General features: G+C 36.2%; 1 protein-coding gene across 1 annotated transcript; it reads right to left on the bottom strand.

Annotated features, from left to right (window-relative positions):
* Positions 1-12,730: 12,730 nt before the first annotated feature.
* ACTR3 (actin related protein 3) lies at positions 12,731-71,487 on the bottom strand. Its single transcript, XM_055316546.1, has 11 exons — positions 71,222-71,487; positions 48,935-48,990; positions 45,124-45,248; positions 40,377-40,487; positions 36,463-36,558; positions 34,631-34,738; positions 28,962-29,135; positions 18,690-18,782; positions 18,370-18,495; positions 15,235-15,318; positions 12,731-13,961 (listed from the first exon to the last, which is right to left on the bottom strand). Exons 1-11 carry the CDS (start codon positions 71,263-71,265, stop codon positions 13,866-13,868), a joined length of 1,113 nt encoding a protein of 370 aa, XP_055172521.1. The 5' UTR covers positions 71,266-71,487; the 3' UTR covers positions 12,731-13,865.
* Between the last annotated feature and the right edge of the window lie 602 nt (positions 71,488-72,089).

The raw sequence follows: 72,089 nt of genomic DNA, 5'->3' as shown, positions 1-72,089 counted from the left end.
TCCTCTAAGTGCACATTTCTTGAAAAAAGCTATTTACAGTTATTGGCTCTGTCTCAGCACTCTTACTCCACAGCTCCTTGCAACCTGCTTCAACTCCTATTTCTCTTCTGTAGTTGATCCCTCAAAAGCCAGCAGTGAGCTTCCAGGTGGAAAATTTAATGACCTGTCATTCCATCTTCATCTTGGTCAGCTCTGCAGCATTGGCATTTCTGCCAGCTACTTTCCTATCCTTTTGCTCTCCTAGTTCCCAAGATACTCCATTTCCTGCTATTTCAATCCTAACACTGTCACCATGCTCCCTTCCCCCTTTGACTCCTCTTCCTTGAGCCCTCTGCATGGCATTCTTCAAAGCTCTGTCCTTGCCTATTTTATCTCTTTTAACTTTCCTTTTTCAGGATTTCAACATTCACCTCCTTGTGTATAACTCTTGACCTCACCCTCAGTTCTGAAGATGCTACTGAGCTGGAGATCTCTACTTCCACCTACCCCCTGGGCATCTTCAGTGTTACCTTCCGTACTCCCCTCAAAATCAACAAGTACCAAACTAATTCATCATTTTCCATCCTAGACCATTCTTTCTGCTGTTGGCACCAATACCCATTCCAACTGCCAACCTGGTCATGTTGGTCACCACCCATGCTAAGCTACTCAGTCGTGTCCTTCCAGGCCTGATGAGGTACCAAACTCCATGGGTGCTGCCCCGGCACCAGCTTTCTCTGCCCTGTTTCCATGTTCCACTCTAACTCAGGCCCTCATTGCCTTTTTCCCGAGATGACTGTGTGGCAAGCTAATTTGTTGAGATATTAACTTGTGTGTTTTCATGTTGCCTTTCCCTCCTCCATCCCATGAAGATAGAATACTTTGTGTACCCCTGCCTCTAGTAAAAGCCTTCCTGGCTTTTATTGAAGGAAACATACTTAATACCCTTGAGAGCAACAAGGCGAAGGAGATGTTTTTAAGGAAAGACTTTAAGAAGAGAGGAAGAGAGACAGGAAAAGACTTAAAAAAGAAAAAAAAGAAATGAAATACTATTCCACAATAAAAATGCAAGGCAACAAAAAAGGAATGAATATTGTCATATACAATAATATGGATGAGTCTCACAGATAAAATGTTGAGTGAAAGAAGCTTGAGTAGGATTCTACTTACACAAAATTCTAGAACAAGAGCACTAACCTGTGGGGATAGAACTCAGAAGAGTAGCTACCTCAGAGTAACAAGGGGTTGGAAGGGAGCATGAGAGAACTTTCTGGAGAGAAATGTCCTGTATCTTCAATGGGATGTGGTTATATAGGTGTTCCATTTATTCAAATGCATCCAACTCTACATAGGTGGTCTATAAATTTCACTGAACTCAAAAGTTTTGAAAGAGGTCAGAGATTGGGGGATGATGGTGGGAGCAATACTGATGGCACCACCCTGAAAAGGAAACCCCACTCAGAGGAGATTACTGTCTGGTGTCTTTAGGGAACCTGGACCTTGGGCCTACAAGGGTCTGGGACTTAACAAAGCTTCACACACTCTAAGCCATAAGAGATCACCAGCCTTCACAGATATCAAGTGTGACCATCATGGAATGAAAGTCAAGGGTCCCTTCCAGGCCTACCAGGCATGTAGTTAATCTTTCCAGATTCCAGAGCATTCTTGGGAAGGCAGGAGTGTCAAATGAGGGTTGATACTGAATTTCCTAACAGCCTAGCAGAATGAAACTGAAAACTCAACCTGAAGAAAATAAAGAAATGGGTATTTCTGGCACACTTGGTGGACTGAATCAGGACTCCTGCAAGTATAAAAACCTCTACTATGTCTCTCAATTCTTATGTACTCTGACAGTGCTCTTCCTAAATCACAGTCAGGGTCATGTCTTCCTCTGGTTAAAATTTTCAATGACCCTATATTCTTTGAGGGAAAAAAAAAAAAGAAGTCTGTATCCCTTAGCCTTAAATTCAAGGGCCTCCTTAAATCTATCTTCCCATACTCAGTAGCCAGCACTTCTTAGTAAGGAGAGAGCAAGAGAGACACTATAAACCACTAACATAAGTCAGAACTGTTTTAAATGCTGCTGTCCTGTTGTGGGGAGCGGGGGTGTCACACTCAAAGACTACAGTTGTTCCATATCACTTGGATAATGTTCAGAGAATGTGAACACATTTTAATACTTATTTAACCCAAATATAAGTGCAAATCTATCAAAAATTAGGATTTGCTCCAGTTATGTTTTTTGTAAGAGCCGCACGTAGGAAATCCTTATACAAACATGAGTTTGGGGATAAGTGAGACAAACCCAGGCTTTGGGATGAGACAGACTGGGTTTGAAACCCTGCTCTGCTCTGAATATAGCAGACAGACATGGCTGGATGTGAATCCAACAACCCAACATGTGCACACACACACACACCCCTTCCAAACAGCCAGACTTGTTTCAGCAAGTCACATTCCTCCACTGAGTCTCCCACTAATCAAGTCATTGAAATCCATCCTACTTAGGATAAACATACGTGGCAATTTTGATCACTGAGACATAAGGAAAACTCTTCTGAGAGGCTTGCAGGAAATTTTCCTCTCTTAAAAATGACTGCCCAGGAAGAGATCTCTCTTCTGCTGCTAGATTTATGTCTGGATATGAAGCCTGAAATAGCAATACCATCTTGTCAACAAAAAGAGGAGATACCCTGCGGACAGAGCCTCTCCAGTGAGAAGGGCACAGCAGAAAGATGGGGGGAAATGCTACGGTATTGGTATAGGTATCGGTAGATCAATGGCACAGATCCCTTTCCAGCCACTGAGCAGCAGATTTCCGTTTCTCCACCAATCCTCTACATAAACAGCAAGGCCCACAGTGAAGGCACTTTAGTAAATTGAGACGGCTCTTTCAATGTTGCTATTTTCAGATCTATTAATGTTTTCAGTGGTTTTACTAGGCTATTTTTAATTGATGGTTTAGTTCACTCTTCTTCAACTTAAGTGGTGGATGAACAAAAGTAAATAGGCAAAAGCTTGAAAAACAAGTCAGATTGAGGTGAGGAATTGTGCATTTACTTCTACACATTTTCAACTGCAAATGACATTGTTATTTTCTTAAGAGTGGAATCTGACAGCTTATCACCTCTTTGAGTTCCTGTGCATCTATTTTATCTCTAATGATACTGCTAACAGGGGGCTTATTTGCACTTACCGCTCATTATGACAAACACATCTATCCATTGACATTTAGGTGACTGCAGACAAATGGAGCTATAAAAAGCTTCAATTGCTCAACGCCTCATTGCCTAAGGGCAATTTGTACTTTATAAGGTAGAGGTGGAATTGTGATGAAGAAGATACCACAATCTGCTGGTTTCAAAGTTAGGGCAAGTATCAAAGAAATAAATAGCTAAGACACAAAGCTTCCATGATTCAATGTTGAAAGTATTTATTGAACATCTACTGTATGCACAACACCAGCCAAGACACTGAAAAAAACTCCAATGGAATTTTAAGCAGCCAGACTCCACCCTCCAAGAAGAGATGCTATTTTTGTGGAAGGAAAGTATCTACATACAAAACCACAAAAGCGAAAAAATGGGACAGAGGAATATATGTAATGTACATATTACATAGATATATTACACATACACATGTTTAATGCTAGCTTGAGAATTGTCAAAATGGAAAAAATTAAAAAATGGAATTGTCAAAAAGAAAGTTTACATAGTCTCGCATCTGTAATACCAAATAAACTGTTAAAGAGTGACACCTAATAAATCATTAATGCAACTGCCTTCTGAAAGTGTTCCTGAACACTCATTTATAATCCATTTCTGGATTCTACTGTGCTTTCTACTTTGAATGCCCTCCTGTCCTAGCCCAATCAGCCTAAGACCTCAGGAACAAATCAATAGTCTGACAAAGTCAAGTTTATTAACCCATTACTATGAAGGACACTGCACATGGAAGAAAGGTGGAAATTAGAGGTTTGAGGTAGGACTTTTCAACAAAATTTAAATAAATTAGATGGCAATAGGCTCAGAGCAAAGCAAGGCTATTATGTAAAGGGCTGGACATCAGGTCTGGACTGCAAAGTAGACCCAGGGCCCTGTATCCTTGGAAACTAAAGTTTACATGTGAAATGCTGTGTCCCAAAACCCCTTATTTATCTGCACCTTGTTTGGAAAGTAAGTTCTCTGAGTCAAAGTAAATTATGTAAAAAGGGGGATGTTTCTTTCATACTGTCATTTCAAACAGCAAAATTTCTGATAGTCTGATTTCAGAGAATAAAGTTCCTTTGAGTGAGAAAGCAGCAGACACTGGAAGGGAGTTGTTATGACATGTTACAGCTGTAGCATGTCCTTGGGAAAAATATTTTTTCCTGTTAGTTACAGCTGGCTTTATCTGTGTCTGATGCAAGGAAAGGCAGATTTATACTTTTGTCTGAGCTAATTTTCACTTTCTCACCTCCATGTCAACTCAAAACACACACTGCCTTGCACTTTGGTTAGTAATGTTCAGAGTGGTCTCCAAGCTAGACTGTAAGTACAAAGTGCTGTATCCCCACCAAGATCTAGCAGCGTGACCAATGTGCCATGTGCTCAAAACTATTTTCTAGATTTGATTACCAATTGCAATATTTCAACTACATCAATAAGGGCACAATCAGGCCCAAGCAAAACTAAGACCAGGCAGGCCATTTTCCCTCAGCTGGTAGAAACACTTAACAAAGTTGCACCTGCAAAGGGAACTTGCCTAAGCAGCTGGGCACATGGGTTGGCCTTCTGCTACATCAACAGTATACTTTCAAATCTGCATCATTCAGATTTTGCTCTTTTTATCAATGCTGACAGTATCAGCCTTTTCTATCTTATCCCATCTAGGCATACATAATTGCTTAAAAAGGCACAGCCTGTCAAGTTTTTATTTGCTCAAGTAATGCCTGTTCAATCATCTCAGTTCAAATATGTCATCATTAAACAATCACACCCATTATAGAGAATATAATGAGACCATTTGGAGTGGAAAACTGTTCTTAACCCCGAAGTACCCCTTAAGTAAAGGGCTTTTGTGCCATAGGAACACTTTCCACTTCCTCTCATCATGAAATGTTAACACACTTCAAGTTGTTTGTAATTGGCCTTGTGGGTGAAAACCAGAGAGCAACCAGTACAAAAAGCTGTTGTTCACAAGACCTAAAGAAATGACACTAGAATTTTTCTATGCACTTAATAATTATAGGGTAAACTTATGAGGATTTGGTGAACCCAGAATTCCCATCTCATAAAGCAGTTGTTTTGCACTAAACTGCAAGCAGGAGTTCATGTCAACATTGAAATTACTAAATGAAAACCATTCTTAAAGAACATTCCTTACCGAGCATTCTTCTCCGTCCTGATGATCAGCCACATCTGGGAGAACAGGCACTCATCTCAGGGCACATAAAGACACACGTTCAGAGGCAGCAGTGATGACAAATGTCAGTAATGCCTCTTCCTAAAAAAGACTGCTGTTTTCAATGTGTGGAGCCCCTTTGGAGATAAGGAGCAACATGACAATTACTACAGCTGTGTCTTGGAGCCAGGGGTCTTCTAATCTGAAAGCTCCCTCACTGCAAAGTAACTCAAGGCCACCTCAAATACTTATGCACTGTCAAAACAATACATGGGAATGGGACATTTATTCCATTCTCCTAAACATTTGTATCTAACTTCAAGGAGTTTTGATCTCAATCTGAACCACTATCCCCCAAACTCAAAATAGCCATGGGACACGGGTGGGAGGAGATTCTTTAAGAGTAGCTTTGGTTTGTGCTGAGTCCATTTTGAGGTTTATGAGGATGCTCTAGGAGAACATACTGCACTTAGAGAAGAGAAAAATGCTTGTTTGATAAAGTAGAACTCTAGTTATTTCTTTTTGACTTAGGCCTAAATGCCCCACATCCACTTACTTAATCACTTCCTTCTACTACTGTTATGTTGCTCATTTTTGAGACCATAATGGGCCCAAACACAAAAGCCTCCTAGTAATGGGCCACTATCTAGCCAAGAACAAAGCAACCCAATTACTGGGTCTCAGAACATGATAAATTCTCAGGTTTTGTTAGAATTGTTAAGACATTCATCAGTTAGAAAAAAAAAAATTACTGAGATTTTCTATGGGAAATCACTAACCAATACATTAGTAGTATATAGAACAGAGGAGAGAATATCCTGAGTTAATATATTCTGGAATTTAAAACCAAAACCAAAATCTCTCCCATGCCACAGTTCAAGTATCTTAGGCCCAGGCTGCCTAAAGTATAGAAAGAGCAACTGGCTCAACCAATCCGTGCTATCACCAAAGGTACAGTTTGTTTGATAACATGTAAAACATACCGCTCATGGAGTTTTACATCACACGCTGCAAAATGTTAACTGTTTTTGAAGATTTTTTCCAGAAAAAACCTCCATTTACACTACGTATATTAATAGGAAAATGTGGGACATTTAAGTTGATGGTTGCCTGAAATCTGCATGATGAATTAACGGCCATTATCATGTCCATGTACCTTAAGTAGGGGAAGGAAATCTGTCTCACATTACTTTGTTGACTCTGCAAACTTTGCGTCTTTTCAATGATCTGTATCACTAAAGAGAAATTGTACAAAGTCTAACCATAAACATGGAGAACACTAGGAAGTACTATTAAAAACTGAATTTTTAAGCATGAAAAAAAGCTTAAAATGTTACCCAACCCCTTACCTTCTCTGGCTTTCCTTCACACAAGAATATCAATGTTGGTGGTTCACATATTGAAATTTTAATATATTTTGCTGTAGCTGGAACAGTCTCTTAAAGATCCAGGAGGCAAGAACATGTCTGTTTTGCTTTACTATTTTATCCCCACACACCTGGAACAGTGTTTAGCATATAAAAAGTTCCAAATTGATACTGCTGAGTAAATAAATTCCAGTTAATTACTGTCACAGCCTAAGGAACATCTTTGTTTCTACTGAAGTCATGGTATGTTGATGAAAATGGCATACTTTAAATGGGAACATGAAATGTGTTATTTGCATAACTCAGATCTAACTTGCCTTTGACAGCAGCAGATTTAACTGAAATATATTCATTTTCAGATAAGGGAGAAAAGAGAGACATCTAGTGGATGGACTGAAAGATTCAAAACTCAAAAGCCACATGTGCCTCTCCTTCCGTACATAACTCTTGCTTAATGTCTCTGAAAAAATCATTTGTCTCCTTTGTGAAAGACGTCAAAGACAAGTAGTTACTTCAATTTCAAGACTACTACTAGAATGCTAATGCATGAATGAAGTCTTCTACTTGGAAGTTTGAGAAGTCACTTCCTTCTCCTTGGGAGGAAAAAAGTTACTTAAAACCATTTCATTTATGCTTCAAGTGTCCTAAAGAATTATGGCCATAAAGGTGCTTCCGTTTTATGAAGATGAAGAAAAAGAAATAGGTAGAAAAATTTAGTACTGCTCAGATCAAATAACCCTACTTCTTTTGAGATATATTAGAGGCAGGTGAATCCATAGACATACAATTCAAATGTAATCTGAATGTGAGCTCACTAGCAGATCCTTGATCTTTTTATTAAAACATACATTCATATAAGGGTTGAACCATTTTTTTCAATGGACCATCTTGAAAGGGATGAACTTTTTAAAAAACAGCTATAAATGGATATGAAAATAGAATTGTAATTTGTGACAAATTTAAGAGAGGGAGAGAGAATCCCAAACTGTCTCCTCTGCCCAATGTGGAGCCCAATGTGAGGCTTGATCCTACAACCCCAAGATCATAACCCAAGCCAAGGTCAAGAGTTGGACTCTCAACCAACTAAGCAATCAAGTGATCATCCTGCCTGTACCATAAATATTCATTAACAGATCAAAACAGTGATAGGATCAGAAACACCATTTTCATAAGTGTTTTTTAGTCCAGAACTTTATTCAACAAATACTTGAGCATTTTCCACATGCCAAGAATTATTATTTCATAACATTATCAAAAAGTTCACTTTTACTTATAGCCAAAAAATGCTTTCCTGGCCTTTAAAACTATTTTAGGTACTTCCTAATTCGTAAAAAAAAAAACTGCTATTCAGTACAAATAAAACATAAGAAGAATCATTACCAACCAGTCCTATTCTACCCCTACTTATGTGGCCTTTGCTAAGTCACTTACAGTATCACAGTGTGTTCTCTATCTGTAAATGTGATTTGGACCTACATCAAACTGAAAATTTCATCATAACTGATGTTAGTTGTTCGCATGTATGATCTCAACCTTAACTGCATCCATTTTTAAATTTTTCAGCCCATGTATGAACATAGCAGACATCCCCAATGCTATGCTATCCCCACTATTTCCAACATGCTTACAGTCACAACTCACTTACCCTTGCCCACAATCACTAACTGGTACTCAGGCTGCTTCTTCCATACCTAAAATATCTTCCCTACCTACTCTCTCCATCTATCAAAATCTTACTGTTCAAGGTCTTGGTAAAGAGACATCAGTCTATTCTAACAAAATTGCCCTGTAAAGTACTTTGGTCACCTCAAAAAGGTACAAGACATCCCAACTAAGTATTATTGCACCAAAATATGTCTCGTATTTTCTTATTGCACAACCCTCTGAACAATGGATTCTTAATTTCTTTGCAAAAGATACTATGTACTTCCAATAAGAGAAAGGATATACTCTCAATTCCAATATTAAATTTCTAATAAGCCTTCAAGAAAGAGTAATAACCTGATGTACCAATGATTTTTATTCATTGAAACTGGAGGAAATTTGAGGGCACTCAGGTGGCTCAGTTGCTTAAGCATCTGCCTTCAGATCATGATCTCAGGGTCCTGGGATCATGCCCTGTATGGGGTCCTCTGCTCAGTGGGGAGTCTGTTTGTCTTCCCTTGCCCCTTTCTCTGCTTGTTTCTCTCTCTCAAGAAAAAAAGAAATTGCAGAGAGTTTTAAGTCACCATTTCTAAATTATCTCAAAATGGGATCTGGATAAGAGAATCAAAACTGATCAACAAAAGCAAAGTTAGAAATTAGTAGGATTTCTACTGTTGATGTTGAATGGTACCAAACATTTCAAAGCATTTCAGTTAGCATTGTACAATGCTCAGATTTAGAGTGCACAATCATTTATACTATGAAGATTTTCAAATTACCAAAACCTAAAGAACTACAGAAGACCCACTTCAGAAAATTTATGAACACTTAATAATCCTCCACTGCTGTATACAAAATATCACGGTTTTAAGATAAAAACTAGAGGAACAGAAAAACAGAGTAATTCAGTTTTACTTTTCTTGACAAATATGAGTTTTTTTTTTTTTAAGGATGAAAAGTTGTATACACAATTGAGTTTCAATTTCAAAATGAAAGATGATTTTATTCACTCATCCATAAACACTACTATGCGCCAGGTAATATGTAAGGCACTACATATACCAAATAAATTGAGACTGATCCTACTGTGTAATTATTTTCTTCAACTATTACTGGATGTAACATTTATCATTGTTTTAAATAAGAATGTCAGGAACATATAAAAGACCAATTTTAAACCACAGCCACATATTGTAACTTCTACTGTACTTAGATGAGTTTTTTTCCCTCAAAACAACCATCACAACCACCATCACCGTTATGAAGAAAAACCCTAAGCCTATTAAGACATCTCTGAAATCTCACTCCTCTGTGTGTTTACCACTACACTAGCCTCTGAGCTCAGGAGAGAAAGTTTTATTCATCACCAAAGTGCCTGAAACACAGTACGTAGTCAAGAAAAGCCTCCAAGATGGGAGGCCCAAAACTTGGTGTATGTAGTACATGGGTAGTATAAATGAGTTATAGTGTTTGAATAAATGTGAAACCATTTTGATTCAGCACCTTAGTTTTAAATTAATGTGTAAAAGTCACCAAAAGTGATGAAAATGCTAAAAAACAGTAAATATCAATCAGTTGTTAAATCAAAATAACAAAACAATGTATTTTTTAATTTTTTAATTTTTCTTTCATATATTTTTCAGTTGCCATTTTTGCTAAATCGTTCACTTCTATTTTTGTACCTTTTTTTTATTGCCGCTGCATTCACTGAAGCAAGATTAATACAATTCTGAAATCAAATAATATGATTTAATTCCGCTCCCAAGTTCCAAATGCATCACTTAAACTGGATTATAGCATAGAGAGTACCAGAGATAACCACACATTTTAATTTATTTTTGTTAAGATTCTATCAAGACCAAGTATATTATGATGAAAGTTCTGGTATGCTGAAAAACAAATTATGGAAGAAGAAAGAACAGTATTGAGGAGACATCAACAAACAGTGGCAGAAATTCCTTTTCACTCATCTCCAGACCCTCCAGCAGACCTAAAAATTCTTAAGGTCAGCCTAGGTGTGATATGTACCTAATTATGAAAACAAAGTACTTAGTTTTAGGATTTGCTATGAAAGTTCTCCACAACTTCTTGCTGACAACTCTGTCCACAGGTGTATAAGCTATGTGCTTATAAATATGTTCTAAGGCACAGAGTAGAAGGTTTCACTCTGAGAGTCTGTACATACGTTGGTTTGTGTGTCCTTTAGGGTAATATATTTAGTGATATTAACCTAAGTTGGGATTCGAGGTGTTAACAGCTAGCTACAGAGACTGCAGAAGACTACTGGCTATCAAGTATGGTGATATAAACAAGATCAGGTAATAGAGGGTCACAGGAGTCAAAGCTAAGCTGGTAAGAAAAGTAGAAATACACTGGACTTTATTACTGACTGTAGTCCAGTATTTAGCGGAACAGCAACATGCTTTAAAATAGCACAAATACCCTTTGACACGAGAAATAATTTCATCACCAATATTACAAAGTACTCTGGTACCACCTTTATAGTTATCTGAATGAAGAAAGTTTCTACTTATGTAGATATATTCTTTAGGGCGTCTCTGTAGAAATTAAATAAAGAAGAGCCTAATGCCCCTAAACTTCATATTTTTATTTCTGAAGATATTTCTACAAATAACTGCAAGAGCAGTTACTTTGACTTGTTCAAGTAGCTTGAAAGCAAACCAAACATATTGGTGGACCTGAATAGATAACCGCTTTGATCTGTTATCATAAAGGCAGGCAGACCAGAAGAAGGTGATAAACTGCAGTGCGTGCCATTTACTAGTAGGTAAAGATTCAGATTGAAAACCAGCATACTGAAGAGTATGCAAGTTAGATAACCATCATCTACTTTATTTCTGTCCATTAATATTTCCCAATTGATTAAAGCCCTATTAAAAATGGAGACATCAAAGAACAACTTTATCACAAATGAATCAATTCTCACAAATCATAAAAACTGCAGTTAATCCAGATACTATCACCTTCTAAGTAAATTTAATTAAGATCCAAAAAGTTCAAAGAATTTGTCTATGATTATACAAATATATCTTCCACATTTTAACAATAACAACAAAAAATTTAAGTTGAAGGAGTTGTATCATTTGTAGAACCAGAATAAAACTTTCAATCACTGGTCTCATTTTGTTGTTTTTCCAATGCACCATGCTTATGTAATCTGACATCGAATCGGTGTTACAAATCTAAATTCATCCTGGCCAGCGTCTACACATATACAACCAAAGGTGCTGTAAGTTGAAAAATCATGTACAGTAATGGGAAAGACAAAGAAATAAGAGCACTGTTTCTATCATATTATATATAGCTCAGTCCTATAAAAGCAGAGCAAAAGGGCTAGCAAGAAACATACAGGAAAGGTTTGAGTCTTGTTTCCCTAAACACATGTCCCTAAATTTTCCCTAAAGGAAAAATTTTTGACTTTCACATTTTTCTATCAAACAGTTAACATCTTTATGTAAGTATGCAGGAGATTGTAATCTATGGCTCTGTAAACATATCTTTGAGCTTATTCATTAGTATTTATTTTAAAATACTAGGTGGAAATTTTAAGGCAATGCTAATATACTTTATTGGACCAGGAGGATGAAATCTTTAATGTTTAATCGATTTAGTTCTGTATCAAAAGATCTTTGAAAAAGCACAATGAAGAACAGAGTATGTAGCAAATTCCAATTTGCGTTAAAATAAGGGAGCCATACTTCTTTCTATATACATAGAAAACTACAAGGACACAAAGACATTTCTAATTTTAATGAGAAAATAAGACAAGCTAGAGTGAAAAAGAAACCTACTTTCACTACCTAACTCTTTGGTACTGTTTGAATAGTTTTATTGTTTTCTTTTTTACATGTTCATGAACTACTTTTTCAAGTGGGGAAAAAAAAAATCTTTGATACCAGCACTACCAGAGGACATATACTTTGTTCTTTAGTTCCACACTCAAAGTTTCACAGAAATGATTAATATAATTTTAAGTATCCTGTTTCATTCTAAATAAAATCTAAAGTTTACTTCCCAATTCTATCTTTATATTAAATACAACAAAGACACTTTGTTCTTTAACATTTAGATAGAAGTATACTAATCCTATGTGTATTTTCATGGATAACGAAGTTTGAGTGTTCAATGGTATTAATGCTCAAGTTCTAAAAAGCCTATAAAATATCTTCTATTTTATTCTTCTATAAATAACTGGTAAAATTTCAAGTTCATAAGATATTTTCTACCATACACATTATAGAGATTTCAATGAATCCAACAGAAATAGAAATCATATAAAATACATAAACACAAGGTAGAATGACATTGCTTCTAAAAAGAAAAAAAAAAACATTAGGAAAGGTAATTCAGTTTTAATTTATTTTCATCACTTTTTCTTCATGATCCAGATATTTTAAAATGCAAAGAAAATTAACTTTCCATGATATGTCAGGGACTGGCACTAAAAAAATTTTCAGACTGCAAATGAGTTATACAAATGAAAATATCAAATGGATATCCAGTTATCAAAATGAAAGCAGTCAACATATTAAAAGTTCACAATTATTTGTTTAGATCACATAAAAAAGTCAGCTTGCTAACCAACTGTTGTGATTTTAAAGAACTATTGCAGAGGTTTGAAGAAAATAGATTAGTTAACTTATAAAGAGATTGAAGAGCTTGAAACAAGTATTAAAAAGAAATTTGTGCCTTTATTAGAATGGTGTTAGGCTTTAAATATACCAATTTTGGTAATCAAATTATTTATTTTTAATAAGAAATGACACTACAGAACTGCAGTACTGGTCCAACAGTCTTATCTTTACTTTTCCTTTAAAGCAAGAAACAGGATTCGAGTAATCAGAAGCACTAGCGGGCATCAGTTAATCCAGGATACTAGCTTCTTAGTTCCAAAAGCACTTGCAAAGAAAACCATTGGGGGTACAGTGGGGTGGAAGCCATTTGTAATAACTGGAATCCCATGAGTGTGTGTGTACGCCAAGCCTCATGAGGCTCTTTTGTTTTTTTTTTTAATTTATCCTTTACTTGGTCACTTGTTTTTCCTCAAATACTAGTTTTTCTTTGACTTTTTTTCCTCAAAGTATAAAAAGTATGAAATATAAACAAGCTCTTGCATCGCACACTTGGAAGTGTACAACTCAAGCATTATAGAGCTATCTACATACCGATAAATCCCATCAAATCTTGGATAATTCAATAATATACAAAATATCAGGGCACAGAAAGAACTAAAACCCACTTCTTTTTGTTACACATAAGTTTCAAATATTCAGGAAAAACACTTAAATCATTTTGGCTCTCCTCTACATTCACATGTTGATATACTTATTAAAATATTCCTGTATAATTATGTTTGGTCTTCTTATTTCAAGTCAGGTTTAAAACCTCAAAACCAGCCATCCAGACAAAACAGGTAATCAGAAAGATTATTTCTTCCCCACCTCCCTAACCCCAATAATTATGAAATCAATTTTACGACATGACTCCAAACACTGGATTGTGACGACAAATGCTAGGTCCAATTTCTTCATAATCCTTTTTGGTGTGGCACACTTGGTAGAACTCAGGCTGAAAATAAAATAAAAACATGTATTTTTAAAAAGGTCAAAAACATGCCACCTCTTGATATGCTTTAAAAAATAGATTTGCTAAATCTAAAATGTATATTATTAGCCCACCTCGGTATTTGAACAAAGCTTAAAAATTCTAGCAACCACTACTTAAATACTGTAAATCTTTATCAGAAATTAAAAATAGCATTTAACACATGTCCTAACACACATCACCCTACTTCAGCATGATTCTGAGGATTGAAGACTGATTCTCAGCACCTCAGACTATTCTGCTGAGGTTTTCCCAACCACACTGTATAATAAATCAATACTTTAAAAAAGTAGCAGTAATCTAAAATATAGATAAGGGGCACCTGAGTGGTGGAGTCACTTAAGTGTCCAATTCTTTAGGCTCAGGTCAATGATTTCAGGGTCATGGGATCAAGCCCATGTCAGACACTCTGCTAAATGCTGAGAAGTCTGCTTCAGAGTCTCTCTCCTTCTACCTCTGCTCCCTCACTCCCACCCCATGTGCACTCTCTAATAAATAAAATTCTTAAAATAAAATATAAACTCCTCTTAGACATATACAAAAACTTCTAAATTAACTTGCCTTCCTCACTCAAGGTATAGACATACGCCTGCTCTCTCTGTTAACCTCTCTCAAGGAGCAAATTTACAAACTCATTAGGTTATTTGGCACAAATGGAAGATGAAAACTAAGGAAGAAAATAGCTTTTACCTCCTATTTTTCAATGGTTTTAAAAATATAAGTTTGTACAATTTTCAACAATTCAGATAAAAGCTTCTTCATCTTATTTCCAGGATAAAGCACTGATATTTAATAGGCTTAATACTCCTTTTAAAGGGTTTTAAGATGTTCTGGTTTGGGGAGAGGGCTCTTAGAACAATTCCCTTCACTAAACTTTGGACATCATACTTCCTATGCAATGATCTTAATGTTTTTAAATATTTGCACAGAAAAAACTATGACTTTCTGATATCTGTATCATCACAAGATTGAAAGAATTTTCCCTACAGATAAATTTTAAAACTCTAAATGCTCACTCGAAACTGTCCAGCAAGCAAAAAATAAATAAAATCGAAATAACTTCTACTTTTTAAAATACTATGCACATATATGCGTATCCAATTTTAAAACTTTCTCATGGAAAATACAGATACAATTTAAAGAAATTTCCCTTGTTCTTCTAAATGGTAGAAGTACTGGTGAATTATTTTATCTGGGAAGAAAAAAAATCAAATTTTAAATGTAAGCTTTATCTCACCGTGGAAGCCAGCATCGATCCTCCAAACCAAACTGCATATCGCTGCATGTGATGTGTAATGACTTGTACATCAATAGGTTTTGGCTAAAAATAACATAGTAAGAGCATTTCAACAGTAAATTCAAATAACAATTTCTGTATCATTTAACTTAAATGTATATACTTGAAAATGTAATGTTTCACATACTCAAAAAAAAGTAAATTAGAACTTTAAAAGAGGCGGGATGCACATAAAGAAAACAAGAGAAACAAATTAAGCTAATTTTATTAAAAAAAAAAAAAAAAAAAAAAAAGGAACCACCACACTGAGGTGGGAAAAAGGACTAACCCAAGTAACTTGTAAACACAGTACTTACTAGACTATACCCTCGGTCTTAAGATAAAAGCTAAGTAGGGGCATGTAGGTGGTGCAGTGGGTTAAGCCTCTGACTCTTGATTTCTGCTCAGGTCATGATATCTAGCCACACCTCAGCCTCCGTGCTCATTGTAGAGTCCATTTAGGACTCTCGCTCTCGCTCTCCCCCTGCCCCACCCCAACTTCTCTATCTGCCTCTAAAATAAATAAATATTTTTTAAAAATTTTTTTAAAAGATAAAAATTAATATTGAACTCCAGTTAGTATATTTCTCACAGTGGTATGGATTAACAATTCCGAAAGTACTATATACATATTCCAGTTCAAGAAAAACAGAAATATACTGTAGATAATCGAAGTCAAATTTCTGTCACAGAATAGCATTACAAATATGGAAAAGTGGAAGGCTACAATGAACTGGTATTCTGGAACCAGTAGTATCACTATTAATAGTCTTTAATTTATGTATATACAAAACTAGATATAGAGGAGTGTGTCTATGCATGCATCCAAAAACATCCTAGTTCTGACTCTCAAGAAGGCCTGAGGCGGTAAGCCTCAGTAATAATGAACATACCTAGTGCCCAAAATTTTGTTCCTTAATAGCATTTTCCACTAAAAGGAACAAGGGTGCCTTAGGGGGAAAAAAAATAGCTGATTCTAATATGGAAAGTACAAGATGAATCTGAATTATTTTGCCATGTCAAAGAGTAGCGAAGAGCCTAAAGATTCCTAGGGCCACATCAAAAGGACAAAAAGTCACTTTTAATGGCTCTCACTAGACAAATCTGAGAAATTCTAAGCATCAAAATTGAATATATTAATAGTATTAATGATTATGTTGACACAATATCACAAAGATATTAATGAATCTAAAGAATTAATGAGCCTAAAGAATAATATGAGAAATCAGGTTTTTACAGAGGTATTGAGTAAGAAAGGAAAACTCTTCCTTAAAGTAAAATAACATTAAAGAAATAGAAGGAATAAACAGCATTTGCAAAATACCAGTTGGCAACTATCACATAATGGTAACTATTTTAGGAAAAAAAAGTGCCTGTTAAAAACAGTGGTTGAACCATTTGCTTCAATGTGGATCGAACTGGAGGGTATTATGCTGAGTGAAATAAGTCAATCGGAGGACAAACATCATATGTTCTCATTCATTTGGGGAATATAAATAATAGTGAAAGGGAATAGAAGGGAAGAGAGAAGAAGTGGGTGGGAAATATCAGAAAGGGAGACAGAACATAAAGACTCCTAACTCTGGTATCAAACTGGGGGTGGTGGAAGGGGCGGAGGGTGGGGATGAGTGGGTGGCGGGCACTGAGGGGGGCACTTGACGGGATGAGCACTGGGTGTTGTTCTGTATGTTGGCAAATTGAACACCAATAAAAAATAAATTTGTTATTAAAAAAAAACGTGGTTGAAAGTTTGATAAGAAACAAGATAGATGCATAGTTTGAAAGTTATCTTCCCATAGAATTCTTATTACACATAAAGATTTTTTTCTCATCATTAAAGTCGTATGGTGCTGACATCACGGAGCAAAAAAAATATTTTTATTTCTTATTTTGAAATGTACAAGAATCCTAAAAATGTTAAATTTTTACTTTACTAAAATACTACATTCAAAAACAGTGTGTTTCATTTCATGTATCTATAAATGAGTCCACTACAAACTAAGCAACTACTTAAACATACTTTTTTACTGCACTCCAAGGGATAAGTTTAAGATAATCAAAATTTAGAAGCTGAAAACAGTCAGCTGTCATGCAATTTCTAAACAAGCAGCAAACTCTAGAGGATGTATTTTACTTTTAAGTAATTTTGAATGACTAACAGTCTCAGATGAAACCCTCATTCTTGATAATTTTCCAAGTTGAATAAAATGTGTTTTTATTTAGCAACGTATCCTCTAAATCAATGTTTTGCTTCAACATTCTGCATTGAATAAGGATGAAACATAACATTTACTGAAAATCTGTCTCATAAATATAGACAGCAGACATTTAAGAATTTAAAATTAATTTTTATTTTGACAGCATATCCGAATTCCAGGACATGTAAAAGAAAAGTTATTTCTGCTAAACCACCAATCTGATTTCACACTATGAGGCTGTTGTGGGGGAGGCTAGAGTGAGTCTGTGCAAGCAGGCTTGACCCCACAAGATCAGCTTCTCTCTCAACTCGATTTTGTTGTACTACTATAGGAGTATTTAAAATTGTGTGGATGTTGAATACTATTCCTGAAGAAATATTAGGAATAATACAGATATATAATATATAATAATAGGAATTCTTCTCTATATATTGTATCTGTGAAAGAGGTATGAAAAACTGTCACTCACACAGACTAAGAATATTTTCCGGAAGTACTGATAAGATCCTAAAGGAATCAGATGACCAAGAATATCATAGATATTCTTAAATGATTACATATATGTAAGTCCTTTAAAAATATATGTGTTTATGAATACATGCACAGTTAAAAACATGAACTGGATGTACATTAAATTTATGACAGCAACTACCCTCAGGAGGAAAAAGAAAGGATGGAAACCAGAGAAAGGAAATGGTCTGAGGAAGATAAGGTACTATTTTTATAATATTTCATTTCTTAAAATAAGATCTTAATAGAATCAATTACTTTCCTTTAGAAAGCCTGATAGAAGTCCTCTTACTTTCCTAAATAAAAGAGCAAAAGTTGGCACACATTTCCCACCCCCATTACAATAATCAAAGCACCCTCAACCTTCCACCAATAACAGAAAACCAACCTTCAATCTGCCACCACTCAATTCCTCACTTAATTTCAGTCTGGCATCTACAGTTCTTTTCAAATCTCGTTGTAAGCGACGTCCAAAGTCCCTGAACATGGTTGAACCTCCAGAGAGGACAATATTCTACATTGGTGAAGAAAAAAAAGTATGACTTTTATTTATAAAGAAAGAGAAAATTTTCAAAGACATAAGAAACAGTACTAAAATCCTATCATAACCTTTTGAAGAGAGCATTTTTAAATTTAATACTCAACAATGGACAGAAAAATGAAGTTTTTTAGAGTATGACCTTCAACAATTTTAATGTAAATACTGACCTTGTAGAGAGGACGTCTGACATCAATAGGGCAATTCTGAATTACTTCATCTACAACTTCTGAGATAGGTTGAGTAAAGTCTGGATTAGCAAACTGAAAGGTAAGTAAAGGTGGATATATGACAGAGATTAGATCACTACTAACGTAATATCACAATAAAAAACTAAAAAAGTTTTCAATTTAAAAACAAAAACAAATTCTGGTCTCTAACTCAGAATTAAAGACTAAAATCAGAGATTTCAGAAGAAATCAAATTTCAGTAATGATGATATATAACATTTCATAAACATCAGATAGCAAATGTAAAACCACACATATATTATAAGATGGTAAAAATCTGTAGGCATGCACATAAGCAAAGCTCTGAAAATCTGAGTGGATCAACACATTTGTAGTTGAGGTCAAATAAGGAAATGTTCAGTCTTCTCATTTCAGCTTTTATACTCTAAGTAAGTATTCTTCTCATGATCTGTTTAGTGCCACAGTTTCCATATTTTTGACGGTGACTCTGCTATTTAAATGGCCCCTAACCATAGTAGTCCCAAAGTGCTATATAAGATTCCTAAGCTTAAGGCTGTGATATAGGGCATGGAGAAAATATAGTTTTGGATAAGCTTCATTCAGGCATGAGTTACAGTGCTGCTATTGGCCTTGGGATCAATGCTAATGAATAAACAATATATATTAAATAGTGTATTTTTAGACAGAAACACAAAATGGTTCTTTGATAAGAAACTTTTGTATGTTGACAGAAGTGCTATAATGTAAGACTCATAGAACCTAACCTTGCATTTCCCCCTATCAACAATGGTTCAGTATTCACTAATTCAGCATTCACAGCAACTTCATAGAACATCTACACTGTGACTATTGAGAATAAATTGTATATTTACATGATGATATACCATAGTTAAATTATTTCTAAATAGCTGACACTCAAAAGCAAAATTCATTTTTTAAAAAGGAACTTCAAAAAAAACTTGAATGACCCCACGTATGTAAATCCTTTAAAAATATGTTTTTGTGAATACCTGCACAGTTAAAAACACGAGCTGGATATACACTAAATTTATGACAGCAACTACCTTCAGAAGGGAAAAAAAACGGATGGAAACCAAGAGAAAGGAAAAGGTCTGAGGAAGGTTAAGGTACTCTTTTTGTAATATTTTATTCCTCAAAATAAGATTTCAATATGATAAATATTAAATTATTAGTATGTATTTGTCTGCAATGGAAGGTACATGTATTACACAAAACTTTTCAGAATTTCTTAACAGATTGGATAGGTAGGTTTGAGATGAAAAGCAGTTTAGCAATTTATTATGGAAAAAGAATAAGTTTAATAAATTTTTAGAAACTTAATTTTTATATACAACAGACAAAGGAGAAATATACAAGGAGATATAATATTGAGGAAGATTTACTTTCTTCCCCATCATTTATTTTTATATGCATGCTCATGGCCCCCCAAAATCATACTGTATATTTCCTGAGGGGAACTATAAAATATAAACAGTTTTTAAATACTAGATTTCATTAAACTTGTATTCTGAAACAAAGGTCTGATTTTCAAAAATATATGTAAGTGGCCATGTATTACTCTTTAAAATTGGAAAGGAAATGGTAGGTGGTATTTTTCCTAGCTAAAAATAAAAGGCCACAATTTAGCTCTAATTTGTCAAAATAAACAAGTCTATTTTATTGAAATGCATAAAATTTAAAGTAACTGTCTAGAAAATGAGTTGCCAACCATGTCTCCTGGCCTCCCATATTCACCATTAGATTGTTTAATGGGAAAGACACATCCTTTTGGTTAAACTGATCATAACTTGACTGATAACTATTAGGCAAGTGTTAATTTTTTCCAGTTTTTAAAATTAGTTTGAAGTTATTTAGAGTCTGGGCGTACAATGAAAAGAGATTTAATGTTACTTAAATGATGAAACATAATGACAGAATATTTTAATTCAGATAAAGTAAAATATCCATAACAAAGATTCTACTCACTTCTATTATCATAGTAAGAGAAAAAAAAAAAGTGGCAGTCAACATCTATCTTTTTGAAACATGCTGATGAGTATACATACATAAGAAACCTTCACAGGGTTACAGAATCCCCAGGAACAATGAATACCTAAGAGTATAGAAATGTGGTTCATACTGAACCTTGGGAACCCAACCTATAGACTATTTGTTCTATCCGTCAGAGATATTCCATATGTTGTATTTCTGTGGAAAAATGGGAGAGTATATCTCAATTTGGCTGGCTCCGTATGCCATTTATAGACAAACTTAGTTTACAGGCAGGGATAGCTCAGTCTACAATTAACTAAAATGAGCAACAGAATTGGAATCCTGAAAATTTTGTGATCTGTAGAAACTCTAGGTTTTAGACTATGAAATTTCTTTTTTTTATTTTGTTTTCTTCTTTTTTAAGATTTTTATTTATTTATTCACGAGAGACAGCAAGAGAGAGAGGCAGAGACAGGCTGAGGGAGAAACAGGCTCCCTGAAAGGAGCCTGATGTGGGATCCGGGATCACGCCATGGGACAAAGGCAGATGCTCAACAACCGCTGAGCCACCCAGGTGTCCCTCGACTATGAAATTTCTAAGGAAACTTAAGTTCTCAAAACATGCTTCTATGATCCTATAATGATACTTCAATCTGAGACCCTGTCATGAGATCTAATCCCCAAAATACAGACGGAGAGCACTAACAATTTGATAGAAAGTATGTTCTATAATATCTTAATATCTTACCAACTTATTAATACAGAACTTACAAATTCTCTACATTGTCCTTATAAACCATACTCCTTCAGTATTTGCCTGAACAATAAACACACACACAGAGGAGTGGGTATGCTCAAGAGAGTAACCCTCCCATAATTCTTTCTCTAACCTTTAAAAGCAGTTTATCACTATACCAAGAGCAAGTAAAAGGCAGGAATATAGTCATTCAATCTTGTGCTATGCCCTTCTCACAGCAATTTTTAATCAAGAATATACAAAAGAAAGAATTTATACAACTTTAAATATTCACATCACATACTCTGGATCTACCCACAGATATACTGGTTTAGAAACAAATGAAGTCTCATTTGAATACATCTTTACAAAAAGCTCAGGGACTATTGTGCTATATAGAATCCCAGGTGAGAATAAGTAAATAATATGTAGTGAAGAAGCAAATAATGGATATCTAGTAACAAACAAATGAAAGAAATGAGTAAAAATTGTTGTAGGTTATTTAACATTTGACTATGCTTAACCTAGGGTCCCACTAAAAATATTTTGGGGCCTTTTGTTTTCATTTTCAGCAAAAGGATTAATCCTGCCTCTAACTGTTCTCTGATCATGTCTTAATACTACCACAAGTGGCTATCAAGGGAGGAGGATCTTTTCTCTTCCAAAAAATTTACAGAGACTACACCTAAGTAAACAAAGCAGTTCAAATAGCTTTGTCAAAAAATGTTTAATTACCTTAAAAAAAAATTCAAAGTACCAAGCTCATTCCTCCTAAAAATTTCTTTAAAGCATTTGTGATAAATTTAGCAATTCAAAAAATAAATATCCTTGCTCTTTCATACAATTTATCTTCAGTGTCCAAGTTTAGATACCTACGCTTTCATCAAGCCAAAACAAAAGAGTGCATCTTTTCAAAGGACAGAGGAACTCTGACAGAAATATCTAGAACTACAGAAAAGAGAATCTTAAAATTCACTTGGGAAGTGACACAGTTCATATTATACAAAAAAAAAAAAAAAAAGCTATTCTGGAAAAACATAGTGAACTGAGCACACATAACTCATCTTGTTCTCTCTACTAAAAGCAACAATGAAGAGAATTTTTTAAAAAGGCATAATCCCAAATGTATGGAGAGAACAGAACAAGAAGAAACAGCACCATAATTTGGCAAACCAGAATCTGAAAAGCAGATGGACAAGACCATGCACTCCCTCCAAAACACTTAGTAAGTCATCAATAGGGAAAGCCAAGAATAAGGCTATTTTCTATCACCAGCAAACCGTGCCCCCCACCCCCACCCCACAAAGAACTGGCTGTACCTATTAGCACTCAAAGTGAGGCAGGAGAAGGACAGGAAAGAACACTGGTTGAAAGACTGAAAAAAGCTCTCAGAGTCACAGATCCCAACTAAAGAAGTCTATAGCAGATGTAAGGGAAACCCCTGAAAATTAGATACATTACCAGAAATAAATTCATTAGAAGGTTCAGAAGGTAAAACTGAAGAAATCACCTAGAGAGTAGAAGCAAAAGACCAAGTACAACTAGAAGAGAAAATAGCGTATCATAATGTTGAGGGAACAAAGGGACAATCTATCAATATCTGGAAAGAAAAAAAGTAGGTCCTATATAAAATTTAGAAATCAGAACAGTTTTTACTTCAAGTGATAGAGGGAAGCAACTGAGCTAAAGCTTCAAAATGCTGACAAAAAATTATTTACAATCTAGAATTCTATATCCAAATTATCAGACAAGTATGAAGATAAAATGAATACATTTTCAGGCATGCAAGATCTTGAAATTTTCATCCTTTATTGCCCTTTTTATAAGGAACCCCAATGGGAAATGATCTCCACCAAAATAAAGAAATAGAAGATATGGGATAGAGGAAAGAGGGTGTTAAGTGAGAGATAATAGGAATCCTCACAATGAAGGTGAAGGAATATGACAGCTCTGTACCAAGTGCAGAAGGAAACAGGTTCAGATTGGGATGTAATACATGCTCTGGAAAAGTAAATTGATGATAAAGCCCTTTGCATCTGAATATCCTTGAGAAGGCAGTTCAAAACTGGTGGGTAGAGTTCAGAGGTGAATTAAGGATCATTATTTTAAAACTAAACAAACAAGTTATTGTTTTCCATGGAAAACAAAATATAGGATAGGAAAATATTTCATGGTAAACTGCATGACTTAGATCTGTTTAAAATTTGTGTTCACAAAAACTAAGAACTGAAATGTTTACCTAACTGAATTTATAATGTAACTATTGGGACAAAAAGGTATGGAAGGGTACTATTTGTCATGGCAAAAAAGGAAAAGAAGAAAAAGCAATCCTCTTCTTCTATTGCTGGAAATTGATAGATGCCTAAAATTGAAAGAACTTGAAATTGTAATGCAACCAAAGCAATTTGTAGCTATGGAGGCAATCACCAAAAGAATAAACTTAAAAAAGGTTGAAGTGCTTACCTCTGGGGGGAAAAAAGAGGCGGGGGAGGGAAGGAGGGAGGGAGGGAAGGAGAGAGGTATGCAGGACACTTCTAGTTTTTGTTAGAATTTCAATAAGGAGGACTTTTACAATGTGCATATGCATAACTGATTTTATTTTATTTTTATTTTTTTTGCGTAACTGATTTTAAAAAACTCTGAAGAAGAGAAAAACATGATTTCTCACAGAAAAAAATCATTTACAAAGAAAAGATGCTACAGAGAGTAAAAGACGTTCCAAAGTTTTAAAAAATGAAGAAAACTTGGTGTATCAAATAATAAAGATTAATTAAGAGAAAAAAATTGTATATGAAATATTAGCAACAAGGTTAACTGACATCCAGACAACTATCCCTTTCCTAAGCAACACGACACAACCAAAAAACCCCAGTCTACACATCTAATGTGTCAAGGTTTGAAGACTGTCACATCAGCTGAGGATTTCTGTAAAGAGTACTCCACTCAAATGCTCTCTTTAAAAATCAAAATTATCTCTTATCTCTCATGCTATTACCTATCTTATAGTAATGATCCTATTCATCTAAGACTTTGGTTCTGGATCTTCTGCAATTCTCTAATTCCAATCTTCCACTTGGAGGTTTAGTATCTCTCTCCAGTATTTTAACTTCAATTGATGTTCCTTAACCAGTGACCTTTAATTCATTCTACTTCGGCAGCTCACATAAACATGGCCCCAGAGGAAAATGTGACCTGACTTCCAGCTACCTGGTTACCTTTCTATCTTCTTAAATCACTACTGAAAAGACAAAGGAAAATTACAAGGAAGGATAAATGTCCAAGGACAAAAAGAGGAGAGGAGTAAACAATGAATAAAATACTTCAATCTTGTTTAGAAAACAAACAAACAAAAGGAATGTTACATCCTAAGTGTTTCCAGAGGGGTATGTTAGTAAGAAGTCAATCTGTTCACCCTCTAGAACCTTCAAAAGTCCCAAATGTGAAAGTATAAGAAACCACGCAAGGGTTTCTTAAAACAAGGGTTTTTTTAAAAATTGCTACATTTCTCTATACAGAAATAGTGAGACTCCAAGATCCCTTCCAGATCTTGTAAAAAATAGACTGTTAATTACAACCTTAATGAATTACTAAAATAAATGAACATAGAGAAAATGACACAAATGAAGAAATAAGGCGGAAATTTAGGAAAAGCTCAATTTTATTTATTTATTTATTTATTTTATTTATTTATTTTTTTTTATGATAGTCACAGAGAGAGAAAGAGAGAGAGGCAGAGACATAGGCAAATGGAGAAGCAGGCTCCATGCAGCGGGAGCCCGATATGGGATTCGATCCCGGGTCTCCAGGATCGCGCCCTGGGCCAAAGGCAGGCGCCAAACCGCTGCGCCACCCAGGGATCCCGAAAAGCTCAATTTTAAAAGAAAAAATAATACTGCCTCGAAAACAAAAAATATTAACAGGTATGATATTATATACCTGTTATACACACAAATACTGTAAAACTAATGATTAAGCTAATAGCTGTAACATAACACACAGACAAGCTGAGAGAAGTGGGCCTAAGAAAAATATCAACTAAAAACAAGTTAGTAGATAAATTACCTACATTGATAGGTCAAGAAATAGGACAAATATTTGGAAATGTGGAGGTAATTACCAAGAGTGCTAAGTAAGAGCTAATGAATGCTCTGCAGAACACAAAAGGAGTGGGAAAGTAGGGGCGGGGGTTGAGGAGCTACTGTTTTGTTTTTAGCCTATTAGTGTTATCTGACTTTTAAAACTATGTGCCTATATCCTTTTTATTAATTTCTATTTTAAAAACTGCAAAGAATGTGCTGTCTAAAATCTTAAAACGCCCATATACTTGTTTGACCACAATGCCTTATTTTTCAGGTGCTCACTCCTTTGCTCCCAATTTACAACTATATGCAATTCATTACCACCTCCAATCCCTGCCCATATTCCTCACTATCCCCTAAGTAGATCATGCCTTTCAGATTCTGATTCTTCTCTATGCTCCAACACTAACCTCTGCCTTGTTAAAATGCTTTGCTCCTTTCCCACAACTGTCTGAGAGGAAACACAGAGGACTGAATGTTCTGGGTTTAACTTCTATAGTGTCCACACTATTAATACAGTCACCCTCTCAATTCTCCTCAGTACTGCTAATAGAAGTTACTGTTTTCTCCCAGCCCTCAAGTTTATATTCAACTCATTCTCCCAACACAGCAACTTAATTCTCCTTCATGAAAAATAAAATTATGCACTATGACAACAAACTCCCGAAATAACCTGCTTGCTCCTCTACCCTTCCCCAACTCCACATCTTCCTGTACCCATACTTAACTCTTTACCTCTACCACTGGAGTAACACCTCTTAAAGACAAAACTTCTGCCTTATTCTTGCAATTGACTTCTTAACAGTTCTGAGTAGCCATGCTGCTTTTCTTTCAGAGTCACCTCCCAGGATGTCCACACTGTCAATTCTCAAATGCAACAAACTGCCAATAATCTGGATGCTAAAAACCCATGAGTACTTCTAAGTTTTCCCTATTACCTCAATGTGGCAACTCCCACAATTTAACCTCCCTCCTTAAACATTCACTTCTCTCAATGTGAGCACGATCCCTTGGCTTGGCTTCTCCCCTTCTGTATCCTTCAATCATCTTTGTGGGTTCCTCCTCCTCTATCCACAGTGTTGGTGTTGAAAAGGACCCAATTCTTCCTCTTCTCATCCCACATCTTCTCCCTGGCCAATCTCTTCCTTTGGCCTATATATGGTGATGACTTCACATCTACGCTCACTCCAGTACACACAATCCAATACAAAACCCTTAGAAGCTAAGTGTTCATTTTTGAACTTTTTAATTTTTATTTATTTCTTTTTTTTAAGGTTGGGGGCAAGAAGAAGAGAGAGAATCTTAAACAAGTTCCAAACACAGTGTGGAGACCAATACAGTGCTCGATCTTACCACTCTGAGATCATAACCTGAGCCAAACTCAAGAGGTGGGATGCTTAACTGACTGAGCCACCCAGGTGCTCCTATTTTTGAACTTTTTAAAAGATGCATAATAAACTCATCTATTTCTATCTCCCTCATTCTTTTTTAATTTTTTTTTTTTTTTTTTTTTATTTATGATAGTCACAGAGAGAGAGAGAGAGGCAGAGACACAGGCAGAGGGAGAAGCAGGCTCCATGCACCGGGAGCCCGACGTGGGACTCGATCCCGGGTCTCCAGGATCGCGCCCTGGGCCAAAGGCAGGCGCCAAACCGCTGCGCCACCCAGGGATCCCTCCCTCATTCTTCCCCTTCAGAATTCCTAATTTCAGTGGACAGCACAACATCCAGTTGTTCAAGTTACACATATGGGAATCATCACAGATGCTTCATATTCTTTATCTCTCACATCTAACTAATCAGGAAGTCATGTTGATTCCATTGCTTTTCTCTTACCTCTTTCTCATTCTAATTGACCTGCTGACATTACTTATCCTTCATCTGGAAACTGCAATAAACTCACTTGTTTATTTTTTTTAAAGATTTTATTTATTTATTCATGAAAGACAGAGAGAGAGAGAGAGAGAGAGAGAGGCAGAGACACAGGCAGAGAGAGAAGCAGGCTCCACACAGGGAGCATAACGTGGGACTCAATCCCGAGACTCCAGGATCACGCCCTGGGCCGAAGGCAGGCGCTAAACCACTGAGACACCCAGGGATCCCCAACTCACCGGTTTCCAACATAATTCACACCTGTTTCAAACCATCCAAGCCAGTAAAGTGAGAGTGACCTTTTTAATACTGTACATAATTGTCATTTACACTCAAGATTTCTGCACAACTACAGAATCCAGTAAACTCCTTTCTCTAGCATAGTAGTCCCTCATGAACACCTATCTGACCCATTTCCCATCACTCCCTTCCTTTACAATTTTATTACTTAGCTCTCTCCTATTCCAGATTTCTACCCAGCCTATCTGCTCTGCCATAAAGATACTCCCCTAACATACCTGACAAATACCTATTCACCCTTACCCTTGAAGTCTCTGGTCAACTGTCACCTCCTCTAAGAAATATTCCTAGTTCTCCCAAGCAGATTTAGATGCTCTTTGTTCCTATGCCCTTTGCAAACCCATGCATTTATTAAAGCAAATATACTTGTTTAGAAACTCATCTCCCTTATTCTCTGAGCTAAGAGCAATATAAAATCGTTTTTCATCTTTAAATATTCCACGCTTAAACTGAGACCATGAAAATTGTATTCACTTACTATTTGCTAAATGATTAAATAATATTGTAAAATAACTATTTTTAATGCCAAAGAATCACAATAGGCATTTAGTAATTCAATTAATAAATTTCTTTTTTTTTTTAATTTTTTTTTTATTTATTTATGATAGTCACACAGAGAGCGAGAGAGAGAGAGAGGCAGAGACACAGGCAGAGGGAGAAGCAGGCTCCATGTACTGGGAGCCCGACATGGGATTCGATCCCAGGTCTCCAGGATCGCGCCCTGGGCCAAAGGCAGGCACCAAACCGCTGCGCCACCCAGGGATCCCCAATTAATAAATTTCTTATACTAAGTTACTGGAAGAATTTTTCATTATTAAAAGTACATATTTGTTATATAATAAAACCTGTATGTTACTAACATTTCAAAGAGACAGAAAACTATTTTACCAGTAAATATTTTGTTATGATAGTCAACTAATGGTTCTTGGTTCAATGGTCATTTTATATGGGGGCACTGGTAGTTCTAAAACTTTTCCCAAAATATTTTATTTTAATGGTCATAAGTTTTAAAGGTTCTCCTCTTTTCATGACCCCACATAAGCCACAAATATTAAAAATACAAGTTTTATTTTTCTAAATGTATTAAAAACAGTAACTTGTTTAGCCTATTTCAACATAGGCAAATTTTCCTCTTAAAAATGATAACTCACTACAGCATTTTAGTATACAAAAGAAAGGTCCTAAGATTAACTCTTTACTAAATTTCTTCTAGATGACTGATAATTTCTGAATATTTCAAAAGAATTCCATCTTTAAAAAAAAAAAAATTTACCTCTGGATGAAAAAAGATTTCGGGTCCCAAGAATCTCTCATAACCAACATCAATAGAAAATTCTTTCTTTGAGATAGCATTGATTCCAGTATATTGCTTAATCCACTTTGATCCATCTGTGTCATATTTGTTAAATTCTTTTACTAAATCTGGGCAGACATAACTATAGCGCTCCTAGGAAAACAAAGAAATGAGTTATTATTTCCTCATTTTATGAAGAGTAAAAAAGAATGATACATTTTCTTTCAAAAGAATCAAAAGAACAAATATCTTTGTAAAGAAATTAAGTTCAAGAAAATTTTTTGTTAGGATATTAGTATATGGTTAGTACAACTCAACAAAACTCATCTCCTACACATAATTCCTGGCTTCATATATAAATTAAGACTTGACCAACTAAAGAGACAATCTATATCTCAAGATTATTTCATGAAAACATTCATTAACGTCATTCAGCATTTTATACTGTTTAAGTAATGGAGTTTGCATTCTAGAGAGGAGAAAATATAAAATACACACAGGATTGGAGAATAAATAATAGTCAATATAACCTACAAATTAATATAGACCTTTATTCCTTAATACTTTTCTAGAACAAAACTGAATATGGTCTAAGTAAACTAGAAAAAAAAAAAGACTGAAAATAAAAACTTGTTCTTTACTGTATCACCTACAATGCTAAATTGTTGCATATCTGGTTATAAGTCCTATATAAAAGTTTTCATCAAAAATTCAATTCAAAAATGTCACGGGTTATAACATTCTATTTGCAACTTATGAACTCCTGAATCCAAGTCTCATTTTTTCTTAAAAGAAAAACACACATTTCACAGATTTTTGTACATCAAGAAAATCCAATCCAAATAGATGCAAATATTACTTATAATCAAAAGACATAAAAGAAAAAAATGTGGAAAACAAAGGACAATTTGATTATGTTATTGTAGGTTCTTTTTCTCCAAACCTTGGAAGTAGGAATTACATGGAAATAATTCTTAAAAGACATTCAGCCTGAGTATCAGTATTCTCTAAAACAGATTTGAAACCTTGGTGCTTTTGTTTTTTAAACTCCACAGGCTTCCCAAAGATGCTGAAACAGTACCGTTCATGTTAATTTTTTACAGATTTAATTTTGATGCCACCCCTTGGGTGGGTTTTGGCAGCCATTTTGTAATCCCTTTACTATTAGGAAGTTGTGAGTTCCTTTTCATTCCTAATCTTGAAGAGGGAAAGAAACTCTATAATCAGGCAAAGATAGACAAATAAATAAAGTTATTTTTGCTGGGGCAGTTTTGCTTTCACATACTGAAAACATATGAAAAACCCATTGAAATTTTTTTAGGTATGTTGGTAAATGATAAATTTAAAAAGTAATGCTAAGTATTTTGACAGCTTACATGAAGCGCTGATCTAACAGAGACTTTTATAAAAACAAATTATTCAATTATCTTAAATAGCTTTCACATTTTTCTTCTATTTACCATATCACCTGAGCCAAACACAGCACTTCTATTCTACAGTGAAATGAAACAATTATATATATTAAGAAATTTTAACAGATTTTTAAGATTTTATTTATTTATTCATGAGAGACACAGAGAGAGAGAGAGGCAGAGGCACAGGAGGAGGGAGAATCAGGCTCCAGGCAGGGAGCCCAACATGGGATTCAATCCTGGGTCTCCAGGATCATACCGTGGGCTGAAGGCGGCGCTGAACCGCTGAGCCACCCAGGCTGCCCAATGGTTACAGATTTAAAAACGTTAGGATTACTATAAAGAATCCAATGAAGAAATCGAGATACAAGGACTCTGAAGTGAACTAATTATTTGCACTATAGGGAAAAAAAAAATCACAAAAATGTAAATTAAAGTCAGTTGGGAGAAAGGTGGGGGGGGGGGGGGGGGGGGCCCCCACCCCCCACACAAGGGGGGGGTTTGGGGGTAAACAAAAAATGGGGGGGGTGGGGGGGGGGGGGGGGGAAAATAAATAAAAAAAAAAAAATAAAATAAAAAAAAAAAAATTTGGGGGGGGGGGGGGGTGGGGGGGGGGGGGGGGGGTGTGGGGTTGTTGTGTGGTGGGGGGGGGTGGGGGGGGGGGGGGGGGGGGGGGGGGGGGGGGGGGGGGGGGGGGGGGGGGGGGTTTTGGTTGGGGGGGGGGGGGGGGGGGGGGTGGGGGGGTGGGGGGGGTGGGGGTTGTGTTTGGTTTTTGGGGGGGGGGGGGGGGGGGGGGGTGGGGGGGGGGGGGGGGGGGGGGTTGGGTTTGTGGGTTGGGGTGGTTTGTTGGGGGGGGGGGGGGGGGGGGGGGGGTTGGGTGGGTTGGTGTTGGGGGGGGGGGGGGGGTGGGGGGTGTGGTGGGGTTGGGGGGGGGGTGTGGTGTTGGTGGGTTGGTGTTGGGTTGGGGTTGTGGGTGTTGGGGGGGGGGGGGATGTTGTTTGTGGTTGTAGTAATTTATTATAATTATGTTGTGGGGGTTTTTTTTTGAGTTGGGTAGAGTTGTGGATTTTGTTAAGTTGTTAGTGGTTGGGAGATGGTGGGGTGGGAATTGTGGAGGGGAAAGGGTGAGGAGTGGGGGGGGGGGGAGATTGGGGTAGGTGGGTGTTGGTTGTTTATTAGGTATTTTTTTTATTTTAAATTATTCTTTTACTGGTAAGAGTTTCTAAGTAAGACTGAAATGACTGAACATGAAAATAATGAGTTTCAGAAGTTTTAAATGTTTTGACAGCAGACCAGATAGGAAATTATTTTAAAATCTTTTATTACTTCAAGTAAACAATTTAGGTAGCATTGGAGGAAATTTGACCATTAATCCACCAACTCATTTTTCCTAATGAAGTAGGCAGCAATTTCACAAGACTGAAGCATTCTATGCAGTACCATAATGTCAAATAATTAAATTCTATACAATGAATTCATAAAAGTACTGACAGGAGTCAGAAGTACAAAATATAATGTAACAAAATTAAATTTCATTAACGAAGAACATTAAGAATGTCCTCATCCATCCATGACAGAGTATTAGGGATTGGCTATATATCCTCTCACCTTAAATTTAAAAACAGGACAAAGTAAATGAAATACAGTTTTCAGACTCTGAACAGGCAGACTAGGGCAGAGTTCCCAATGAGAAGGGAAAACAAATAAGATGAGTGCTATAAACATCCCATCTCATTGCCTAGGAAGAGTTCCCAGACAGTGGTAACAGGAGAGAGAGCCCAAGAAGAGTCAAATAGTCTCATTAAGTTGAGGATACAGAATTTAGATTTCAGGGAAGTCAAAATGGCTGAAAGAGCTGCAGTTGACCCAGAGCTCTGAGATGTACAAAGTAACACCTTAGCTGACTAGTAATCATACATTCATGTTAGGAAACCATCAAGGCCAGAGAAAGAACCTCTGGAAAGGTAGGAACAAAAATAATCCCCAAGCTTACGCAGAGCTGGGAATAGTTTACGTTCTCATTTAGCCAGAGTTTAAAGACCTCAAACACATGGCACTGAGTAAAATCCTCAGAAGAGTATTTCCTCAAGAGTGGATACAAAGTAAAACCAAACAGAAGATTGTTCTGGATTTGCTCAATAACAGTTAAAAGGAGCCGCTGAAAGGATCAAACTGACTTCTAATAACTATGTCCCGGGGGGGGGGGGGGACCCTCAGAAAAGATTTTTAAAAGTCCCCACATCTAGGACATAACAATGTGAACATATAGTACCCAATGAAAAATTATAAGCAAGCAAAGAAACTAGAAAATAACCCTTGACTGGGGGGAAAAATTAAAAGAGAAAGAAACAGAAATATCAAAGATAATAGCATTAGTAGACAAGGACATTAAAACTACTACTATATGTTCCACATGATGAAGAAGATCAATGGAAATGTGAGCCAGAGAGAAAGGAAGATATAAAAAAGACCCAAAGAAAACTTCTCTAGAGAAAAATAAAATATCTGAAATAAAAAATACCGTAAATGTCATTATAGCAGATCAATAAAGAAAAAAGTGAACTTGAAGACAAAGAACTATTCAAAATGAAACAGAAAAAGAAAAGATCAGGAAAAAAATGAACAGAGCATTAGTAAAACTGTAAGACAACTTCATGCAGCTTAAGAGACATGTAACTGGAGTACCTAAGGATAAGGAGGAAAAGAAGGGGGAAAAAAATGTGAAGAAATAATACAGGAAAAACTTTTCAGGTATGATAAAAACTACAAAGCTATAAATTCAAGAAGCTCAACAAATCCAAGGAGAAGAAATGGAAGGGGGAAGGAAAGAACACATTTAGGTACATCACAATCTTGAAAACAGCTAGACAAGAAATAGCACAAAGAAACAAGCATAGCACTGGCAACAGACTTATTTTCAGAAACAATGTAAGCCAAAAGACAGTAGAAGTCCATCTTTAAAATACTAATAGGAAAAAACTATCAACATATAAAATTCTACACCAAGTAAAAATACCTTTCAAAAATGTACGTAAAATACCCTTTCAAAGAATGTACATAAGGTCCAAGAGTTCACAATCAGTAGACCAGTACACTAATATATGCTAAAGGACAGGGGCACCTGGGTGGCTCAGGATTTCAGCTCAGGTCATGGTCTCAGGGTTGCAGGATTGGTCCCATACAGATGGCTCCAGGCTCAGTGGGAGTCTGCTTGGCCATCTCCCTCCCTCCCCCTCAACCCCCACATGCTCTCTAAAATAAATAAATTAATTAATTAATTGAATCCACCACTCCCTCCCCCCCCCTTTTAAGGCAGTGCTCAAGGCCATCATTCTGGCAGAAAGAAAATGATGCTAGATGGAAATCTGGACCTTCCAAAGGAAATAAGCACTGGAAATGTTAAGTGCATATATACAAAAAAAATTATCTTTTTCAAAATCTCTTTAAATGATGACGATTTGGTCTCAGTTGACAAGTCCTACCTCTCCCAAAATTCTTATGAAGTGCTATCCCCCAATACTTCACAATGTGATTATATTTGGAGGCAGAAACTTTAAAGAGGCAAGTTAAAATGAGATGATTAGAGTGGGTCCTAATCTGATATGACTTATGTTCTTAAAAGAAAAGATTGGGACACAGACACACAAGACGACGATGTGCAGACAAATGGAGAAAATTAGACCATCTAGATAAGAGACACACAGTGAAGCCTCAGGAAAAAAAAAAAAATCAACCCTGCCAACACCTTCATCTCAGATTTTATTGCCTCCATCTGTGAAAAAATTAATTTTCTATTGTTTGAGCCACTCAGTCTGTAGTATTTTGTTATACCAGCCCTAAGAGAACTAAAACCACTTAAAATGAAACAAATTAATAACATACTATAAAGTTTATAACACGTAGAAGTAAAATAGTGACAACTACAGTGCAGAAGTACGTTGTTGTACACTTCCTATTCATAAAATAGAACATTATTTGTGGTTAGATAAGTTAGAGATGTTTATTATATATAGACCCTAAAGCAACCACCAAAAAATAAGCAAATGACAGTAACAAAGAAGTAGAACATAGCTAATAAGTCTACTAAAATAAAGTAGAATTATAAAAAAAAAATACTCCATTAATTTAAAAGAAAGCAAGAAAAGAAGGAAAAGAAAAAAAAACAAAACATAGGAATATCCAATTCACCAATTTGTTATCTGATAGGATTGTGTGGTAATTTTAAAATATTCTTACCACAGGAATGACATGAGTGACACCATCTCCACTGTCTATTACTGTACCGGTCAATGTCCGTTCTCCTACTTGTCTTGAGGTCCAAGATGCAGCTAAGGCAAGAACAGCCTTAGACAAAAAGAAATATGACAAGCAAGAAAATAAAAACAAGCATAAAAAGTTAATAGAAAAAAATTTCAATGGAGTATTTAAATTTTAAATGTACAGCTGACTCTTCAACATCAACAGGGTTAGGGGCACTGATCCCTCCAACACAAGCAATTAAAAATCCAAGTATAACTTCTAACTCCCCAAAACTGTAGTGTACTGTTGACCAGAAGCCATACCAATAAACAGTCAAATGACACAGATTTTTTTTGTTTAGGTTGTATCGTATATTGTATTCTTACAATAAAATAAGTTAGAGAAAAAATGATGTTAAGAAAATGGTAAGGAAGATAAACACTTACAGTACTGTATTTATTTTCAAAAATCCACATATAAGAGGACCTAAGCAGTTCAAACCTGTGTTGTTCAAGGGTCAACTACAGTAATCTTTGGCAAGAGAATACACAATTAATTTATATTATGCAATAAAATTATTCACATCGTTTTAAGACAAACTTACAGGCTTGTATTTACTTTTAGGGGCATATTTGTATATTTTCCATGTTTTTATGAGGGCAAGAATGGGGAAGACTAATATGAAGTATGACAATACTAAGAATGCCAGGACTCTATGCTTATATGGGCTAGGCTGTATACAAACCACAAAATAAAGTGTAAGTAAGGTAAAGAAATACAAACACCCAATCACCAGTTCCTCTATAGACAGACAGCTATAAACAAGTATCTCTATCATGAGATTAGCTCCAAATTTTCTCAATGCGACATGCATTCAAGAATATATAACAAGTTATTTAACCACCAAAAAAGCCATTATAATTTAACCACCAAAAAAGCCATTATACACTTCTAAATATTACTATTTAGTTGGGAAACAAAGTTGGTGAAATTATATTTTTCTATGAAAAATATTGGCATGGGCAATAAAGTATAATTCTTTTAAATTTACAACTTAACACAGCTAGCCCATTTTTTAAAAACTGAATTTCATACAATCCAAGCATCAAACAAGATACATAGCCAATAATTAAAAACAGAGCTAAACTGGCTTTATTTTTACCTACTTGCAATATAATAGCTGAAAGGGACCTAGAAAGTTATCTAGGCCATCCTCCTTTTTTTTTAACACAGAATCACACACCATAATCATTGTTACCTAAGAGAACTATACAATAGTTTACAAACATATTAAGCATTTGTGAGATGCTAGGCATCACATTCCCTACAGGTTGAAAAAATAAGAGCTGAGCTGTGATCCTGGGAGGTGGGAGAGAAGCCAGTCCATGAAGATACATTTACAAAGTAAATGTTCGAAAAACAGTACAGGGGATTATGATATACAGAATACAGAGAGGCACAAAGGAGAAGGTGGTCAAATATACCTAGTAGTAAGTCAACCAAAACAAACTATGAAATAAGGACACAATGAATGTTTCAAGGATAAACGATTATGTATATAAAATTTTTGACCTAGAAGAAACACTCGATAAATATTACTTTCCTTATTTCTGTCCCATGAGAAGCCTTGAATTATCTAAAGATCATTAATTTACTTCCTTCAACATTTCTTTTTTGCTAACTCTATTTCCTATGATTTCTAAATTATTGATTCAAGAGAGAGCTATGATATGCCTCAAGGTTATAAAAAATATATGTATTTTTAAGAGTGAATTAAACCAGATAAAAATTCAAGAGTCAAGCTTATCTTGACTTATGAACTTGCTTACCTGCACAGCAATGTACAAGCCTGGAACATTGAAGGACTCAAACATTATTTCAGCAGTATATTCCCTGTTTTCTGGAGTATTCAGTGGAGGTTCAGTCTATTAAATTGAATATAGACAAGACCAGATTATTTTGACAATTTTATAGGCAATTTTTAAATAAGATAATTTATGTCAAAAATTTTATTTAAAAATCTTAAACTTAGAAGTACAAAGATAGACATATAGACCAAAGAGAAACTATATAAAGAATTCAAACAGATGTATACATATATGGAAACAATATAGTTATTCACACAAAAAAAGAAATGGAATCCCTATGTTACCCCATTAAACACTGATAAAAAGAATAAAAGACCTAGTCAAATCATCTTATAAAAGGGTAATGACAGATCCCCAGGGAGAAATACCAATGGTGTTTGCTAGTGGCAGAGTTCTCATCTATGAAAGGTTTTTAGCAGGATGTACCTAGTCTATCTACAACTAAAGTAAATAAGCTAAGATTCTACAAATTTATGCCATGGCTTTTGGGAAAAATGTTATTTAAGTTATATAACTGTTAAGAGTATTAAAATGGAGATATTTACACAGTTCTCTTCAGTTCACATACATCATTTAGAAACCTGCAGATTAAGTCTGGGCCAGAATACATTCTAATGAGGCAAGAGAGGACTGAGCTGAAACAGTACTTACAATCCCACACTTCATGTTTCACCTATGCCTCATGATTAAACCATTTAAATTATTAAACCATGAAACAGAGCAAAACTTCTGATTCTTATGAATCAGATTTGACAATCTTTTTTGTTATCTCAAATATTTAAACTGAAAGGCAAACCTTTTAAACTTTAGAAAATATAAAAGAATAATGTTTTTGACCTTGAGGTAAGAATGATTCCTTAAATTTTAAGGGCACAAATTACAGAAAGAAACATGGATAACACTTGAATTCATTGCCAGTTAAAACATTTTTTGTTAATTTAAAAAATACTATAAAGTTTTTTTTTTTAATTTTTTTTTTTATTTACTTATGATAGTCAGAGAGAGAGAGAGAGAGGCAGAGACACAGGCAGAGGGAGAAGCAGGCTCCATGCACCGGGAGCCCGATGTGGGATTCGATCCCGGGTCTCCAGGATCGCGCCCCGGGCCAAAGACAGGCACCAAACCGCTGCGCCACCCAGGGATCCCCAAAAAATACTATAAAGTTTTAAAGACAATGGTCAACTTAGAGTAGACTCTGTATGTACGTAAAACCTTTTTTTTTTTTAAAGATTTTATTTATTCATTCATGAGAGACACAGAGAGAGAGGGGCAGAGGGAAAAGCAGGCTACACACAGGGAGCCTGATGTGGGACTCGATCCCGGGACCGTGGGATCATGCCCTGAGCCAAAAGCAGATGCTCAACCGCTGAGCCACCTAGGCATCTCCATAAAACCTTTTAATAGCTAAACTACCTGATGTGTTTAAACTTATTTGAAAGAGTTTTGGAACTATGTTCAAAGCTTTGGAGATAGGGATCCCTGGGTGGCGCAGCGGTTTGGCGCCTGCCTTTGGCCCAGGGCGCGATCCTGGAGACCCGGGATCGAATCCCACGTCAGGCTCCCGGTGCATGGAGCCTGCTTCTCCCTCTGCCTGTGTCTCGCCTGCCTCTCTCTCTCTCTCTCACTGTGTGCCTATCATAAATAAATTAAAAAAAAATTAAAAATAAAAAAAATTAAAAAAAAAAGCTTTGGAGATAACTCAGTGATAGGTACATATAAGATAAAGCAAACTGAAAAAGCCAAGCCAGTTAAATTATAAACTCCAAGAAAAACAAAAGCTCTATATAAAATAAAATACAATCAGAAACCCTCCCAATTAAAAAAAAAAAGAAACCCTCCCAATGAAAATATACAAAAAGCTAATAAGCACATGAAAAAGTGCTCAACATCATTAGTCATCAGGAAAATGCAAATTAAAACCAAAATGAAAAATCTTACACACCCACCAGAATGGCTAAAATTAAAAAGACTGACACACCAATGTTGGATAGAACATAGAGCAACCAGATTGCTAACACATTGTTGGTGGGTGTGCAAAAAGGTACAACCCCTTGGAAAAAGTTCTGAATGTTACCTATAAAACCAACCACACACCTATCCTATAATAGAATAATTTGCTATCTAGGTACTTATACAAGACAAATGAAAGTATGTCCACAAAAAGATTTAAGAATGTTTGTAGTAACCAAAATATTCTTAATAGTCAAAAACTGGAAACAGTCCAGGTAATCACCAACAAGAAAATGGATAGTGAGGCATATTCATACCATAGAATCTGACCCAGCAACAAATTACTGGTATATGAAACAATGTGGATGAGTCTCAAAGATTACGCTGAATGAAGTCTTACCAAAGAGCACATCTTGTATAATTTCATTTATATAAACTTCAAATATAAGCAAAACCAATCTACGCTGGAAAAAATCAGAACAGTGGTTCCCTCTAGCACATAGGGGCAGGAATTAATCAGGAAAGGACATCAGAAAACTTTCTAGGCTGATAGTAATGTTCTCTATCTTTTTTTTTTAGATTACTTTTGTTTATTTTTTTAATTTATTTTTTATTGGTGTTAATGTTCTCTATCTTAAAAAAAAATGTTCTCTATCTTGACAAGAGTTTTGTTTACACAAATGTATGCATCTGTTAAAATCAGGAGATGGCAAACAACATCATGCATCCTGTAAGACAAATCCATCTCATCACTTGTTTTTGTAGATACAATTTTATTGGAACACACTGAAATACTGTCTAAGGCAGCTTTCCTGTTACAATAGCAGAGCTCAGTAGCTGCAACAGACACCATATGGCATTCAAAGCCAAAAATATTTGCTATCTGGTCCTTCAGAGAAAGTTTGCCAATGCCTGCTCAATACTCATAGAATGCTAGAGTTAAGATTTGTACATTCTATAGCATGTGAATTTGTGAACTTTATATACATAAAAGAACTATAAATAATGAACTCTAGTTGGTGATATGCATGCTAGTGTACTTAGGGGTGAAATTACCCCATCTACAACTCATTCTGAAGTAATTAAAAATATAAAATAGAGTGATGGATGGATAACCTGCTAGACATCATAAAGTAATTATAATAAAATTAATACTTGCATCTAGGTTATGTATATGTGGGTATCTACCATAAAGTTCGTTCAACTTTATGTTTATGGTCTATAAACAATATTCACGAATTACAGTAAAATAAAATCAATGGAATATTGATTCCATGTAACTATACTATAGGGAGGGGGGAAGATAGGGATTCTATGTTGAGAAGGAGGATAAAAGGAACAAAATATCCTCACCTTTCCTACTAGAAAGCATTAGTGTCTAATATTTAAAAAAATAAGAAATAGAAAACATGTTTAAATTTATGAGATAATGATCATAAAAAGCTCTTTAAAAATTTAAAGTGCTTGTCTCTAGAGACTATGAATCAAAGGCTGGGAAAGGTGAGAAAGGAGAGTGCTATTTTTTTTGTTTTAAATCTTACAGCATTGGATTTTTGTAAACTATATATTGTATTTCTGTTGCCAAGAATTACCAATAAAATAATAATCAGATGAGTTATTTAAAAAAGCAAAGAGCCATATTCCCAAATATTTTTTGAACCTTACTGTTCCTATCATAAAGATTACATATTAATTATGAAAAGAACTTTCTAATAAGTGCCTAAACCTTGGTGCTTCAATGTATCGTAACTATTGGAACCCAGAAGTGGATAATCTTAAAGACAATACAGCATTATAATGAAGTCTTTTAGACAGAACAATTTAATAAACAACAAAGTATGCCCTAGTGAGTATAAATGTGATGAAAACATTCTCATTATGTTTTTTTCAAAAATGTCCTTGGTGAAATTATAATTTGTACTTACCAAAAGAAAATAATGATCTTCTGGTTCTGCCCTTAAATATTTAAAGATCACTTGTTCCATAAACCTTTCCATCAAGTCCCAATCTTCAACTATACCATGGCGAATTGGCCACTATCAAAACAAAACACAAATGAGATCTTATTAATATCAAAAGTAAATAAAACTACCAAAAAAGGAGAATATTAAACCAGGACAGCATTTTTCATGTGTGATTTAATGATGTAGATTATCCTTAGGAGACGCATACTTTACTATTTAGAGATCAATGAAATTATTCCAACAACATTTTCAGATGATTCAATTAAAATACATAATGTAAATGTTAAGAGAATCATCAAAGCAATCCTGTGATAGACAATCAAGAAGGATGAAGATTATCATATGCAACTGCATTTAACAAAGAGTTTAATCTGTATTAAAATAATCTGACTAAATAAAACGTTGCTGGTGGGGGGGATTGAAGATTTTATTTATTTGATAAGAGAGGGGCAGAGAGGGACCTCACAGGGGTGAGCAGGGGGAGAGGGAGAAAAGAATCTCAAGCCAACTGAACCCAACCTCAGGACCCTGAGATCATGAACTGAGCAAAAATCAAAAGCAGATGCTTAACCCACTGAGCCATCCAGGTGCCCCAAGAAGTTTGGTTTTAAAAGAAAGAGGAAAACAACAGCTAAGAGACTGAGGAAAAGATTAGGAATAAAGATTGAAAGAAGCTTTATTGTTCTGGTTTGCAGCATTTGGAAGACTTGAAAATGTGTTTAAAAGAACAGATTCACTGCAGAAAAACTCTGGCCTCTTAGCTTACTGACTTCATCATCTTTAAAGATGTCTTTTTCATTCTGGCCGCAGTTTATATCTTAGTATCACTATCACATCTCTAAATTCCTGAAATCCAAATATACCCCTCTTGGATCACAACCTCCTCTTCTAGCATATTCTAGCAGCCCACTATACTCTTGATCATAATTAAACTTGCAGTTCACTGGTTCTTGTAAAATTATTCCCTAGCCATCAAACCTGAAAACACAAACACACGCGCACACAGTTTAGATTTTATGCTCCATCACTTCATCTATTCATATTTCCTTTTCTCATTCCACCTATCAAAACCCAACCTAGCATGACCCTATGTCAAATTTGCCTATATCCAGAATGTGATTACACTGAAGTCACATACATTACATAACGAGGTGGCTAAAACTAAATTGCTATTCTCAAGTGAACCTAACTTTGCCTGACAACCGTTTCCCTTACTCTGTTCATCTTCACTCTTTACAATGATAATTTTAAATGTTCTCCCTATTACTTGTATTTCACTTCCTATCCCGACAACCTGGGCAGCAGAGATTATGTCACCTGTATTTCACAGAAAAAGCAGAGGCCAACAGTCAGGAATCTAACATCCCTTCACCAAATCTATAAAACTGATTCCATACTTAACGGTTTCACTTTTTTATAATGTAAGAGACCCTCCATATATCAATTAGATCTTTTATGCTCTGGATCCCATCCCTCTAGCTTTCTTAGGACCTGGATTGGACTCCACCTTTATCTTGCTACTTAAATCTAATGGCTCTTTCACATTAGCATTTAAACATCTCTTCCATCTTAACTGCACAACTTGTCTATTCAACTATCTTTGCTTCCCAATCACAGCCAAAAGCTTCACTGAATATTACTGTCATTTTTTCCTAGCCTAACATTTCCAACCTACCTCTACCCAGCCTCAATGGTTCTCACTCTTCTAAAATTATTATTAAGCTCACAAATGGCATCCTTGTAACTAAAGACAGGAAATAATATATGGGCGCTAGCTTATTTGATAGCTTAGCACCATTCTACAGTTTACATTCCTTCTTGTTTAGCCCAGTCTCTCTAACCACAGCTTCTCAGTCTCCTTTCTAGGTTTTTCCTCTTCTATCCAAACCTAAATGGTATGTTGAACAGGCTCCATCCTGGGCCTCTTTCCAAATACATTTCCCTAAATAATCTCATCCTTTCTAGAGGTTAATTGATACCTTCCAAATATTTGTCTCCAGCTGTCTTGTTTCTGAGCTCCAAAGCCAAATATTGCCTAGCAATGTAAAAGACAACTCTCAGGTATCTCAAACATAACACATTCCAAACTAAACTTATCATAACTTTTCTCCCTAAACCACCCCAGTCAAAAGTGTTTCTTCTCAAATGTTCTCAATCCCAACAAATAAGAGGCAAGATGACTATCAAGGAGCTGGAAACTGTCCTCAAGTAGTATTTACCACCAATATCTTGTTAATCATTCCCTGTTACTCTTTAAATATCCATTTTTTCATTCGTGGCAAAAAGTAAAATTTTTAAAAAAAATTTTAAGCCATAACTCATATACATCTAATCAGTCTTCTAGATTTAATACCATTTTACAGCAAAGAAATAAATATAGAAAGAGGATCACGTTAAAGGACAAAAGAATGCAATCATCAGAATCCAGAAAATGGGACAATTAACAAGACTAATAATTTTTTCCATAAGTAAAAGAAAAAAGAAACACACACACAGGGTAAAGAACCTTTAGAGAGACCTAAGTAAGCAACTTGTCAATCAAATCCAAGGAGTACACTTCAATGAAATCTTGATTCAAACAAATTAACCAATATAAGAAATAATCAGAGAAATGTATTGACTGGATTGCAGATATTAAGAAAGCACACACTGTATTTAACTGTTGTATTTATATTTTTAAGTCTTTAGCTTTTTTTTTTTAAGACTTTATTTATTATTTATTTGACAGTGAGAGAGCACACAAGCAGAGAGGGAATGGCAGAGGGAGAGGGAGAGACAAACCCCTCGCTGAGCTAAAGCCAGACGTGGGGCTCAATCCCAGGACCCTGGGATCATGACCTAAGCCAAAGGCAGACATTCAACCAGCTGAACGTTCAGACACCCAGATGCCCCTAAAGCTCTTTATCTTTAAGAGATAAAGTATTTGTAGATGAAATATATGTTGGATTCACCTTAAAATATTCAGGAAAAGGGGGGCAGTTACAGATAAAAAACAAAGGTTCGCCACAGGTTGATTAACTGCCAAAGCTATGCAGTTGCTATATTACACTCCTTTCTGTACTTTTATATATATGAAGTTGTCCATGATAAAAGTTAAGTGTGTGTGTGTGAGATATACAAACACCTAATTTCTGTTTCTAAGTATCCTCACTGCCATCACTATTATCCAAGTCACTAATATTCTTTGCCTCAGCTATAATATGGTCTCCCTGGAATCATACTGTGTTCCCAAAAAATAAAAACAGCTAACACATATTGCTCATTCATTAGGAACAAAGCACCATTAACAACTGCTTTATATGCATTACTTTATTCAAACCTCCCAACAATCCTGAAATACTAGAAATATCTCCATTTTACAGATAAAGTAAATGAATGAAACTCAGAAAGGTCAAGTTGCTGAATAATATCACAAAGCTAGAAGGTAACACAGTCAGATTTCCAGCCCAAGTACAGAGACTTTGACTTTGATATTTGTGCTTTTAGTCACTAACATTATTCCTCTAGTGAAAACCATTAATGTTGCCCATAGGGCAGAGTTCAAATCCTTTCACATGGCTTAACAGTACTTCCAGCCACCTTGTCCTGCCCTACATACCCAACCTCCTCACTTCTTTCCACCTCATTCTCTACACTTCAAGCACATCAGTTGTTTATTTCCCGTTTCCCTCACACTTTGAAGGCTTCTTGAACATTAGAATCTCTGCCTAAAACAACCTTGCCTACAGAATTCACTCAGCTAACTCCTGTCTTATTCAAGCCTCAGCTTAAAAGATATTCCTCAAAGACTCACCTGAATTCACAAACTAAGTTAGCCACTCCTGATATATATTCCCAGAACATCCTACATTTTCCTTTCCCTAATCCCCATAATTCCTGTAATTATTTCTTCGATGTTTTCCTTTCCACCTCATTATACTAGCCTTGAAGTCAGTGAAGCCATTTTTCTTATTTGCCACTGTATTCTCAGCACTTAGTGAGGTTCTACACACAGTAGTTATTCATTAATTTAATAAATTATGAGAAGGGAATAAAAGAGGTACAAAGGAGAAAACATACACATCAGGCAAAGTCAATATCTCAAAATAAGATAATAAAGGTCACAATGGGGTTTGCCTTTTAGAGTGGCTAGGGGTGCTAAGGCTGGGAATAGGCATAAAGAGAGCTTCAGGGTTACAAGATTTGCTCTAGATGCTGAAGTTTTATGATCAAGGTCACAAACATTTTTAAACTACAAAATGGAAGACTTATGTACTTTTACTATATAGCAATTATACCTCAATAAAAAGGGAAAGAGAGGACAGGATCAGGAACAAGAAAAGGGAAAAAAAGAGAGGAAGAGAGGCATTTCCAGGTGACATAAGCTTCAAAAGAGAGAAACTGTATAAGCCTGAATAGAAATGGGAGAGACATGTCTCTAGATGTGGCAATGTGGAGATCAAAGAAAGCCACTCACACTGATGGCTCTGAGATCTAGTGACTAAGGAAAAGTAAATAATGCTCGTTTGAATGGGTGAAAATTTTCCTCTAGAGGAGGAAAAAAACAGAGTTAAAGCAAGGTTGGGAGAAACCACGGAGGGAAAAAAATTTCTATTGTGAAGAGATTAAGGGTATTAGGCCTGTAACTGAGTAAAATTCCAGATGGCAACACCATTGAACAAGCTGATTTTTAAAAGAAAATATATTTATACAAATCATAAAAACATACCTTTGTTGCATATGTAGGTTTTTCTATTGCTTCATCACCAATAAAGAAGTCTAGGTCATCAACACCTTTCATCACCCGCCTTTGAGCTTGATCACCCACTTTTGCGGACTCCTTAATAGCAATACCTTAAAAGTAAGTTATTTATACATATCAAAGTTTGCTTTTTTTAAATGAGATAAATATTTTAACTTAGATTTCTTTCATTAAAAAGTACTATTAAAACATGATCTAACATAAATTGTTAAAGTAAATCACAAAGGTAATTTACGAAACTGATGACAAAACTTGCTTTAACACAGTGAAATCTCAACTTCCATTCAGAGACAAAGGCTTCAAGTGTAAAAAGCCAAAAAAAGAAATACTGCTGTGGTAATGTTTCAATTATATTTTTTAAAACTATGTAAGATCTATTTTGATTTGAGTAAAATTACAATCCACCAAGTCATATATGCTTGATGGACAATCAGAAAGAAAAAACTGAAAACACTAACAAATGAAAATAGGAAAACTGGAAGAAGAATTTTTTTTTTAAAAGCTTTCTTCCTATTTGCACTATTATGGACTGGCAATTTAAAAATAACACTGGCATATGGTTCTGTCAAACTTTAATCACACATACAAAGGCAAATTTCAAATCACTTAGGTAAAACCCACAATCCCCTTAATTAATTTTAGAAACCCAACACAGTTTTTTTTAAGATTGATTATTTATTTATTCATTCATTCATTCATTCATTCATGAGAGAGACACACAGAGGGAGAAGCATGTTCCCTGCAGGGAGCCCAATGTGAGTCTCAATCCCAGGACCCTGAGCCCAATGTGAGTCTCAATCCCAGGACCCTGGGATCACGTCTTAAGCCAAGGCAGACACTCAATCACTGAGCCACCCAGGCATCCCAAACCAGAACAGTTCTTAACCTAAAACTTGCTATATGTTTTTTAGGTTATAAATTTCTGAATGTGTAGAGTGAAGCAGTCATTCATGCAAAATAATTACCTGCATGCACTTAAGTTGATCTAGCATTCAACTGTTACACTTTCACTTAATTATATCCTAAATAAGATAGTTAGAAAATACTGAAGGAATGACATTCTAAATCCAATCTACTCCTTCAAAATGTTAGAAAGCTTTTCTGGTAATTTATTCGTAATGAACATATACACCCAGATGGCTCACTATACCTTTCCTGAAAAATAAAGATGTATGCAAATAACCTTGAACCACATAAACAAGCTTTTCAAATCAAGTATCTGTGCTTATCAGTGGCAATCAACTGTATCTGCTGATTCTAAACACTGGACTTGCAGCATTAAGATTGGTTGAAAAACTCCAAAATCAAAACTCTTCTTTCAGTAGACAAATGTATTTTTTAACATGATGCAACTTCTCCTAAGACAATGATAACTAAAATTGCATATTTTGGCAAAGAGATGAAAATAGAGACTAGATACAAGGGTGATGTGCTCCTAAGCTTCAAAAGATCAAGATTTTATGGGTCTCCAACAAAGACAACACAGCCACTTAAGAACATAAAACATCAGTAATCTCATGAAATACATGTTTAATCACAACATAACACTTTATAATAGATTATAAATCATGAAATAACAAAAGCAGCATTTTATGGGTTGAATTTTCTCCCCCAAAGGTATGATGGAAGCCCTAACCCCAGTACCTCAGAATCTGACCTTATTTGGAAATAGGGTCTTTGAATTAAAATGAGATTATTAGGGTGGGCCCTCATCCATGATGACTGTTGTCCTTATAAAAAAACGAAATCTTGACTCAGCCACATAGAGAAGCCAATGTAAAGACAGAGAAAAGATAGCCACATGACTGGGACGATGCATACACAAGTACAGTAACACCAAGCATTGTCGGCAAACATCAGAAGCTAGGAGAGGAAGGAAGGTTTCTCCTCTAGAGCTGTGAGCAAGATCATGGCTCTGCTGACACCTGATTTTGAATTTCTAGCCACCAGAACTTTAAGTTTCTAATGTTTTAAGTCACCTAGTTTTTGGCTTTTATTATGATGGCCTTAGGAAACTAACATATACATTAGGGTCTAACACTAAACTCAAATGTAACCAAAGTCAACTATAGGTCCACAAGAGTACTTCCATATTAGTCAGCAAAAAAGCCAGTATTTGTCACCAAATTCTTAAAATAAACATCAATATATTCATACATAAATGTGGGAGAAAAGTAAAACAAAACAAAACAGCACACCTGTCCTTCAGAATGGAAAACAAAGCATGCATAAATAAAACATAAGGACAAAAGTATCATCAAACTAAGACCACTATCATCACATGAATGAGCTATTTCATCAGTATCACCTAAAATCTAGTCTATGAATTAGATTTAGGTAGTAGCTTAAATTCTTTTTTCCTCTTCTTTTTAAATTGAAGTATAATGGACATAAAATGTCATATTAGTTTCATATATATAATGTACTCATTCGACAATTCTACACATTATTCAACATTCACCATGGTAAACACCTGATCTGTCACTGTACAATGCTTTCACATGATTACTGACTATATTCCCTATGCTGTACTTTTCATCTCCATGACTTACTTATTTTATAACTGAAAGTTTGTACCACTTGGTAGTAGCCTAAGTTCTACATCAATTCATAATTAAGTATACCAAAAGCGTATCAGAAGTATAAAGTCCAACGGGTTACTGGAGAGTTAAACTTTTTTAAAAATACATACACATGTGTATATGTGTGTGTGTATATAAACAAAAGCTCTCCTTTTAAATACAATTTTGACCGTGTATTTCTACTTCATGTTTAATTTTGTTCTTGCTGTATTGATACAAAATCACTGGCCTACTCATGTCCAACAAGTGTCCATTAGAGACTAAGGATCTGCAGTTTTGGACAAGCTTAATAATTTCTAACTGGTTCTCAACTTCACTGACTTGAAACCTAAGCTGTTCTCACTACTTTGCATGTTTATTTTCCCACTTTCTTATTTTCATTAATTAAGAAGAACACAATACACAAAAATACTCAGTTGCATAACTACTGTGTAAAAATGGTGACACTAAGAATCAGCATCACTGAGCAATGGCTCCAAAAGTTTTTCATCCACTATGTTCAAGCCTTCACACAGCAGGACAAGCAGAAGTTTTGCCATATAACATACAAAAGGTAAACCACTTGAAAGTTGAAAGTACAGAAGTATGTCCATCAAGAACCAGACGCATAATCCATGCTAACAAATGAGAACACTAATAAACCAAGTGTGAGAATATTTTTTAAAAACTACTAACTACTGAAAGTCAATGGTCAGCCTCAAGGGTAGTCAACCACAATAGGACAAAATAAAAACAGTGAAAGTCTAAGTTACAAGACATTAAAAAACAGCTGAAGTCAACCTCTCCAAAATGAGATGCCATCCTTATTTTGAAACATGGACTCTCATCAGGGTTGTCAATAAGCTCAGGCCTGGCAAATGGTAATCATGTCCACACATTAAAGAATACTCTTAATAGGTGTGTGATGGAGAATGCACTACTTAATAATTATATCCGCACACTGTTTGTTAACAGCAGTATCCTCAGCAGAAAACTGTTTAATTATCAGCTCATTTATTTTTGTCTTTAAAAAGAGACATTTGGTAAATTTGATAAAACAGCTAAAATGAATGTTGACAGGTGTGGAAATGAGGTCACACTCAGCAAACTGTTTTTAAAACATAAAGTCTCATACAGTGTCAGAAACAATTATCTTTTTACTTTATTACAAAAATGATATTTAAATCAGCTTATTTGTGACTTAAAAGAATACTTACAGGAAGGGATGATAAACTGTGGTTCTGTGTTTCCAGCATATCCTAGTTTTGTATATCTACAAAACAAAAAGGAAAATTTTACGGATTTCCCGAGTATCTTAGCAATTATGAATTTATTTCTCACATTTCCATTTGCTATGAAGATTCCACTGTGAGTAAATATACAAAATCCCATAGCTCAATGCATTTAAACTTCCCGACTTTCCGAAGTCATACCAAAATTATACCCAAAGCTTTTTTTTTTTGGTTTTAAGATTTATTTATTTACTCATGAAAGACAGAGAGAGAGAAGCAGAGACACAGGCAGAAGGATAAGTAGACCCCCTGCAAGGAGCCCAATGCAGGACTCCAGTCCCAAATCCTGGGATCACACCCTGAGCCAAAGGCATAGGCTCAAGTGCTGAGCCACCCAGCAGTCCCTACCCACAGCTTTTAACAAGAAATTCCACTTCTAGAAACTGATCCTGCAGGAAAATTCACTCATATGTGAAATAACATAACAAAACTATTTGCTACAATCTTACTTATAACAGCAAGAGACTTAAAGTAACTTAATAAAAATGAAATGAGAAACCAAATATGCTAAATTTATACTGTTGTATGATGTAGCTATTAAAAAGATTGAAAAAACTCTTTATGGACTAATGCAGAACTATCTCCAAAGTGTGTTAACTGAACAAAGTAAGGAACAGAACAATGTTTCAAGTATGCTATATTTGTACAAAAGTAAGGGAGAGGGATAAGGACATATAAAATATATTTGACTGTACAGGCACAGAGCATCTCTGGAAGAATATAAAGCTATCAGTAATTCTGCTTGTCTCCAGGGAGGGAACTAGGTAGGTGACAGGAAGGGGTAACAAGGAGTTTTTTTATTGCTTATTTTTTCATACTATTTGAATGAATTACTACTATTCAAAATAAGTAATTTTTAAAGGTTTTGCCACAGTGGATTCAGCCTCTATTCTTACAAAAACAAAATAATGGCAACAATGATGATCAGGAACTATAAAAGCTAATAAGCTTTTTAGTTTAAGTTCCATGTTGTGGGCTGCATAGAAGATAGGTGGACTTTTTCTATGGCTATGCATGAAAACCTATTAAATATGAGCAGGCTTTAAAGAGAAAGTAACAACATTTTATATTATTCCATATTCAAACTCACTGCTAAACAGCAGGCAAGTGAACTGCTGTGAAATTCTTAGATTCTAATAATATCTGCAAATTTTTTACTAATTAAAAAGCTCTCTTTAGGAGATATTTTAGTCCCAAAACTAAGTCCAAAAACTAAGAATGCCAAATATGCTAAATTGTTAAAAAATAAGGAGAAAACATAAACAGATCCAAATGTGATATGCTCTGACTAAACCTCTTCCAAGATTCCCCACTGCCCACATTTAAAAAATAAACAAACAAAACTTTGCAAGGAATACAAAAGAGCTCCTTTAATATTTGGCTTCTGACCACCCTTCCAAGACGCCTTGACACACTACAGGAGTCTCCCTAACCATAGAACTGCTCACAGTTTCTGGACAGACCAACTCATTTCATGCCAGGAGCCAATATTAACACTGTTAATATTAACACTGTTCCAACTACAGAAGATGTTCTCCTCTCAGTGCTGAATGCATTACCCACTCTGAAAAATTCAAGTATCAATGTCTCTATATGAAAATTTTTTTTAACCTTCCAACAGTATACCTTGGAACTGACACATCTTATTACAACAAAGACTTAAAAAGCAAGACAATCTAAAACTGAGCCACATCACCCTAAAAGTCTACTCTCTAACACTTACTGGAAGGATGAATACCTAATTATTTCATCTAATCCCTCCACTTTTTTTTTTTTACCATTAGTCACCATAGCAGTTCAAGTCATTATACACAATACCTAACAGAACAGAATGCCTTACTTCTAATTCTATGACCCCTACAAATAGAATAATCTCTCGAAAAATCACTGCCTAACTCAGAAATCTTGAAATGAAGCTGTACTGCCTACAAGATTAAGTACAAACTTGTTCCCATTTCTATAAAATGATTCGTTGTTAGTAGTTCCTAAAGTCCCTTTCAGATAAAATATATATATCTATATATATTATTCTTATGCCTTCAGCTGAATATTAAGGTACTTCACAATAAGCCCCAATTAAAGTTTTTTTTCCAATTAAAGTTTTTAAGTGTCTTCCATCATTTGCTTCCATGAACTCAGCTCAAAGCACAATGCACTTATTACTCACTTTCCTCTAAATGACTTGCAATTTCCCCATCACATGTTATCTGTGCTTACACTGCACCCTCTCAAAAAGCTCTCACCACAACTTAGAGGACTCCTCCATGAAGTCCTTCCTGATCATTTTAACTATTTGTCATTCAATAAACTCTGTTTCAACAACCACTCTATACAAGCCTGTGGTTATTTTCATGCACATACACACCATCTCCCAAATATGGCAGTCAGATATTTGAAGTAGAAACCGTATTACAGTAGAAATCCCCTCAATGAAACCTCCATTTATCAAGTTCACCGGATTAATCAATACTCCATTCCTGATCAAAATCAAATTTCCTAGGTAGAGCATATTCAGCAAACACTTACTTCCAGAACAAACACCAAAATTAGAATCTAATGAATACAGAACAGTCATATCATAATCAAAACAAATGTGCTTTTCCCAAAAGACAAAAATAACTACCTAGAGTATATCGATTACATGGATATACCACAACATTTAATCATTTCTACTATAAATATAGTAGAAATAGCCAAACAAATTTCTAATTTTGGGAGGGAAACAGCCAAATATATTTACCAATGTTCTACTGCCCTGGATTTAAAATTTAATTAAGATTTGGAGCATTTAGGTGGCTCAGTCAGTTGAGCAGCTGCCTTCAGGTCAGGTCATGATCCCAATGTACTGGGATTAAGTCCCACATGGGGGTGGGGGGTGTACCTGCTTCGCAGGGAGCCAACTTATCCCAATATCTATCTATCTATCTATCTATCTATCTATCTATCTATCTATCTATATCTGTCAAATACACAAAATCTTTAAAGAAAATTTAAAAATTAAAAAGTTTTTTAAAAATAAAATTTAAATAAGATCTCAAAGAAACAAAATCATCTGGATACACTGGATACAAACTGCTAATCTGTAGTATTTGATGATTTTCCAATTTTAAGAACTATGAAGGGAAATGTCCCACTTTACTGACCCTTAAAAATGGTGGTTAGCCTCTAAAAATTAACTTGGCTCCTAGCTTGAAGAGAAATGCTTGTGGTATAGTATAGAATACAATCTTAAAAAAAGAGAACGTCCTATCCTAAAATCTAGAAATGATTTCTTGAGTTGGATTAAACTCAAAAAAAGTCACACTTTCTCTAGTGGAGTGAGAACCAAATGATAATAAAGGATATGACTCTTCAAAATCATTCTCTTGGGGTGCCTGGGTGGCTCAGTCAGTTAAGGGCCCGACTCTTGGTTTCATCTCAGGTCATGATATTATGGTCAAGGGATCAAGTCCCACGCTGGGCTCTGTGTTCAGCAGGGAGTCTGCTTGAAGATTCTCTCTCCCTCTCTGCCCCCACCCTCACGTGTGCATGCTCTCTCTCTAAAAATAAGTAAATCTTTAAAACCACTCTCTTATACTATTAGCAAACTTTAAAAACTGTTTTTTAAAACTGAGCTTTGAAAATACTCAAAAAAATTAACAAAATCAAAGTTCAGAAAGTATACAGAAAAAAGTAACAAAAATTTTAGAAAATAAGGACTACAGAACTCTGAAACTTAAAAAAGATATGTAATGTTCATATAAAAAACATTTTAATGTTTCTATGTGAGCAGAGAAGTATTTACACAGGGAAAGGAGGAGAGATGAGAGATATAGAGTCTAGGAAGACCTAAAGAAACTATTGAGCTGAGTTATAGGAAGAGCTAAAACAGTACATTAAACGCACACAAAAAATGGTAATTCTGAAGAACATGTAAGAATAAACAGGAAAAGATTTGGGTATAGCTATAAGAGATTTGCTTATATTAAACTTCACTTAAACTTTCTTTATATAAGAATAACGACAAATGATTAGTAAAGACATTAAGTACTAAATTTGTTTAAAACCTTCAAATTAAAGTTTTTCAAATATAAAGTAGCTTCCATTAACCTAACTTAATTCTGTCAGATTTTACACCTGAAATGGCTAATTTGATTAATACAATTTTATAGTGCAGTCTCAAAATTCTTGATAGTTATCACAGAGAAGAAGTTGTACAAGTAGATGACAGAAGAGTTTCACTTTTTCTGACTTAACTCCTTTTTCTCAATTAGTTGGCATTTGATAACTTGAACTCTATAACTTAAGGATGTGTTCATTGTATTTAAACTAAAAGTTCTTGTTTTCATTGACACACACAAATTCAGGTTTTATAATAATGCAAATAGATTTCAAATCAATCTTTTTCTTTTTTTTTTTTTTTAATTTTTTTTTTATTTATTTATTTATGATAGTCACACAGAGAGAGAGAAAGAGAGAGAGGCAGAGACACAGGCAGAGGGAGAAGCAGGCTCCATGCACCGGGAGCCCGACATGGGATTTGATCCTGGGCCTCCAGGATCGCGCCCTGGGCCAAAGGCAGGCGCTAAACCGCTGCGCCACCCAGGGATCCCCAATCTAACTTTTTCATACTAAGACTTTCTTAAACTATACATACAAAACAAAACAAAACAAAACAAACAAACAAACAAAAAAAACCATACATACAAGTTCCAGTTCAGGAAAATGAAAAAGTTCTTAAGATGGAGGTGATAGTTGTAATACAACGTGAATACAATTATGCCATTAAGCTGTATACCTAACAATGTTCTTATGTTGTGTATATTTTATCACAATTTTTTAAAAAACTAAGCTGTAGCTACCTGGAAAAATTCAACTGGGTATATATCATATATGGTAAAGTAATATAAATCTAAATGCATCAAAGATTAAAAAGGAAGAAATGTTAAACATAAACTTTATAACCCTGGAGTAGAAGAGGCTTTCTAACTATAATTTAAAATCCAGACATTAAACACTGAAGAAGATATTTCAACTATGTAAAAATTAAAAACTTCTTCACAAAAACATACCAAAGTAGCCAAAAGCAAAAAAACTGTCTTGTTCTCAAAGATAAAGAATTAGTCCCCCTAATATATATATATATATATATATATATGATACCCAAATGGCGATGATAAGGAGAATAGGGAAATAAAGAGAAAAAGGAAGGAAGAAAAGAGAAGGAAAAGACAAAAGACAGTAGCCATTTGAAGAAAGAAATAAAAATGGCTATAAATGAAAAGGTGCTTAACTTCTCGGGGTTACAAAAAATACAGATTAAAAGTACATGGAGGTAATATTCATAACGCTCACAGTTGGAATGCAAAATGATACTTATTTTGGAAAACGCTCAAACATCACTTACCATATGACCCAGCAATTCTACTTCTAGGTACATATCCAAAAATAAAAAAATAGAAACATATGTCCACATAAAGATGTGTGCACATTTGTTCAAAACAGCATTATTCATAATGGCCCAAAACTGTGAGCAAAACATGTTCATCAACAAGAAAATAAACAAGGGTGATATATTCACATAAACCAAAATTATTCCACACATGAAAAATTTTTAAATGTAAACCATTCTCCAAGGAAAATTATTCAACAAAAGACAAAATGACCCAAATATTATAATTATCATAGAATGGAAAGCACCTTTATCACAATGAAATAAAGAAAAGTGCACTTGTAATGACTAATAACATAATAAACATCACCAGAAACTCTAAAACTATATAAAGAACAAATGAAATTCTAAAACCAAACAATGCAATATCAGATATAAAAAAACTAAATGGATGAACTAAACAACATTACACAGGTAACAGCAGAAATACTCAGTGAACCTGAAGACAGATCAGTAGAAATTATCTAATCTGAAAAAAGAGGAGGGAAAACAAAACCAAGAGACATGAAGAAAAACTTTTTATGTCAATCGTAAACAGAAATTTACATTTATATGTAAAATAAAAATAAAAATTATACATCAAGAACAATTCTATTGCACAATGCTAGAACATGAATACATTTTTTTCTTCTGGAAGGTGACAAAAGAAACAATAAATTGTGACTGTCTCCATATAGCAAAATGAAGAAAAGGGAAAATTTTGTTTTCTAAATTTATACTATTCTGTCTTAAATGATCTAACCATACACGTTACTTTAGGTAAAAGAATTTTTGAATAACATTTTCCCATTATTAAAATTTTAATAAGTAACACGGAAAAAATACTAATATAAACTTCCCAGCATGCCTATATCCCCTAACCACCTAGTTGCCATCCCAAGAGTAAATCACTTACATATACCAGAGATAATTCATGCATCAACATGCATATGTATTAGTCTGATTTAAAACATGTCACTGAGTTATCTGGGCAGTCGAATTATGAATCTACTTAACTTCTTTATACTTCCCTATGTTTAAAAAGAAAGTATCATTTTCTAAATAGTTTTTAGAAAGCCATCATAAAATGAAAAAGGCAAAGCTATCCTACCTAAGGTTTATGAAACTCATAAGCACAATACAGTATTTTGGAAAACTAAAGCAAAATTTTCCTTTGTGACCCAAGGCACCACTATACAGTACTATACAGGGAGGAAAACCTTCCCTGCACAATGCAGCAATGAAAAAACTCTCCAATGCTGATTTTGGCCAGCAAGGATGGAAAGGGAATCAGAAATGGCTTAGAGAAGGGAACATAGTAGAGAATTCAAAAAGCACTTTTGAAGTTATCAAAGACTTGGTGACTAAGAAGAACAGTAGTGGAAATATAATAAAGTTACAAGACAGTAAACACCTGCACTGGGAGAAATGAATGGCAAAAAACAAATGAGATTTATGTAAGAAATGGTTGGTCTATCATGGTCCTAACTGCCTCTAGGGTAGGTGAAAGTAGATTTAGGAATAGTTATCAGTAACACACTCTCACTCTTAAAAAGTAATGAAACAAATATGATAAAATGTTAGCAGACAATAATTCTGATAAATTAGGACTATCTATTCCATGATTCATTTTACTTTTCTAAAAGGAAAGAATTCTTTTAAGGAAAGAATGTTTTCAAGTAGTAAAACCAGTTATGCTAGTTAAAAACATTAGCATCCCTTATGTTGAATATTATTTTTAACTCTGCTGGATATTTTTTTAATTCTGCGAATTCAAGTTTTACTTATTAAAAGCATGTAGTTGACGGAGTACTTTTACTCAATATAATGGCTCATTATTTCTTTTTGTTTTGAGGAACATCTCATAGCAAAAAGTTACTTGAATATTCCCATACATTACTGATACTGAAACACTAAATAGGAACAAAATCTTTAAAAAAAAAAAAATACAGTTCAAAATGAACTGGAATAAAAAGCTACAAAAAAATCATTCTAGAAAAGAACATATATTGAAATTATTACAGTAAATACGGTTAATAACCCTACAGCCTATGTAAGGGATAAACAGCACTAGAATTTTAACTTTCCATATTTCCACAATCTTAAACTATGGTTTAATGGATATGTAAGACCCTCAAACTTTAGGATGGAAAGAACCTTAATAATCTAGTCCAATCCATTTTTGAAAATTTCTTGGCATTCACAACTGCTAAAGCTTAAAGAATTCTACCTCAATATGACCAACTTCCACCTTTACTGCATCATCAAAGTATAGATTAAGCCTAATTATCAAATTTTAAATGGAAATGGAATTTGTAAACTTCCACTAAAAATGGAAGTTTACAAATGAATCCCACTGTTTAATAACTTCTACAACACCGCAATTTTCAGCTTAGGTACAGTTTTCTTTGTACTTCTAGCGTTAGAAACTTTTAGAATAATACCGTGGCGAATTCACAGAGAATATTGGCTATAAAGATAATTAGCAATTATTTGAAGAGCATTTCCAATGCTCTTCTTGTTAAAGTCAGTGTTTAAAGTGACACAAAAAAACTACTAAAACTGTTGTGTGGAAGAAACTGGACTCCTTTGTGTCAATAGAAATGACATTCTCCCAGTCCTTTTAGGTCTAAATCTTAAAAGCTAACTCCTTTTCACTAATGGGGAAGAAAGAATATGGACCTTTAGAATCAAAAAGTCATGAGTGAAATATTTGTTCCACCATTTACTAAAAATGATCAGAGACTTCATTCCTAATTCATAAGGAATAAAACTGACTTCACAAGACTGTTACTAGGATTAAGAAAAGATAACAGTAGATGACACTAAGTATTCAGTAAACCCCTTCAGCCCAAGGCCATTTGCCATTATCCAGGAGCCAGCCTCCTTTTACTTCTCTACCCATCCCTATAATTATTCTTTCAAAGACTCAGGTTTTCCCAACCTCTTTGCTAGTAGAGGAGTCTTACTATCCATCACCTGAAGATGTAGATTTCCATTTATATGAAATGACCACAACAACCAAATCCATAAAGACAGGAAGTCAATTAGTAGCTCTCAGGGCTGAAGGCAAGGAGAATGGAGCACTGTTAGTGGGTATGAGATTCTTTTGAGGTTGATGAAAATATTCTACAGTTGATTGTGGAGATGGTTGCATGAACTTGCAAATTATACACTTTAAAAAGGAAATTTTACAGTATGTGAATCATCTCAATAGACCTGCTTTAAGACAGAATAAAACACAAAACTCAGACTTATACTACGTTTAATTTTTATGAATCTCCTACTTAATGATCTACACAACGTACTGCTAATCAAATCAATTCTAAATGAGTGTTTCCCATCTAAAATCCTTCCAAAATAACACAAGATATAAATTAATAAAATTAACTACCTGCTGTCCCACAGCTCTAATAGGGTCAATTCCAAGTAGGGCAATCTCCTAACTGGTAGCCTTCCTCAAATATTTTTAAATTCCTGCCTGACTTCCCTTCATCAATAAAATATTTATTGAGCATTATTAAATACTATGCATAAGGCCGTAACTTGGAGAGAGTGAACAAAAAAGACATCTTGCCATCATAAAGCTTCCAATTTAGCTTCCGTTAACAAAGTTTCCCTTCTCTGCCATCTATCATATCCTACTTATGCTTTTCCAAGAGTCTGAACAAGTTCAGCTCCTTCATAAATCATCCTCCAAATACAACAGCCTTTATTTATCTCCCAAATTAAATACTAATATGCCATCTTTAATTACTTCACATAGTTTCATCTCTGGAACTAAATTGTGAGCCTAAACAATAAAATATGCCATAGCTTTCTGTATATACCACAGGATTCAGCATAGAACTGAGAATTCAAACAGTGAACTAATAAGTAGTTGATTACTTGCAGTACCTTTTTATAGTCATTTTAACTATAGCTGCCATTGTTACTGTATGTCAATTATTTTGCTATGTGCTTTACATTATCCCTAATTGTTAACAAAACCATGCAAAACAGATGTTTACATTTTAGAAAACAGCACCTCACAGAAGAAACCACTGCAAAGAAATACTGAAGCTAGATATAAACTCAAGTTAATCTATCAGCTTGCAAAGTCAAGGTCTTTTGTACTTTACCGTCTCCTTTAAAAATAAGTAGGGTTTTTTGTTTGTTTGTTTGTTTGTTACAAAACAATGTTTATTTAGAAGCAGGAGTGCTGTCCAGTATACAGTACAAACTCCGGGGATCAACAAGCCTGGGAACTGCGGCCCCCCCAGGGAGGGTCTCCTTCGGGGTCAGAGCTGCCCTGGGAGAGTGGCGAGGCCTGAGGTCGTCCCGGGGCGGCCCACCAGGGGGCAGACACGCTCCACCGCCTCGGAGGCCGGGGGCAGGGGCGGGGCAGGGCCCGGGGCAGCGGGACATCGGACTCCAAGGGAATCCTGGTTTCTGGGAAGCTCTTTCTCTTCATGGTACTGGCTGGACTCGCCTACCGTCCAGGAGCTCAGATTCAAGTCCAGCCCCGAGTCCAGTGGAATTTTCAACAAGAGATCCAAGTACCCGGGACCCGGCTGGCTTGTCCAGGAGCACCCCACCCCACCCCACCCCCATCTCTTCCAGAATTCGGTCAAGGCCGCACAAGTCCATCCGTCTATCTGTGCTCTGCAGGACTCCGGGTGCGTGTCTGGGGGAAGCCGGCTGACCCTTTAACGGGAAACTACTACTTATTCCAAAACAAACCAGAGAAAACACTAACAGTATAGTTTATCATGCTAGTTATGTGATCTGTGGCAAGTAATTTACACTCTGTGTCAGTTTCATTTATAAAAGACAATAACCGTAGCCACCTCACACAATTCAGGTATCCAATGAACACATGTAAAGCAATTAGAACAGTGCCTGGCACACAGTATGCACTATATAACTGTGGGTTATTATTTTTATCATCATAAATTACCATAATGAGGTCACCAAATATACTTCCTACTCTCATAAACTTGGTTTATGATAGATTATGGCTTCATACTACCTACAACATAAATACCAAAGTAGTACAGAATTCAAGGACTTTCAGACCTCCATAATCCAGCTCCAACATATCTTTTTAATTCAACTCAAGAAGGATTTACTGAGCACCTATCATACATCAGACACTTTCACTTTTTTATATCATATCAAACATTTGACTACTTTTCTATACCATATTAAACATTACTATTTCCTTGTTCCATAAAAACCTAACATATCCAAATTTAACCTATACTTTTCCACCTCATTTTGTTTCCTCCCACTGTTCTCTGACCTGGTATACTAGTCTTATTTCTGCCTATTAATTCTTGAGTCATCCTTAAAGAGCTAATTCAGTTATTATCTCTACCAGGAAGCCTTTTTTCATCATCCCAGGTGAAATTAAGTTTTCCTTCACCTATCGTTCCAAAGAGTTTCATTTATACCTGCCAGAGCATTTACCATATTGTGATTATTATGTACATGTGATCTTTCTAAAGGCAAGCACCATTTCCTAATCACCCTTATATTCCCCACAACAAAAATATCAAAAGTACGCATTCCCACAGATGCCTACTAGAGTTACTGAAAAACAATTTTTCCAACTACCAACAAAAGAGATGCAAAAGCTACTCCTTGCCTACTACCTTTTGGTTAATAACTAAATATAGACAGTCCATCACCTTCTGAAAAAGAGGGAAAAAATGAGTGCAGCTCAAATTCTGGTTTACTGTGAAAAAAAAAAAAAAAGCTTAAAGAAATAGCCTATCGTATCACTGCATTTATCAAGTAGGTCCTACTTTCCAAATATTACATAATCCCAAAATTACTAGACTGTTAATGCCTCTGTTCAAATGAAAAATCCCATACTATTCACACCATCATTAATTACTCCTTTAAAAAACTGTTCTTAATTCACACATTTAGATTGAACATTATGTGGAACTCACAGGGTTTTTGCACTTTTGGAAAAGAATGTGTTAATTCAAACAACTAGCTATTAAAGAAAGATCAAGCAGTTATCAAAACAAATTAAGGAATTAAAGGTGACATAAAGAAAAATGGGCAACATACTCGCCCACCCTCATCCTTCTTCTGACAGTGGACATTAACTTTTTCTGCCAGATCAAATTCCCACTCCCACTCTGATGAAAATCTACCAAGGATTAAGTCTTTGCAGGACACAAAAACCTTACATCCCTTTATAGAAGGAGGGACCTGATACTGATACATTCTACTCCTGCCATCTCCTACATATGACATGATTTATATCTAACCAATCCGAGCTCAGGTCAGATTTTTGAATCCTGACTAACTACAAGACAAAGATATATTTCAGAACTCATATTGCTACCATCTAGTTGCAGCATCCTGCAGACTTCCTACAACATGACTTTGAAAGCAGACTGTTGCTGCCTGGTCTCTCCTTTTCTCCGCTTTTTTCTGGAGCCTGGTTCTCCAGCCTTCCCATCAATTTTGTGATCACACCATATTCTTTCTTTTTTATTTTTAAAGATTTTATTTATTTATTCACGAGAGACAGAGAGAGAGAGAGAGAGAGGCAGAGACACAGGCAGAGGGAGAAGCAGGCTTCATGCAGGGAGCCTGACATGGGACTCGATCCCAGGTCTCCAGGATCACACCCTGGGCTGCCAGGCGGCACTTAAACCACTGCACCACCCGGGCTTCCCCACACCATATTCTTTCGATAATTACTTTTTTGGTTCATATTAGTTATTTTTGTTGTTTGCATCCAAAATTTCTCACTTACATAACCACAAAATACATTTCTCTGGCTTCTACTTCTAATAGAATCTTCCTATCAATTTAAAATTGTTTCACTATGAAACAAAGTTTTGTTTTGCTTTTAAAATAACTTTCCTGACAAGGCAACCTGAAACAGGTAAAGCAGGCCCCTTTGAAATGCATTTTGGAAGCACTAAAATTCTCAACTAGTCTATTATCTGAATAACAATTTAATCAAGAAAAGAAAAAAAAAGGTCTCTTTGCGACTTCCGCCCTTTTTGATTAGTATGAAGCAAAATTTTAAATACTCTGAAACAGAAAACATGAGCTTCTAAAACTGTGTCCTTTTTAGATAAAATGCATCAAAATTCATCCTATACTCTAGAGATAACAATCTGTTTAATTCTATTTTAGAAAAAAAAAAAACTACTTTCTGGTAACCCGTGTGTTTGGGTTCTCAACTATTTTCAGACTCAAATACCAAATATTAAGTACTCAGCCTTAATAAAAAAATTTTTTATATTCCATTTTCTAAGTTCAAGTATTTCATTTCTGTGTCTTATGCAGGCATTAATGACAAGTAACTTTCATAATGCATCAATTATTCATCTTTAAACTGGAGCTTCAGAAATACGTATATCTTTATTCTGAAGCTATTTGTAATTAAACATCATGTCCTTAATTAAGCTATCTTGAATTAGCCAGCAACTGACAGCTTTATCACGTTTGCTATAATGCCTATCCTTGCAATATTCAGTTAATAAATATTCTATAGAATAAATAATTCTATGTCGATTAACTTGCTTATGTTTGGAGTTAATCAAATCAATGAGTTGCTCACTAAGACCTCCCTATATATCTCATATTTGTAATAAAACTTAACATTTCTAATAAGATATTTTTTAATGTTTAAATTTGAATACACTTCAAAAATTCAGTTAACCATTTAACCACTGATATAGAGTATATCCCAATTGAGGGCAGTGTAACAGTGGTCTCTGGGATCAAACTGCCTAAGGGCTCAGATGCTAGCTCTACTACTTGACTGTAGCCACTATACTTGAGCAAGTTACTTAAGTTCTCTATACCTCAATCTTCTCGCCTTTATTTTTTTGTGTGTGTATTTTTTTAATTGGAGTTCGATCTGCCAACATATAGTGTAACACCCAATGCTCATCCCATGTTTAAAACAGTTATTATATCACAGTACCTACACTTCATAGGGTTTCTGAAAGGGTTATAATTAATCATCTCAAAAACATACCTCCTTAAAGGGCTTTGAAAGGCTGATTTGTACACATCCCACATAATGTCTTTAACTGAAATAAAAAAAAAAGTATTTTTCTAAGATTTAAGTGCCTGAAACAATAAAAAAGCTTATTTCCTTAAAAAAAAAAAAAAGCATTCATTTTGGGGCATCTGAGTGGCTCAGCGGTTGAACATCTGCCTTTGGCTCAGGTCATGATTTAGGGATCATGAGATCAAGTACAGCATCAGGCTCCCTGCAGGGAGCCTGCTTCTCCCTCTGCCTGTGTCTCCACTTCTCTCTGTGTCTCTCATATAGAAAATAAAATAAAAAGTATTCATTTTATGGAAATAGTTTCTGAACCTGTGTTAAAATGTTACGATGGGAAACAAAATTAGTTTTGCATCTGTGCCATCTAGTATACACTTTTATTACAACAAAAACACTAAAGATTTCTGAAACATGTATTGCACCAGGCCTCAAACTACAAAAATTATACTGTTATTTCAACTGGTAAGAAGAAACTTCAACTACTGTTAAGTCATAAATGTGAACTCTTAAGAAAATGTAAGAGAATTCAACAATGCTATCAATTGATAACTAGGAGCCTTGAAAAACATTTCTCAACTCTGGACCAGTCTCATTTATAAAGCGTGAGTGAAGTTATTTCTCAAAATGTTTTTCATCTCCGTAAGTCTATGTGAGTTATTAGGCATTTCCCTTAATTCACTGAGGTTTCATATATATACATATATATATATATATACACACACACACACACACACACACATATACACACACACACTTATGAATAGCATATATATACACTTATGAATAGCATATATATATACACACACACACACACATATGCGCTATTTTGGTGGTCTTGAAGTAACTAAACTTAAAAATGCTTAAAGAAAAACACACCATACTTAAATATACTAAGCTCTATGACTTTAAGTAAGCAAACAATTGAGTTTTATCATAGACCAATACTAAAAACATAGTTTATAATTTTATACAGTTTCAAAACCAACCCTAAACTATAAGGCATTTTGCACCCTAATTCCCCATTTGAGACTTTAAATGTCCTTGTAGCAACCCCTCATTCACACTAAGTACTGTAACTGAGAAAGTCTTAAAGATATCCTTCTCAAGGCAATTGCAGTTTCACAATGGGCAAGGCTTAAAGGAGAGAATATTTAAAGATGTAATGTTCAGCATCAGAACACAGATGAAGAAAATACTCTTGTGAGGTATGTTAGGGGTAGAAAAGAGTTAGGAAAATATGCCAGCCCACACAAATTCAAAGTTGTTCCTTTCCTGATTAGAAGGAGTACGTAAGAGTGACTCGAGTTTAAAAGTCAATAGTTTGGAAAGGTTTTGAAAAAAAATCTTGAAAGAAAAATTAGTAAAATTCCACAAAATGGTCCTTTGGAAAAAGGACATAATTTGTTTTTTTTTTTTTCTGGTATTAATCAATTATTGAGATATCTCTTATATACTGTATGATATAAAGGTCTACATAAAGATATAAAACCACCAGCAGACAAAGTAGTATTAGTCACTATCCTATTTTGGAGAACCAAATTTAAAACATTAATCCAATAACATCACCTTATCTTGTACTGTTACCTAATAATACATGAATTTATAAGTGCTTGGTAAACTAAAAAGCATATTAATGTAGTGTTATTATTACTGAACTGCTTTGCTCTTGCCTCTTCTTTATGCCTGTGGCTATTATAGATCAGTCATGTCATTAAAGAGCCTACAAATGCCAACAGAATTACAGATGAATATCCAAATGCCTTTATTACAGGGGAATTTTGTTTCAGAAAACAAACTGCTAGAAGGTACATTTTAACCAATCCACAGTCCTGCTCCTACTCCAATCATTCAGCTGTTTTCACTTGTTGAAGGTGGGGGAGCACAACGTATAACGGAGAACACTGGAGGGAAATTTAGCCCTATGTTGAGCTGAAGTCTCCTCCTAAGGATTCTACCTCTTAAAAAGTGGGATGAAACAGAAGCCTGGCTGTCAGCACAGCTGATCATTCATCATTTCAAGCCTGCGCGCCCACTCATTCTTCTCATTATGATGCTCAAGAAGCTAGATTACATATTTAAGACTTTTAAAAGAAACATTAATATTCAATCTTTTCTCTCTTTTTATCATTTTATTAGTTTCAATTTGTAAATTGTAATGATGACTGCCACATCTCCACCTTCATTTCTAAAGTTCCTGTATCTTTAACTTCTTCTAGAATATTTCCAATTATGATCATCATCCAAATTCAATAACAAATTCAAATAATAATTTTACTTAGCTTCTTAAAACCAAACTCAAAATCTTAAAATCTTCACTGATGACTACAATCCACCCCAATCAATTGTCAAGCCCTAGCTATACCTCCATCTCTCAAATAAGCAAAAACATTTTGACTGTGCAAAGAACTGCATTAAGCCAAGCACTGAATAAGCATAAGACACTGTGTTCCTTTCCTTAAAAAATTTCAATTCAATAAAAGAGAGCTGATAATGGTAATAATAACTATGATGTATCAAGTTCTTACTATGTGTCAACCACTGTGACTAACCATTTTCATGCATTATCTCAAAAAACAACAAAAAAAATCCCACCCATAAGGTAGATACTATTATCCCCAAATTAAACATGGGAAAAATGTGACCTGCAGAGTTTGAAGTGTACAAAGTCATACAGCTAGAAAAGCCTGAACACAAAAACAGCTATAACCACAAATAAAATACTACTGCAGAAGTACAAACAAAAAAGAGGCAACCTTTCCCAAATATATCTCTTCTGCTCTATTCCTACAGCCAATATCCTATTTCAGAATTTCTGCAAAGCTGATGCTGAGACAGCTGTTTAAAAATCATCTAGGAAGACCATTTAAATGAATATTCCTAGGCCCAATCCTTCAGATTCTGAGTCACTGGGTATGGGGTGTTTCCCAGGCAGTTTTTTTTAAGCCATACCCCTAACTCTTGTTCCATCTTCATTTGCCAGCTCATTCAACAAAGACGTGAATTCATATCATGTGTCAACCCCCATAACTTCATCCCAAATACCTTCTCTACATCTGATCCAACTGCATTCCATTCTGCAAATATTCTAAAAGCCCTGACAACATTTAACTCCTCTTGTAAAGGATTTTTATTTCTTATCAAGTAAAATATTTTGAATCAAAGCTCTGCCGACACACAATGAATACCTGGTACAGAAAGTGCACAATAAATGTTAGTTCCCCTTCACATTACATAATCAAGATTTGCATTATGTTATTATGTGGTCCTCAACTCAAAGGGAAGGAAGTGGTGCAACATATGCTAATAGGGCTAAACACAAGAAACAGCTACTCTCCCCTTTCTGCTGTATATGCTTTCCTTCCCCTATATATCCAAATCCTTAAAAGGAGAGCACATATCCTACCTTCACTACAACTTCCTTGGCTCTTCCTGACCACAATAATCTTACTATCTACAGAACTATTACTACCATAAAAGTAAATATTTTGGGGTGCCTGAATGGCTCAGTCAGGCATCTGCCTTAGGCTCCCTCAGCAGGGAAACTCCTTCTCCCTCTCCTGATCCCCCTGCTTGTGTGCTCTCTCCCTCTCTCTCTCTCTCTCTGTCAAATAAACAAATAAATTCTTAAAAAAATGTATCTTAAGATTTAAGTGCAGAATCTTACCATCCTAATTTTTAAAAATAATTTTTAGCTCTTATCTCATTAAGAGATAAGATTTTCGAGAGCATATTCTATTACATATTTTCATTATAATTCTGAGAGCGTCTAACCTGCTAAGTATATTGTTAGCTTTAGGGATCCCTGGGTGGCGCAGCGGTTTGGCGCCTGCCTTTGGCCCAGGGCGCGATCCTGGAGACCCCGGATCGAATCCCACGTCGGGCTCCCAGTGCATGGAGCCTGCTTCTCCCTCTGCCTGTGTCTCTGCCTCTCTCTCTCTCTCTGTGACTATCATAAATAAATAAAAATTAAAAAAAAAATATGATTTATTGTTAGCTTTAAGCTGACTTGGCAATACCACTTTTTCTACCTTTGCAAGTAATCGTTAAGTAATATTCACTAATACTGCATTCTCCCTTTACAACATAAATGAACTCTCTCAAAAAAATCTAAATGATTCAAAACTGTCAAAGGCTCATCCTCTGTGTAAGGAGATTATTATATAGAGGAGGGTCTCTAACACATTTGCTACAATATCTTGGGCAAGTAGTTTAATTTCTCTAAACCCTAAACTTTTCTGTTCATAAAAGAGGTAATTCTCAGGTTGATGTGAAAAGTAAATGAGATAATGAGATAATATAAAGCATATAGCACTGGGCCTGACGCGTAATTCTTAATAAATATTAGCTTTTAGCATTTCCTGATAAACAAAACCTAGAGAGTAAATTTTTTCTAGACGTTCAATTTAAGCAAAGTGACAAGGAAATAAGCTAGGAATTCACATATCCACTAAATACACACACACACACACACATATATGCACACACACGGACACATACATATATATACTATGATATATAGAGATACATATCACATAAAAAAGATATGCACAGGAATCGTTTCTCTAATTCATTAAATCAAATGCCTAAGACTAGGATTTATAATATTTTAAGTAAGAAGAGAATTAACTTTGCTAATAAAAATAAAGCAACATGCATAGTTCTGATAAGGGGCTCAGGAGTTTCCACAGTGTATTATAAAGAACACAGGGCTTCAACACAGAAAAGCTTAAGTCCAAATAGCAACTCTTATCACTTGCTAACTATATGCCATTAAAAAAAGTGTTTCTCTAATCCTGTTTCCTCACTTGTAAAATAAGGTAAAAATAACTGTCACAAAACTAAGTAACATACATAAAATCCTGGCCAGCAGGCCCTCCACTAGTGGAGCTTTCCATTCTGTACTTAAAAATAAATTTCTGAACTGTGTTTTACAATTAGGCTGAAAGTTCATTAGAATATATATATATATATAATATATATATATATATTATACACACACACACACACACACACACACATATATATAACCCAAAGTCAGTATTTCAACACAAAATGTGCATGCAGGGAAAGAGACCAGTGGGAGAGGAAAGGAGGAAGATTGTAAAGTAAGAAACTGACTTCTCAACAGAAGACTGCTGTTATACTTACTTCACACAGCATATAAAACATGACCCATGAAGGAATAAGAATTTCAGTGTTTTTTGGTAATAAGATACTGTGAATGCTTCTGCTCTTGAAGATGGCTTGGAGAAATATGTTATTATCAAATATCATGTACAGAATTCATATAGGAAATATGAACTTCCCACTTATCCCCCCCCCACCACCCACTCAGTTCTTCCTCATTGGTTCTCAGGGAAGATTGGTTCTCAAATTATCTGGACTAATTGCTAGAATGTGGCCACAGTATGAATTATATAAACTCCTCATCCACTGACTCCAACAAAATATTTATGCTTACATTTTAAAATTACGCTAAGAAACCTGAGTCAGTTACGGAAATTCACTCTGAGTATATCTAGACACCAACACACAGCTCTACAATAAGGTCATATTAACTTCTGCTATCATAATGGAAATAATTTACCAAAGCAGAACGGATCAGGTAGAAAAGACATAAAGGGGAAAAGGAAATGTCACAATGTAAAGTTCTGTAATCAAGCTGAGGCACAAAAAAAAAAAAGTGTGTAAGGAGTTAGTTCCTTCACTTGAACGTTGAAGAAATGAGTGAAAATATGTGAAAAATAATTTAGGATCCTCTAAAACTTTCCAAGTGTTACAATGTTATAAGAATGCTTAAAAAAAAAAAAAAAGAATGCTTAAAAAAAAAAAGTTTCCCTCACCAAGGTAGCAGATTGGAGGTCTGTAATTTAGTTCTTAAGCAACCAGCAAGCTCTACAATGAGAATCTCTACCCAAATTTTCTTCTACAGTACTGCTCCAATGCAGACAAAAAGTGTGTAGATATTATATCAATGCGAAAGAAACAGTTCTTTCTAAATTCTTATTAAAAGGAGTTATTTTCTTATACGATCTGAGCTTAGGTGATTATCTTATGTTGAGATAAAGGATCATTGCTGCAGGATCTCTAACTTTAAGCCTGGGGATTAAGCTTCATGTTTCCTAAGGCTTACAGCTTTTCTTGTGGGAGAACACCAAGTTTCATAGCCGACCACTTTTTCCAGTCATCTTTTTCCTAACTTATATAATGAAATGGAATGATTATCCAGATTCAGGTTATAACTCTTCATTTATATTAAGTGGGTAATTGTAATTACAGACCAAATAGATGAATGCATTCTCTAAAGCACAAAGGGACACGCAAATTATAGGTGAACAATTTGCATCTGGGGACCACAGTACTCTGAAACATAAAACTCCCATGAAGGCCTTACTTAAATATGCTTATCGCAGGCCCAATCTCAATGAGCCATCCTCTATGTGCTAATAAAGCTGCAGGTATAACTTTCCAGGAGTTGCATTAGATAGCCACCACAAAGGACCAAGAAACCTTTAGAAGACCAAAATAAATGGAGCTCTGACAGATGGTAAAAAAAGGTGGGAGACAATGGGGACTCCTAATCAGTTCCATTTAAACCATGAGTGCCCATTAACCACCTCACCTTGTGAAGTAAAACTAATGCAATAAGGTAAAATATAGTAACGTAATAATTGAAATACTAAAACAAAAATAATCCTAAATGTAGACTGAAGCCCTTGGGTATCTCCCGGTCACTCAGCCTGTCTTTTAAATTCAGGGTTGCCCTAGCAGGAGGAGGTCAGCTAAGGACAGTCAACCTCAATGATTAATACCCGAAAACTAATTCAAAAATAACCAGAATTTATTTCAAAAGGGGAAAAATGGAGAAAAAGTAACATTCTACTTGTTACCATTAGCACAATTATCTACACTAATTTAATTAACCCGATAATTTCTAAAGTATAAAATATTAATTATATAACAGTATTTTTCACTTTAAGAAAACACACTTGGACACCTGGGTGGCTCAGTGGTTGAGCGCCTGCCTTCAGCGCAGGGCGTGATCCTGGGGTCCCAGATCAAGTCCCATGTCAGGCTCCCTGCATGGAGCATGCTTCTCCCTCTGCGTGTGTCTCTCCCTCTCTGTGTATCTCTTATGAATAAATAAATAAAACAAACAAACAAACAAAAAAACCACACTTGAAAATTCCTTCTCACTCAGGACAAATCTAATTTTAAAACTGACCTTAAGCATGAAACTACTCATCAATTGGATCGGGGGGGGGGGGGGAACCTGAGTCAAGAAAATTAGGATTAAAAAAAAAAAACAATAACTTTAATAAGCTGTCCATCAAAACAATACATTTAGAAGTTCCAAGGCTAAAAGTAAGCTGGTATTTCCCAAAGGAGAATGTTAATAAATCGGCTGTTTCCACATGCATGGCTGGGATTTTTGAAACTGTTACACTAACAAAGTCGTGAGTATGAAGATTAGAGCTTTAAAAAAAAAAAATAGAGCCGTTTTACGGGGAATAAATGGAATGAGGGGCATACACAATCCTTGATGCAACGAAGGTCGGCTGGATGATAGAAGGCAGGGAGAAAGGGCTGACGCTCTACCTCTCATAACCGACTCCCCCTCACTGTATCATTCTGCGAATTAGGAATGAAACAATGTATCAGCACAGGACGGACGGACGGACACACACACACACACACACACACCCTCCCAGCACTGCAAGGTAAATTAGTCGTTCCACGTTAAAGTACAGACTATTTTCTATGAAAACAACAGTGTGCCAAAATCCCAAAACGCCTATTCATGCACTTCAACGCCGTTCTACAGGTCTACACGCTACCCTGCGGACTGGGAACCCCCCGAAAAGCAAGCGCACCCCGCGGCCCCACGCCCTCCGCGGCCCCTCCCGGCGAGCGCGCGCGGCCTCAAGGACTTTCCTAGGTGCTTCCCTGCTTCCTCCCCCCCTTCCCGGAAAACACTCGCAGGTCTGTGTTCAAGTCCCTACAAACTGATGACCAGGGCCCGTAATTCAATCCATTTGAAATATGCTCAATCCTAAAAGTTCTAATACGAGGTGTTCAGGTTGGAAATGAAAAACTACCTTATAAGGGTATAAAGGGCTGAAAGCAGGAAGCGGCTTTGAGAAAACTAAGGAAGTTGCGGCGCGCTTGCTCACTAGGGGACTTTTTTTTTTCCCTCTCTCTTTTTTTTTTTTTTTTTTTTTTGAGGCAAGACGAGTTAACACATGACATCCTTCTCTCTCAAATTAAAATGTGCCCGTGGCTCACCGGTGCGAGCGCAGGAGGCGGGGAAGCCCGGGGGTCGGACGAGGGGGCGCGCAGCCCGCCCGGTGGAAGCCGCGGCCCCGGCTCGCAGGTTCGGCGCCCGGGCGCCCCCTTCCCCGCCCACGGCCCGAGCCGCGCGGGGTCCCCGCGCCCCGGAGCACCCGCCCGGCGTCCCCCGCCCCGTCCACTCGGCCCCGGCGCGCCGGCAGCAGGAGGCGCCGAGGGGCCGAGGCTGAGCGCCGGGCCCCGCAGCGCCCACCCGCCCGCGGCTCCGGGGGGACCTCCGGGGGGACCCCCGCCGGGACCCCCGCGCCCGCGCCCGCCCCCGCCCCCGCGGGTGACGCCCGGCCGCACCGCGGCCCCGGCCCCGCGCCCCACCCCCGGCAGCCCGGCAGCCCGACGGCCGCACCCCGCCGCGGCGCATCCCCGCGCCCGCACCCTCGCCGCCATCTTCCCACCTCCGCCTCAGTTTCCCCACCCTCCTTACCCCGTGCCACAGTCCACCACACAGGCCGGCAGCCGTCCCGCCATCTTCCTCCTCGCCTGCCGCCGCCGCCGCCGCCGCCGCCGCCGCCGCCGTCTGCTCCGTGCGGATTGGGGCCGGAGCTATCTGACCATCCACCGCCGGGCCGCCCTCTCCGTCCGGGGGGAGCCGGGAAGCCGAGGCAGCAGCGAGCGAGCAGCAGGCTCGGTCAGCGGCTACCACTTCCGCAACCCGGGCGGGCAGGCAGTCCCCGCCCTGCCCCGCCGCGGCCTCCTCCCCCTCTCTCTCTCCCCTCCTCCTCCCTCCGGCCCCCACCCTACAACTTCTTCCCCCCGCGCCGCCTGGCCCCGGGAAGCCAAGATGGCCGCCGGTGCCGCCGCCCCGGCCAGGCCAGGCCCAGGCCGCCAGCGCTCCCCCTTCCGGCTCCGAGCGGGAGGGGCGAGGGAGCATGCGCAGTGACGTGCCCCCGCCGGCCGCGGCGCCCGTCCCGACGTGAGCCGAGTCCGCTCCGGGCTTTCCCGGACGGGAGGGGCGGGAGGGGCGGGGCGGGGCGGGGCGGGGCGGCCGGCGCGAGCGCCCGGGTCTCCTGGAGCTGCGGGAGCGCGGTAGTTGCCGTGACTCCTGCGCTCGCCACCTGGCACCTGCCCCCCGCAGCCCCCAGCATCTTCTCCGGGGCCCCGGGGAAGACTGGCCCGATAGAAAACGTCCTCAGCGGCACGACACATTCTCGTCACTTGGAGACGCTGCTTTTCTGGGTGGAAAAGAGCGCCGGCAGACGGAGGGTGAGCGGTCGGGAGGGTTGGGGCGAACAAAGGCTTGCACCCCGGCGCTCCGCCTTCCTGCCCGGTTTCTAGGCTTTTGCACCTGTGCG

The sequence above is a fragment of the Nyctereutes procyonoides genome, unplaced genomic scaffold (assembly GCF_905146905.1).
Source record: "Nyctereutes procyonoides isolate TBG_1078 unplaced genomic scaffold, NYPRO_anot_genome, whole genome shotgun sequence".
In the NCBI taxonomy this organism is placed as follows: Eukaryota; Metazoa; Chordata; class Mammalia; order Carnivora; family Canidae; genus Nyctereutes; species Nyctereutes procyonoides.
Note: the sequence above shows the minus strand (reverse complement) of the source record. Positions and strands in the feature narration are given on the sequence as shown.

What these genes read in the sequence shown, in the direction of transcription:
- ACTR3 (XM_055316546.1), bottom strand. Translation starts at nt 71,265, where the DNA reads ATGGCGGGACGGCTGCCGGCCTGTGTGGTGGACTGTGGCACGGG. An exon ending in ACAGTTTATCATCCCTTCCT is followed by an intron (nt 45,249 to 48,934) that starts GTAAGTATTCTT and finishes CTTACTTTTAAG; the next exon opens with GTATTGCTATTAAGGAGTCC. An exon ending in TGAGTGGTGGCAGATTGAAG is followed by an intron (nt 15,319 to 18,369) that starts GTTGGTTTTCTG and finishes TGTTATTTTTAG; the next exon opens with CCAAAACCTATTGATGTACA.